The 72,089-nt window shown below is 35.6% G+C and overlaps 1 protein-coding gene and 1 non-coding gene across 2 annotated transcripts; one reads left to right on the forward strand and one right to left on the reverse strand.

Annotated features, from left to right (window-relative positions):
- Positions 1–30,439: 30,439 nt before the first annotated feature.
- LOC141690767 (uncharacterized) lies at positions 30,440–30,886 on the reverse strand. Its single transcript, XM_074495538.1, has one exon. The coding sequence runs from the start codon at positions 30,884–30,886 to the stop codon at positions 30,440–30,442; it is 447 nt and encodes a 148-aa protein (XP_074351639.1).
- A 4,427-nt stretch (positions 30,887–35,313) lies between these two features.
- Positions 35,314–35,420, forward strand: LOC141694351 (small nucleolar RNA R71). The gene has a single exon (XR_012563665.1). It is a non-coding gene; the product is annotated as a small nucleolar RNA R71 (small nucleolar RNA).
- The last annotated feature ends 36,669 nt before the right edge of the window (positions 35,421–72,089 follow it).

Consider the following 72,089-nt stretch of genomic DNA (forward strand, 5'->3'; position numbering starts at 1 on the left):
AATACAGTGATGATGGTTAAAGCTATGCAGGTTGTATTATGGTTTGGAAGATTGACATTCCTTCTGATGACTGTGCAATACCCAACCGTAATAGTAGTTGGTAAAGGTTTAATTCGTGTAATCGCCATGAGCGGGCTATCTATCTCAGAAGGTACTATCTTGAAAATAATCCAGGACCATATTTCAAAAAGGACTAAACGAACCTTGAGTTAAGTCTTCTATTTAAGGCATATGATTAAGAATGGTATTCACCTGCTATCGTTGCTTTGACTGAAACTCTTCTGCAATTTTATCTACTTCATGTCATGAAGTATGTCAGAGTTTGGATTGTTCTTCATGAATTATGATTGGTGATTATGTTAACTCCTTAGAAGTATTCTATACGACACGTATGGACTCCGTATGGTTAGATATTTAGATTTCATGGAAAATGAATGACGACAGTAAGTCAGTGGTGGACCATAGTAATGCAGCAATGATTCTGCGAGTAATGAGTCGATTACAACCATGAGAGTTGTATTGAAATGAATGTTGAGATTGAGTACCACTAATCGGGTCGTGGTGGTGTATAAGTTATCATTGATAGACTAATTAAGTAGATTATCTACCTATTGAATACTTATTCCTTCTTATCAATAGAGAGTCGTATTACTATACGAGGAAGGTTGCGATGCTAGCATAGAATTCTAGTAACGATGATGTATAAAATGAGATTCCAGATTCGATTTTCGATGTCGAGGGAGTTTCGAAGGTGATTGTGTATAAGCTCGAGCAAGAGCATGGGTCCATAGAATGATGGATGGAATAGTAAATATTTAAGCATGCAAATGCGATGCGATAATACTTGATGTTGATATATATATATACATATGTTTTTTTCTCCTATGACAAACCTCTATAGTTCAGAGGTAGGTTCCAAGCCAGATATTTTGTGGCAGTATATTTTTTTTTCATATATACAATTCTCTTCAATTCATTCTTTTCTCTTCTTTTTATTTCATATAAGCTGAGAAGAACAACCCTTCCAGAAGGGGAGGTATTGTCGAAGGACTATCTATCTGTGTGATAGAAGCCTAGTAGGATACCATCTATTGTTTAATTGTTTGTCAAGTACTAAAGGCTGGCCACCTTCTATACTAACTATGCAATGTAACAAGTGTTCATGATCATAGTGATCTCTCAACAAATTCCTTTACTTCTATATGATTGATCAAACTTTGGAAAATAGAATCAGCTGAAAAAGAAGTAGTATCAGTACGGTGGTATTCCGATTATAACGCGTTTGTGATACTAAGGTTGAAGTGGTTATTAAAAGGTTATAGAACGCTAACGAGCAAAAGTATAACCAGTATAATATTAGGAACAGAAGGTAGTAGTGATTACGAACTGGAAAAGAATGGGTATTGAGAAGTAAAAGCTCTAATGCTAAAAGCTATAATGAGAGTCTGTGCAATAGACTTGAAAGAAATTGGAATGATCACTTAACACGGATTGAGTTTTCTTACGACAATAGATCATATGTCAGTATTGAGGTATCGCCTTATGAGATCCTTGAGGGAAGACAATGTCGATCTCCCTTATGTTAGGATGAAGTTGTAGAGCGCAAGAAGCTCGGACCCGTAGTAGTCCAAAGGACCAGGGATATAATAGATCTAATCAGAGGACGGCTGGTAGTAACCCAAGATGGACATAAGAGGTATGCTGATTTGACTCAAAAGGACAAAGAGTATGAAATAGGGGACCTAGTAATGTTATAGGTATCCCTCGGAAAGGATTGATGAGGTTCGGAAAGAAAGGAAAGCTAAGTCTACAATTTGTTGGATCCTTGGATATATTAAGACATTTTGGGAAGTTAGCATATGAGCTAGCCCTACCCCCGAACATGTAGCAAGTCATAATGTGTTCCGCGTATCAATGTTAAGGAAGTATAATTCAGATGCCAGATAAATAGGGGCATATGAGCGCATAGGCATGCAACCAGACATAACCTATAGGGAGCAACCAGAAAGGGTTATAGATCGAAAAGGAACAAGTGCTTAGGAGAAGGGTTATCAAACTAGGCAGAGTGTGGTGGTAGGACCACAATGTGGGAAAATTTACTCGAGAGTTAGAAAGTGCAATGCTAAGAGAGTATCCCTATTCATTTTCTATCTGATTCCGGGACGGAATCCTTTTAAGGAGGGGAGACTATAATAACCCCAATTTTTGAAAATTTTTGAAACCCTTATGAATAGTGATTTTGCTGATTATGCTGAATGAGAAAAATTTTCATGCCACACTATGTAGGGGTTCTGTTATTGATCTTCTGGGATATTATTAGTACTCTATGTGGTATATAAGTGTATGTAAAGATCATCAGAATCCAATTCCGAACACTTTGATTTTTCCCGGAAATCCACTAGATACGGAAAGAATTGAGTATAAGGTAACAGGATAAAAAAGATTTAAATTAAAGGATTATAAGAGAGGATCATAAAAGGAATATAATGTATTGAGAAAGGTTAAGGAAACCCAAGTAAAAAGATCCCGGGTATGATCCCTCAAACGATAAACGAAAGCGAAAGTTAAGCGAACCGTATAACAGATCAGCGGTCATTAGGCAAATAATTAGAAGCTAATCAAAGGGATTAGTGGGGATGATGTCATCAAACCAATAGGAAGAGGACAAAGGAGGGAGGGTGACATCACTTGATTATGTAAGCATGACATAAGGGGAAAGAGATGTGGTTGATTTAAAACCACACAAAGTCAAGGTTAGAAAAGTAATTACCCAAAAACAAATCAAAAGCAACCAAGGCAAGCAAAACAAATCACAAACACACCAAGCAAGCAAAAAATTCATTTCCTTTCTTTTTCTTCTTGAAGCTCTCGGCCCTTTTCTTAAAAAATGAAGATCCAAGCTCCACCACTTACTATTTGGCAAGGTATTTATCTAAGCTTCCCCATGGATAGTTACATACTTCCTATAAGTTTAAGCTTCTAATTCCAAGCCAATATTTTTTTTATAAATCAAGGAAGAAGATGGTGAATAGTACTTCTTGATATTAATTTTTGTGTTCTTGACTTCTTTGAAAGATCAAGCTTGTAGGTGGTTAGATTAAGGCTTCCATGGGCATTCCAAGGATCTTTCATGGATTAAAAGCTTCAAGGAAGGTATAACTCTTCATGATCTTAGTCTTAAGCTTTGTTGTTTAGATTTCCTAAGGTTTAGATGATGGGTTAGTGTAATGGGTGTGTAATCATGTTTAAAGCTTGTTATGAGTAGTTTAGTTGATGAGAAGCATGATTATTGTATGTTTAGAGATTGGTTGGTTTTGTGATATTTTTGAAGTTGGAAGTCTTGGTTATTAGTAATGAACTTAAGTAAACTCTTAGTTCATAATTGAGAAATAAGTATGAATTGGTAATATTAAGTTGTTGGGACTGTTGTAGTATGGTATGGATGGAGTTTTGATTGTGGATTGATTGTGGGTTGAATTGGAATGGTATAAAATTTGGGAAATCGCGTAAACATAGCCGTCGTAATGCCCGATTTGCTCTAGACTGTTTTTGTTCTTAACATAAGAACCCTTGAACTCACTGTTAGATTTTTACCATTGCCATGTTTAGATAGTTCATGTTACGAGCTTCGTTTTGATATGTGGTTCGTTTGATTCCGATGTACGGTTTAAGAGAAACGGCCGTTTTAAGTAACGACGTTTCGCGAACGAATCATTACCCCTCGCCTTACTTTGAAACATAGGTTAAAGACCTTAAAGGACTAATTGAAGTATGAAACATTTATGTAAGGTGTAATAGGCAGTTGGTAAGACACTTGCGAAAGAATCGCCTTAAAACTCGTAATGGTTAATTTATTAAAAATGGTGGAGCCGAGGGTACTCGAGCGACTTAAGTAAGTCGTTAAGTGCGAAAGCGAACGTTAGGACTCTAAATGGTTAAAGTCTAGTTTCTTAAGTGGCCGGGGTTTAATTCCGACTTATGTTGTTGTTCATAGGTTATCAGACCCACTCTAAGCTTAAGTCTATCTGGGAGCACTCAGGCAAGTTTTCTATCCGTTATACTGTTGTTGTGATGTATACACTTGTATATGCATTATCTTGTGATAGATGCATGATGGTTAAATTAGCAAATTCTTGCGATATATTATAGCATGTGATATGGTACGTATGCATGCCTGTTTCGTATTCTTGCCATATATCTCTTGGTTCAGTTGATAATACCTATGCTAGAGAATAGCGGTAATTTGCATATACCCTTAGTATAGGGACCCAAAGGTGAAAACATTTTCTAAAACAGGGAGTCGAGAATCCTGAGTAGATTTTATATATATATATATATATTTATATATATATGGTTATAGTTTTCAAAACTATTAATCGAATAAGGTTTATTCGATAACTTTATTTTATTTATTGAATATTATTTCGAATATTCATTCGAGGGCTTATGACTCAGCTAATTTATTTATTGAATATTATTTCGAATATTCATTCGAGGGCTTATGACTCAGCTTATTTATTTATTGAATATTATTTCGAATATTCATTCGAGAGCTTATGACTCAGCTTATTTATTTATTGAATATTATTTCGAATATTCATTTGAGGGCTTATGACTCAGCTTATTATTTATTGAATATTATTTCGAATATTCATTCGAGGGCTTATGACTCAGCTTATTTATTTATTGAATATTATTTCGAATATTCATTTGAGGATGTATGACTCCTTTATTTATTTAATGAATATTATTTATAATATTCATTCGAGGTATTATGACTCCGTGTATTATTTAATATTCTTTATTTTATTAAAGAATAATGTTCGATAATCAAACTTACTTTTGATTATTCAAATAAAGATATTACTTTCGTATAAGTATATCTTTGATTATTTACTATTCATTTCAATTATAAGTTTTCCAACTTCTACCTCAATTATTCTTTATGGGAATATTATTTAAATAATAATATTCAGATATTTTCTAAATACATTGGGACTGATTTACTTCATTAAATCAGCATTACTCCAAACACTCTTTAAAGTGTTTTCGAGTCTTCAAAATGATTTTTAAAAGTTAGAGCGGATCCCAAAACTCCTTTTTATATTTAAGGTCTTCCTTTTAAAGGGGATTTAAATACTCGCTCAAAACCTGAGGGATCTGGCTCTGTAGTGTATTTTATATTCGCAACGAGGTTGCTGTTTTGGTAAATGAATTGATTACTTACCCAACGTTCGGGAAGTAAGTCCATCTATCGAGTCGGCATAGGCAACATGGGCTCAGTGGGCGTCCATGATAGTGTAAGTGGCTCAGTGGGAGTCCATCAAATGCGTAAGTGGCTGAGTGGCAGTCCAGCATAAGGTCCTATTGCGACCAGGGTGATGACCAGTGGGGAATTCGTCCATCTACTAGTAGAAAAGGTTACTTATTGGTATCTTTGCCTGATCAGCAAGATATCAGGTTTATGCCAAAATTCCTTCCTTTCCAAATTTATTGGATATTGCAATTCTGTTCATACTTTACATGACAGAGGTTTTCAGGAAATGTATGTATATATATAGGTGTATATATATATCGGGACTTAATGAAGTATCTCGTAACTTCATTATTTATAGTGATATTCAAAGATTTAATCTATTCAAATCTTGTCTTGTAGTCTCATCTATGTGATGAACTGTTGAAAGCTCATTATAACTTGAACGGTGGTAGTTCAAGTAGTATTTGGAAAAGATATAAGTATATTGGAGTATCTTGTAACTTCATCTTTTAAACTTATATCTAGTAAATGATTATCTTATGCATAACAAAGATTTTCAGAAAAACGTTGAGACAAGGTTAGATATATGAGATCACCTTGCAACGATATTTTTATACAGTTATAAACTGGGACTCTGTGTATATTATACATGTTAGAGGATTTCAAAGATTGTGAAAAGTATATATATATATATATATATATGTATGTATATATATATATACTGAATATTTTACGACTTGGTCACGTTAAGATATCAGCTTGCTTCATTTCTTTTGACCAAGACTTTCATGAGTACTATGAGTATGCTCATATATTGTTAATCAGTATACATATTATTTTGGTGGGCTTGTTGCTCACCCTTGCTTTCTTCTTTCATCACACAACATCAGATAGACAAGATGAACAAGACCACGCTCCTAATTCGCGAGCGGATAGGAAATGTTCCGCAGTTTTCTATAGGTGTTGATGTCGCTGTAGCTGAGGTAGGAGCTACCAATAGTCTAGGCTTTCAACTTTTGATGTACCAGATTTATGTATATTTATGAATTTTAATAATGGCAAAGAAATGTAATTTATTCAGAAACCCTTTTAATGTGTATTGACAGATAATTGTGGAATAAAATGACTTGTGATTATTTTTGGATATTCATCTCTGAGACTATAACTTGTGGTGTGTGTGTTTATTGTGGGGTCACAGTACAGAGTAGTTGATTATTTATTAAGATTGGGTGTTATTAAGGGAAATGGAACTCGTGACAACCTGGATCCCCGACCCCGGATTTGGGGGTGTTACATGGCTGGCCCTTTGGTGACCTTTGGAGACAACAGCAAATGATTCACAATGGTATATGTCAAGATTGTTTCTAAAAATGTTATCATTGAAGATGTAGCACTAGTTGCTGGATTAGAAGTAAATCTCCTAAGTGTTAGTCAATTTGCAGACAGAGGTTTTCAATTTATTTTCAACAAAGAAGATTGTGCTTTTATTAGCAAAAAGACTGGTGAAATTGCTCTTAAAGGAGTAAGAAAGGGAAGCTTGTTTGTTGCAGACTTAGACTCAATAAATAAGGATGGAGTGTGTTGCTTCTACACCAAGGGATCAGAAGAGCAAAGCAAATTATGGCATAAGAAGCTATCTCACTTGAATTTCAAAGCAATCAACACCTTATCAAGAAGGAGCTTGTGAGAGACATGCCCAGTCTGGAATTTGCTCAACTGGAAGTTTGTGAAGCTTGTCAGAAAGGAAAGATGAAAAAATCGAGTCACAAGTCAAAAACTGTGAATTCCATAAGTGCACCTCTGCAACTTATTGACATGGACTTGTTTGGGCCAGTAAATGTCTTGTCCATTTCAAGGAACAAATATGCCCTTGTCATGGTTGATGATTTTTCAAGATACACTTGGGTTGAGTTCTTGTACTCTAAAGATGAAACTCCAAACATTATAATTGAGCACATCAAGAAAATTGAGAAGCAAGCTGAAGGAAAAGTTAGTGTGAAAAGATTGAGAAGTGATAATGGAACAGAATTCAGAAACTCAACATTAAGTGAATTCTGCAAAAGCAAAGACATTGTTCAAGAATTTTCAGCAGCTAGAACACCTCAACAAAATGGAGTAGTTGAGAGAAAAAATAGAACATTGGTTGAAGCTGCTAGAACTTTGCTACAAGATGCTCAATTGCCAACTAGTTTTTGGGAAGAGACTGTTAATACTGCATGCTACACTCAAAACAGATATCTCATCAACAAAGCTCATGGAAAATCACCCTACTCAATGTCTAACAGGAAGCCTACAGTGAAGCATCTACATGTGTTTAGAAGCAAGTGTTATATTCTAAAAGACAACTCTAAATATGTAGGAAAATTTGACTCTAAAGTTTTTGAAGCAATTTTTCTGGGATATTCATTGGAAAGAACAGCCTACAAAGTTTATGTGATTAATCAAAAGAAAATTATGGAAAGCACAAATGTGACTTTTGATGATGACAAGTGTCCAGGCTTGAAATGCCTTGATGTAAATGATGTTGAAACTCTTGCATTTGAAAATCTAACCATTGATAGTGATTCTGATGAGGAAGATGAAGTTGTGGCACAACAAGTGACAAATGAAGAGACCTCTGAACAAAATCATGGGAATGAAAGCTCTCTTCAGACACCTGAATTTGATGGCACAAACTCAGGGGGAGAAGAAGAGAATGGAAATGACAGTCATGGTAATACTGAAAAAAATGATGAAGGCACTAGTCAACATACACACATTAGAAAGTGGGATAGGAATCATACAGTAGAGGCTATTATTGGTGATGCTTCAGCTAGTGTGAGAACTAGGAGTGCAACTGCTAATGAATGCCTACATGCATGTTTTCTATCTCAAGTAGAGCCCAAGAAAACTGAAGAAGCCTATTGGATCCTGATTGGATATGTGCTATGCAGGAGGAGCTGAATCAGTTTAAGAGAAACAAAGTTTGGAAATTAGTTCCTGCACCAAAGAATAGAAGCATAATTGGAACTAACTGGGTGTACAAGAACAAAATGGATGAAAATGGAATTGTTACTAGAAACAAAGCAAGCCTAGTTGCTAAAGGCTACTCACAAGAAGAGGGAATTGACTATGATGAAACTTTTGCTCCTGTTACAAGATTAGAAGCAATAAGAATTTTTCTGGCATTTGCTGCACACTCAAATTTCAAGGTGTACCAAATGGATGTCAAGAGTGTTTTTCTTAATGGTGAACTAGAAGAAGAAGTTTATGTGCAACAGCCACCTGGTTATGAAGATCCAGAATTCCCTAACTTTGTTTACAAATTACTCAAGGCTCTATATGGATTGAAACAGGCACCTAGATCCTGGTATGACACACTGTCAGAATTTTTACTCAAATATGGTTTTTATCAGAGGTACTATTGATAAGACTCTCTTCTACAAGAAGCATGGTGAAGATATGATCCTAGTTCAAATCTATGTGGATGATATCATCTTTGGATCTACAAATGAAAAGCTGTGTTAAAGATTCTCTAGGCTAATGCAGAGTGAGTATGAAATGAGCATGATGGGAAAATTAAGTTACTTCCTTGACCTTCAAGTTAGTCAAAGAATTGATGGTATTTTCATCAGCCAAACCAAATATGTGAATGACTTATTAAAAAAAATTGGTATGGTGGATAGCTCACCTGCATCTACACCTATGTCTACTGCAACCAAGTTGGATGAAGACAAGAAAGGCAAGAGTGTGGATATTTTAAGCTACAGAGGGATGATTGGATCATTGCTTTATTTGACTGCTAGTAGACCAGACATCATGTTTGCTACTTGTCTATGTGCCAGATTTCAAGCCAATCCAAAGGAATAACATTTGATGGCTGTAAAAAGGATTTTCAGATACTTAAAAGGAACTCCAAACTTGGGATTATGGTATTCTAAGGGAACTGGTTTTGAAGTTGTTGGATACACATATGCAGATTTTGCTAGATGCAGGGTTGATAGGAAAAGTACTAGTGGAAGCTGTCAATTTCTTGGTCAAAGACTTGTATCCTGGTATAGTAAGAAACAACAATCTGTGTCAACTTCCACAGCTGAAGCTGAATATATAGCTGCTGGAAGTTGTTGTGCTCGGGTGCTTTGGATTAGAAATCAGCTAATGGATTATGGTCTAGTGTTACACAAAATTCCCATTATGTGTGACAATACTAGTGCCATATCTATAGTAGCTAATCCAGTTAATCATTCTAGAACAAAGCACATTGATGTTAGGTACCATTTTATCAGGGAACATGCTACAAATGGTACCATTAAGCTCATTTTTGTTCCAACAGAAAAACAATTAGCTGACATTTTTACTAAACCTTTGGATGAAGCAACCTTCACTAGACTTGTGAGTGAAATTGGAATGCTCATTTCTTCATCCTAAGGCAAAGAACTCAGCTAATGTGTTGCAGCAAATTAATTTTTAATAAATCAACCTAGTTTGATTTAATTGGAAATTAACTGAAATATGAATTATAAATATTTCAGAATCTTTGTATATTTATTTTTCTTAAAAAAAATTCAAAAATTAACTTAGAATATTTCAAAATTCTAAGTAAACTGCTCAGTTGTTAATTTACATCTTAAATGTGTAAAATTAACATAAGGCAGAATTACAGTACTCAAAGGTATAGAGAACTGAGTTCTCGATAAGTCAAAATGACTTATCGACAAGTCATTTTAGAGTTCTCGAGTGAGTCCTCGACAAGTCTATTTACAGACTTCTCGAATGACTTCTCGATAAGTTCTATTATGAATTATCGATAAGACCATGTAGAGTTCTCTAATAGTGTTAATTCACATAGTTCTCGACAAGGATATTTTGAGACTTATCAATAACTCAGAACTAAAATAATTTAATTCAATAAATTATTTTAGACAAATACTTTTGGAAAATTTATTCTGATTTTAATTTGATTCAATTCAAATAAATTAGAATTATTTCAGTCCTTTTTGGACAAACTGGGCATTTATCAGAGTTATCGATAAGTCATTTGACTTCTCGAATGTAATTTTTTTTATATATATTCAAAATTACTAAGTATTTTACTCTTTCTATAAATACCCAGACTTCTCCATTAATCTTAACTTGGAATTTCTCAAAATTCTAAGTAAGCTGAATATTTATTATATCATATCTTCAATATGTGAACTTAATAAATAACAGATCAAAAGAAGCAAAAAGTATGAAAAACTGAACAAATTTAATTCATAAATTTTGTTCATAAAAATACTTTTGACATACTTTGTCTCTAAATTTCTCTGACTTATTGACACATTTACAAGCTTATATGATTTCTTGCTTACGTGGAAATATGTTAGTCCAATGTTAGTAGACTAGTACATTATTTGTGTTGTTTTGAGTATGCTGATAGTGATAAATTTATCTGGTTGCTTGCTGATAGGGAGAGTTACTTTTTGTGTAGGGAGTTCGTGCTTATTTGCATGGGGAATAGTTACTCTTTAAAATAAACTAATATTCTTGAGTACTTGCATGGGGAATAGTCACTAGTCATTTCTAGCTATCTAGTAGGCTTATGTGATTATTACTCCTATTATCCGGGCAACTCAAGAGTCTCTTGGTTTTTATCTTTACTCCCTCTATAAATTTAAACGCTTCACCCTTTATCACTTCATCACTCTCCTACTCTCAACAAACATCAAATTTCAAACTCACCTCCTGTTCATCTTTCTTTCTCTCATTCAAATGGATGCCCCAGTCTTCTACAGACTTGTTAATGGAGCTTATCAACCGGTCCATCATTTGGATGATGATCTGGTGTATTTTGATCCTTTCGGACTTCGTGTCCGTCTCAAGGGGGTTATTTACAGCCCCTTTGATATTCCACTTGAGGTCTTTTACGAACTCTTGTGGGATGATCAAATCGACATTCTTTTCTTTTAGATGGAAGCCTCTTTCGAGCAGGAGAGACGAGCCAGGGTGGCTGAGCAGCAACGCCTTGCTGCTTTAGAGTTGCAGGAGAGGATCATCTCTCTTGTACACTCCATGTCCAGAGCTTATCAACGCAGGGCAAGGAGGTTGGAGGCCGAGAAGAAGGAGTCTGAATTAGAGTAGTTAGGATTAGGATTTACTTGTTAAATCTATGTCTTAATGTACTATGTTTTTTTAATGAAAGTTCTGATTCTTGTCTTGAAATCTTTTGTTTGTGTAATAATTACTATGTGCTTATATCTGTATTAAATTTTGTCTAGTCTGCAATAATGCTTGTAACTGAAATATCTTACAATATGTTTGTCTAGTGAAACTCCAAAGAGATACAGTTGTTCAATGCATTTCAGGTCTAATACAAGACATCAACAGGGAATTCAAATAATCAATTCACAGGTATTAGTGCTAAAACTGCAGCTAAAACACCTCAAAACCAAACTGTGGTTTACCTAAGCACAGCAACACAAACACAAATTCAAACACAATCCCACTCAGGTGACTCTCAAAAGCCACCTGTTTTATAAAAGGACAGCAATTTCTTGATGACCTTCAGGTTGATTCAGTTGTTTGAGAAAAGAATCCACCAAACATGAAAGTTTATCAGTTTTGTAATAACCCCAATTTTTTTTGGAAATTTTTGAAACCCTTATGAATAGTGTTTTGCTGAATGAGAAAACTTTTCATGCCACACTATGTAGGGGTTCTGTTATTGGTCTTTTGGGATATTATTGGTACTCTATGTGGTATATAAGTGTATGTAAAGATCGTCAGAATCCAATTCCGAACACTTTGATTTTTCCCGGAAATCCACTAGATACGGAAAGAATTGAGTATAAGGTAACATGATAAAAAGGATTTAAATTAAAGGATTATAAGAGAGGATCATAAAAGGAATACAATATATTGAGAAAGGTTAAGGGAACCTAAGAATAAGATCCCGGGTATGATCCCACAAACGATAAACGAAAACGAAAGTTAAGCGAACCGTATAACAGATCAGCTGTCATTAGGCAAACAATTAGAAGCTAATCAAAGAGATTAGAAGGGATGATGACATAGCAATGTGACATAAGCATGACATAAGGGGAAGGAGATGTGGTTGATTTAAAACCACACAAAGTCAAGGCTAGAAAGGTAATTAACCAAAAAACAAAACAAAAAGCAACCAACCAAGCCAAAACATTTCATTTTCATCAAAAAACACAAAACCCCCATTTTCTTCATGAAGCTCTCGACCCCTTTTCTTAAAAAATGAAGATCCAAGCTCCACCACTTACTATTTAGCAAGGTAATTATCTAAGCTTCCCCATGGATAGTTACATACTTCCTATAAGTTTAAGCTTCTAATTCCAAGCCAATCTTTTTCTATAAATCATGGAAGAAGATGGTGAATAGTACTTTCTTGAAATTAATTTTTGTGTTCTTGATTTCTTTGAAAGAACAAGCTTGTAGGAGGTTAGATTAAGGCTTCCATGGGCATTTCAAGGATCTTTCATGGATTAAAAGCTCCAAGGAAGATATAAACTCCAAACCCTAGCTTTGGTTTTGAGTAATTAGGAATGAATATGATTGATATAGTATATGTGAAGCATGAGGCTTGTTTGTTTAAAGTTTGGTTGAGTTTGTAGAGATTAGTTGGTTTTGTGGTGTTTTTGGAGTTGTAAATCTTGTTAATTAGTTAATGAACTTAAGTATAGCTTTTAGTTCATGTTTGAGGGTAGTATAAAGTTGATAATATTGAGTTGTTGGGGCTGTTGGAGTGTGTTTTGATGGATGTTGGTTGTATGATTGATTTGGGGTTGATTGGTGGTTGTTTTGGAATGGTTTAAATTTGGGAAATCGCGTAAACATAGCCGCCATAATGCCCGATTTACCGTAGACTGTTTTTGTTCTTAACATCAGAACCCTTGAACTCATTGCTAGGTTTTGACCATTGCCATGTTTAGATAGTTCATGTTACGAGCTTCGTTTTGATATGTGGTTCGTTTGATTCCGATGAACGGTTTAGGAGAAACGGCCGTTTTAAGTAACGACGTTTCGCGAACGAACCCTTACCCCTCGCCTTACTTTGAAGCATAGGTTAAAGACCTTAAATGACTAATTGAAGTATGAAACATTTATGTAAGGTGTAATAGGCAGTTGGTAAGACACTTGCCAAAGAATCGCCTTAAAATTCGTAATGGTTAATTTATTAAAAATAGTGGAGCCGAGGGTACTCGAGTGACTTAAGAGAATCAGTACGCGCAAAGCGAGCGTTAGAGTCTAAGTTGGTTAATGTATAGATTTACAAGTGACTTTGGTTTAATTCCAACTTACTTGTTGTTTATAGGTTACCAGACTCGTCCCGAGCCATTCGTAACCCCCAGTCGCTCAGGCAAGTTTTCTATCCGTTATACTGTTGTTGTGATGTATACACTTGTATATGCATTATCTTGTAATAGATGCATGACGGTTATATTAGCAAATTCTTGCGATATATTGTAGCATGTGATATGGTACATATGCATGCCTGTTTCCTATTCTTGCTATATATATCTGTTGGTTCAGTTGATAATACCTATGCTAGAGAATAGCGGTAAATTGCATATACCCTTAGTATAGGGACCCAAAGGTGAAAACATTTTCTAAAACCGGGAGTCGAGGATCCCGAGTAGATTTTATATATATATATATATATATATTTATATATATATATATGGTTATAGTTTTCAAAACTATTAATCGAATAAGGTTTATTCGATAACTTTATTTTATTATTGAATATTATTTCGAATATTCATCCGAGCACTTATGACTCCTTTATTTTATTATTGAATATTATTTCGAATATTCATTCGAGGGCTTATGACTCAGCTTAATTTATTTATTGAATATTATTTGAATATTCATTTGAGAATCTATGACTCCGATTATTTGCTGAGATATATTCTTTATTTTATTAAAGAATAATGTTTCGATAATCAAACTTATTTTCGATTATTCAAATAAAGATAGTACTTTTGTATAAGTATATCTTTGATTATTTAATTTTCATTCAAGTAAGAGTTGTAAAACTTCTACTTCAATTATTTTTATAAAGATTATTCTTTATGGAAATATTATTTAAATAATAATATTCAGATATTTTCTAATATATCGGGACTGATTTATTTTAATAAATCAGCAGTACTCCAAACATTCTTAAAAATGTTTTCGAGTCTTCAAAATGATTTTTAAAGTTAGAGTGGACCCCAAAACTCATTTTTTTTATATTTAAGATCTTCCTTTAAAAAGGGGATTTAAATACTCGCTCAAAACCTGTGGGGATCCAGCTCTGTGGTGCATTTTACATTCGCAACGTGGTTGCTGTTTTGAGAAAACAAATGAATTGATTACTTACCCAACGTTCGGGAAGTAAGCCCATCTAATTGAGTCGGCATAAGCGACAGGCCGGGGTACGGTCTATCAAAGTGTAAGTGGCTGGGTGGCAGTCCATCAACACGTAAGAGGCCGGGTGGCGGTCCAGCACAAGGTCCTTATGTGGCCAGGGTGATGATCGGTGGGGGATTCATCCATCTACTAGTAGAAAAGGTTACTTATTGGTATCTTTGCCTGATCAGCAAGATATCAGGTTTATGCCAAAATTTCTTTTCTTTCCAAATTCATTGGATATTGCAACTCTGTTCATACTTTACATGACAGAGGTTTTCAGGAAATGTATGAGAGATATATATAGGTGTATATATATATCGGGACTTAATGAAGTATCTCGTAACTTCATTTCATTCAATAATATTTCAAAGATTGAATCTATTCAAGTATTATCTTGTAGTCTCATCTATGTGATGAACTTTTTAACTAATTATAACTTGAACGGTGGTAGTTCAAGTAGTATTTGGAAAAGATATAAGTATATTGGAGTATCTTGTAACTTCATCTTTTAAACTTATATCTAGTAAATGATTATCTTATGCATGACAAAGATTTTCAGAAAAATGTTGAGACAAGGTTAGATATATGAGATCACCTTGCAACGGTATTTTTATACAGTTATACACTGGAACTCTGTGTGTATTATGCATGGAAGAGGACTTCCAATATTTTGAAAAGTATATATATATATATATACTAAATATTTTGCGACTTCATCGCATTAAGATATCAACTTGGTTCATTTCTTCTTAACCAAGACTTTCTTGAGTACTATGAGAATGTTCATATATTGTAAGTTATTATAAATATTATTTTGGTGGGCTTGCTGCTCACCCTTGCTTTCTTCTTTCATCACACAACATCAGATAGGCAAGATGAACAGGACCAAGCTCCCAATTCGCGAGCGGATAGGAAACGTTCCGCAGTTTCCTATAGGCGTTGATGTCGCTGTAGCTGAGGTAGGAACTACCAATAGGCTAGGCTTCAACTTTTGATGTATCAGATTATGTATATTTATGAATTGTAATAATGGCAAAGAAAATGTAAATTTATTCAGAAAACCTTTTAAGGTGTATTGGCAGATAATTGTGGAATAAAATGAATTGTGATTATTTTTGGATGTTCATCTCTGAGACTATAACGTGTGGTGTGTGTGTTTATTGTGGGGTCACAGTACAGAGTAGTTGATTAATTATTAAGATTGGGTGTTATTAAGGGAAATGGAACTCGTGACAACCCAGATCCCCGACCCCGGATTTGGGGGTGTTACAAGTTTACTGAATATTTCATGAATGTTTCTCCTGCACCTTCATGTGCACAAACAGTCTTCACAGACTGAAAGGTTTGAGGGTAGTACTCCTGAGGGGGAGCTATCTAAATCCTCTCCAATTCAATTGGAGGTTCCTCAAAAAGGAACAACTCCCCTCATAACTCTAGCAGAAGCTGTCTTAGCAGCCAAAGCTAGAAGAGCAATTGCCTATGACAATGTCATAAGAAGGGAAATCTTATCACATTTATGTGACAGTGCTCTGCAAGGTGAACAAAGGTTTGAGGCTGGTGTACATGACAGTAACCCAGTCAAATCCTCTCCAATTCCAATGGAGGTTTCCACTACAAGTGGAGGACAACACACTGTCACAGCCACAGAGCAATCTGTGAGTCAAACTGTGACCCCAGTCATAGATGTTAATGCACTCATTTTTCTGGTGAAATGAGTATGATTAGCCCTATATGGTCTTCCTCTAATCATATGATCACAGATTACCTCTTCCCAGCCACCTCTTATTTCTGTAGGTCAAACAACATTTGAGCCTTTCATGTGAGGATAAAAGAAAAGACTGAGTGAAAAACACAGAATAAGAGAGGCAGGATCCTTCCTGGCAAAAGGAGAGATAGATGAATGTATGGATTTAGTAATCCTGGTGAGGGAACTCTGACTCTCAAAAGTCATGAAACTAGTGCAGTGAGATTTTTTGAGACTACTTATTCAAAAGAACAGAGAGCTTAGGAATTTTATCACTAACAGACTTTTTCTGCAGATCTAAGCTCCCAATTCGCGAGCGGATAGGAAACGTTCTGCAGTTTCCTATAGGCGTTGATGTCGCTGTAGCTGAGGTAGAAACTACCAATAGGCTAGGATTTCAACTTTTGATGTATCAGATTATGTATATTTATGAATTGTAATAATGGTAAAGAAAATGTAAATTTATTCAGAAAACCTTTTAAGGTGTATTGGCAGATAATTGTGGAATAAAATGACTTGTGATTATTTTTGGATGTTCATCTCTGAGACTATAACGTGTGGTGTGTGTGTTTATTGTGGGGTCACAGTACAGAGTAGTTGATTAATTATTAAGATTGGGTGTTATTAAGGGAAATGGAACTCGTGACAACCCGGATCCCCGACCCCGGATTTGGGGGTATTACAGAAGTGGTATCAGAGCTAAGCGTTATAAACCTCAGAGATGATGCGACGTAAAGATAATAAGTTCACTAAGATAATAAGAACTCTTGCCAAGTTCATAGTCGGGCTACCTAACGTAGTACTGACAGTTAAAACCCTTATGGGAACCCTTATAAATATCGTGATAGAAGCGTAGTTCGTTATCGTATATGGTAGCGGGACTCCGAACCCTGAGGTTGAGGAGCAACAACGCGATGATGTTTTATTAATTATTGGAGATCAGATTGTGGACCCGATAGAGCATCCTAACGCAGGACCGGATGATGTTCATATTGAGGATGTAGCGGTTGAGGATGTTATCCTATAAGGGATTGTGGCTGAGGAGGATTCCGTGGAAGATCCTAACAAGAATGAATAAAGGACCACTGAGGAATTGATGACCATGGTTAGGGCGACTACCAGAGGTAGGATTGGCCGGTCACTACCGGAGGTTCGTTCAAGTTTGTAAAGATAGTAGCCCCTTTGACGCGGCTTACTCGTAAGACTAAGAAGTTTAAATGGACAGAGAAATACGGGAAAAGATTTTAACAACTAAAGCAAAGGTTGGTGGCGGCCCCTATGTTGGCGTTGCCGGATGGAAAAGAAGATTTTGTGATTTGTAGTGACGTTTCGCATAAGGAATTAGGGTGCTTCTTATACAACACAGCAAGATAATCGCGTCCGTGTCAAGACAATTAAGGGAATATAAAATTCGATATCCCCGCCCATGAGCTTAGGCTCGTGGCAATAGTTTTACCCTAAAGATTGGAGGCACTACTTGTATGGAGAGAAGTGCGGGATTTACACAAACCATAGGAGCTCTAGTACATTTTCACGTAGAAAGAGCTCAACATACGCCAGAGGAGGCGGTTAGAGCTAATCAAGAATTATGATTGGGAGATTCTTTATCATTCGGGGAAAGCCAATATGGTGGCTGATGCCCTTAGTAAAAAGGAGAGACTCAAGATGATAATGTCTTTGAGAGAGTTTATAAGAGGTTTTGAGAAAATGGAAATAGAAGTGAAGGTAACCGGAGCCGGTACCGAAAAGCTATTTGAGATCGCTATGCGGTCTGAATTATTGGAAAATTTATTATTGTGCCAAGAAAAAGTGATGAATGAAGGCAGAGAGCCAACAATTAGATAAAAGATTAATACCGAGAAAGATGATAAGGGAATAATGAGGTATTCCTACAGGATTTGGGTTCCAAATGTTCAAGAGCTTAAAGATGAGATCCTAGATGAAAGCTAGTTTGAGGAATAAGATTCAGAGCAAAACCTGAACGTGATAGTCAGGGAGGTCGCCATCAAGATAGAATGAACCCATAACATAATGAAGTGGAAAATGAGGATTTAAAATGTATAAAATAACCCCAAGTATGGGAGAAGGATGAAACATTTCATATTAAGGAAACATAAAGTCGAGTAAGGAAAGGAGACCCGAGACGGTACTCCTATACGGAAATTTATGGACCTGTCTAGACAGAATTTAGACTATTATCCCCAACCACCACCCTGAGGAAACAATGCGGTGAGAAATTCTTTCAGGACCTTTAAGTCGCTAAGCTCTCCGAGTTCTAAGGAACCAGCTGACCCAGTCGAGGCAAGAGCCCGGCTAAAGGAAATATAGGAATCATTTGAGATTCTAAATGATTGACGAATCACAAAAAAGTGTTTTTGTCACTTACCCTCCTAAGAGAGAGACCACCCGCTGGTGAAAGGCCAAGGAAGGCACGGAGCAAGAGATTATAATAAACTGATTTAAGTTCAGTCAATTGTTTTCAGGAAAGTACTTCCCAAGGTTATGGAGATAGTGTAAAAGCTTTAGAGCCAGAACAAAGGCAGACGAGTATGATGAATTGTGAATCTAAGTTGTAAAAGTTGTCAAGATTCGTTCTAAGGGCACGAATCCAGAATGACGGGATGTTTGAAATCAATGTTTATGTTGTGTTGGTTCATGAAATAATGATAAGAGAAAGGAAAATAAAAAGAAACTGAAGTGGAAAGGAATATAAAGGCAATAGAGTTTGAGGTATGATAAGGGAGTTAGGCATGAGGAAACCCTAAAGACTCGTAGCAATAGAAATAGAAAAGTATGTATTCTTCAAGATGAGGGTGATTCACCATGAGTTAAAGTTAATGATTGAAGGAATAAGAGATACATATATTTTATCTCCTGTAAGTTGGGAGGATTCGAGGAAACCTTGAAATAGTTCGAAGGATAAATAATGAGACGCAGATAGACTGAGGAGACAAGAAAGTAAGAAATTAGGAAAAATTGGATGAAGGAAGTGACCTTCAAGAATGTGAAGTGTAAGACCAGGGGCATGATACCCAGAAAGGGAGACGCCAGGTATGAAAGATATCCCAACATTGAGATGACTGTTGAGATAAACAACAAAAGTAAATAAGGATTTATTAAGAAGAAGTTCACGTTGAACACGACCAATATCTTCCAGAACATCCATGTGATCATTACCAAATCAGGAAAGAAAAGCGGATAACCGTTGTTATCTTTTGGAGGCCATATTGATTGACCTCATTTTGAATACAGATGTTATTGTGAAATTAGGCATATACTATCGAAGTGGAAATGATTGAATAAGACACCCTTATCAAGAATATATGACTTGATTTATCCATGGAAGGATGCATGTACCTTTTTAAAGGTGGAATTAAGGATAGAACATCGGTAACTTAAAATGAATCTTAGGGGAATGCATAAAGGTTGGCATTTCACCCTTAATAGGGATAGTATGAGTTTTGACAGTATGAATTGGAAAGGATTAAGGGAATACAGGAGGAACGATTCAGGGATAACCTTAGAGGTTTTACAAGGAGAAAAGTAATAATCAAAGTTCTCAAGAATAGACATGTTGATAAAGGAAATATGACGTAATTTATAATGATGCCAAGTGGGGCACGTGTTAAACCACGAGAAAGTATGGATCGAACCAGTAATGGTCGAAATTGTTCAGGGCAATTAGGACTTAAGATAAAAGATGTTAAGTATGATTGAGAGTCAGTCGTGACAGTGATTAACCTCTAAAGATTGAGGCAATAACTTATGGAAAAATGGTGATTTTTTTTTATTTACTCATCAGATATTAAAGAAAAGCATTTTCACATAAGCAGTGATTGAAATGAGGTAGAAAATTTATTTGGAGGTGGTTAAAATGACATTGAATGTAAGGAAATTTTACTATCAGGAAAGGCCAAAGAGGTGGCCGACACTTTAAGTGTAAGAGGACAATTACAGGCGCTCGTGCCATAGGAATACAGTGATAATGGTTGAAGCCGTAAAGGTTGTATTATGGTTGGAAAGATTGACATTCCTTCTGATGACTTTGCAATACCCAACCGTAATAATAGTTTGGTAAAGGTTTAATTCGTGTAATCGCCATGAGCGGGCTATCTATCTCAGAAGATACTATCTTGAGATAAGCCAGGACCATATTTCCAAAAAGGACTAGATGAACCTTTGAGTTAAGTCTTCTATTTAAGGCATACGATTAAGAATGGTATTCACCTGCTATCGTTGCTTTGACTGAAACTCTTCTGTAATTTTATCTGCTTCATGTCATGTATGTATGTCAGGATCAGGAGTGTTCTTCATGAATCATGAATGGTGATTATGTTACCTCCTTAGAAGAATTTTATATGACATATATGGACTCCGTACGGTTAGATATTAAGATTTCATGGAAAGTGAATGACGACAGTAGGTCAGTGCTGGACCATAGTAATGCAGCAATGATTCTGCGAGTAATGAGCTGATTACAACCGTGAGAGTTGATTTGGAATAAATATTGAGATTGAGTACCACTAATCGGGTCGTGGTAATGTATAAGTTATCATTGATAGACTAATTAAGTAGAGTATCTACCTATTGAATATTTATTCCCTCTTATGTGAAGAGAGTCGTATTACTATATGAGGAAGGTTGCGGTGCAAGCATAGAATTCTAGTAACGATGATGTCTAGAATGAGATCCCAGATTCGATTTTCGATATCGAGGGAGTTTCAAAGGTGATTGTGTATAAGCTCGAGGAAGAGCAAGGGTCCATAGAATGATGGACGGAATAGCAAAAATATTTAGGCACGTGAAATGCGATGCTATAATACTTGATGTTGATATAAATACATATATGTTTTGTTCTTCTATGACAAACCTCTATAGTTCAGAGGTAGGTTCCAAGCCAGATATTTTGTGGCAGTATATTTTTTTTTCATATATACAATTCTCTTCAATTCGTTCTTTTCTCTTCTTTTCATTTTGTATAAGCTGAGAAGAACAACCCTTCCAGAAGGGGAGGTATTGCCGAATGACTATCTATCTGTGTGATAGAAGCCTAGTAGGATACTAGCTATTGTTTAATTGCTTGTCAAGTACTAAAGGCTGGCCACCTTCTGTACTAACTATGCGATATAACAAGTGTTCATGATTATAGTGATCTCTCAATAAATTCTTTTACTTCTATATGAAGGATTAAGCTTTCGAACATAGAAGCAGCTGAAAAAGGAGTAGTAAAGTTGTGGTGGTATTCGGAATGGAAACACATTCGTGATACTAAGGTTGACGAGGTTATTAAAAGGTTATAGAACGCTAGCGAGCAAAAGTATAACCAATATAATATTAGGAACGGAAGGTAGTAGCGATTACGAACTGGAAAAGAATGGGTATTGAGAAGCAAAAGCTCTAATGCTAAAAGCTATAATGAGAGTCTGTGCAATAGACTTGAAAGAAATTGGAATGATCACTTAACGCGGATTGAGTTATCTTACGACAATAGATCGCATGTCAGGTATCGAGATGTCGTCTTATGAGATTTTTGAGGGAAGACAATGTCGATCCCCCTTATGTTAGGATGAAGTTGTAGAGCGCAAGATACTCGGACCCGCAGTAGTCCAAAGGACCATGGATATATTAGATATAATCAGAGGACGGCTGGTAGTAACCCAAGATGGACATAAGAGGTATGCTGATTTGACTCAAAAGGACAAAGAGTATGAAATAGGGGACCTAGTGTTGTTATAGGTATTCCCTTGGAAAGGATTGATGAGGTTTGGAAAGAAAGGAAAGTAAGTCCACGAATTATTGGACCCTTGGATATACTAAAACATATTGGGAAGTTAGCATACGAGCTAGCCCTACCCCCGAACCTGTAGCAAGTCATAACGTGTTCCACGTATCAATGTTAAGGAACTATAATTCGGATGCCAGACAAATAGGGGCATATGAGCACATAGACACGCAACCCGACGTAACCTATATGGAGCAACCAGGAAGGGTTAGAGAGTGAAAAGGAACAAGTGCTTAGGAGAAGGGTTATTAAACTAGGCAGAGTTGGTGGTAGGACCACAATGTGGGAAAATTTACTCGAGAGTTAGAAAGTGCAATGCTAAGAGAGTATCCCTTTTCATTTTCTATCTAATTCCGGGACGGAATCCTTTTAAGGAGGGGAGACTGTAATAACCCCAATTTTTTTTGGAAATTTTTGAAACCCTTATGAATAGTGTTTTGCTGAATGAGAAAACTTTTAATGCCACACTATGTAGGGGTTCTGTTATTGGTCTTTTGGGATATTATTGGTACTCTATGTGGTATATAAGTGTATGTAAAGATCGTCAGAATCCAATTCCGAACACTTTGATTTTTCCCGGAAATCCACTAGATACGGAAAGAATTGAGTATAAGGTAACATGATAAAAATGATTTAAATTAAAGGATTATAAGAGAGGATCATAAAAGGAATACAATATATTGAGAAAGGTTAAGGGAACCTAAGTAATAAGATCCCGGGTATGATCCCTCAAACGATAAACGAAAACGAAAGTTAAGCGAACCGTATAACAAATCAGCGGTCATTAGGCAAACAATTAGAAGCTAATCAAAGAGATTAGAAGGGATGATGACATAGCAATGTGACATAAGCATGACATAAGGGGAAGGAGATGTGGTTGATTTAAAACCACACAAAGTCAAGGCTAGAAAGGTAATTAACCAAAAAACAAAACAAAAAGCAACCAACCAAGCCAAAACATTTCATTTTCATCAAAAAACACAAAACCCCCATTTTCTTCATGAAGCTCTCGACCCCTTTTCTTAAAAAATGAAGATCCAAGCTCCACCACTTACTATTTAGCAAGGTAATTATCTAAGCTTCCCCATGGATAGTTACATACTTCCTATAAGTTTAAGCTTCTAATTCCAAGCCAATCTTTTTCTATAAATCATGGAAGAAGATGGTGAATAGTACTTTCTTGAAATTAATTTTTGTGTTCTTGATTTCTTTGAAAGAACAAGCTTGTAGGAGGTTAGATTAAGGCTTCCATGGGCATTTCAAGGATCTTTCATGGATTAAAAGCTCCAAGGAAGATATAAACTCCAAACCCTAGCTTTGGTTTTGAGTAATTAGGAATGAATATGATTGATATAGTATATGTGAAGCATGAGGCTTGTTTGTTTAAAGTTTGGTTGAGTTTGTAGAGATTAGTTGGTTTTGTGGTGTTTTTGGAGTTGTAAATCTTGTTAATTAGTTAATGAACTTAAGTATAGCTTTTAGTTCATGTTTGAGGGTAGTATAAAGTTGATAATATTGAGTTGTTGGGGCTGTTGGAGTGTGTTTTGATGGATGTTGGTTGTATGATTGATTTGGGATTGATTGGTGGTTGTTTTGGAATGGTTTAAATTTGGGAAATCGCGTAAACATAGCCGCCATAATGCCCGATTTACCGTAGACTGTTTTTGTTCTTAACATCAGAACCCTTGAACTCACTGCTAGGTTTTGACCATTGCCATGTTTAGATAGTTCATGTTACGAGCTTCGTTTTGATATGTGGTTCGTTTGATTCCGATGAACGGTTTAGGAGAAACGGCCGTTTTAAGTAACGACGTTTCGCGAACGAACCCTTACCCCTCGCCTTACTTTGAAACATAGGTTAAAGACCTTAAAGGACTAATTGAAGTATGAAACATTTATGTAAGGTGTAATAGGCAGTTGGTAAGACACTTGCGAAAGAATCGCCTTAAAACTCGTAATGGTTAATTTATTAAAAATAGTGGAACCGAGGGTACTCGAGTGACTTAAGAGAATCAGTACGCGCAAAGCGAGCGTTAGAGTCTAAGTTGGTTAATGTATAGATTTACAAGTGACTTTGGTTTAATTCCAACTTACTTGTTGTTTATAGGTTACCAGACTCGTCCCGAGCCATTCGTAACCCCCAGTCGCTCAGGCAAGTTTTCTATCCGTTATACTGTTGTTGTGATGTATACACTTGTATATGCATTATCTTGTAATAGATGCATGACGGTTATATTAGCAAATTCTTGCGATATATTGTAGCATGTGATATGGTACATATGCATGCCTGTTTCGTATTCTTGCTATATATATCTGTTGGTTCAGTTGATAATACCTATGCTAGAGAATAGCGGTAAATTGCATATACCCTTAGTATAGGGACCCAAAGGTGAAAACATTTTCTAAAACCGGGAGTCGAGGATCCCGAGTAGATTTTATATATATATATTTATATATATATATATATATATGGTTATAGTTTTCAAAACTATTAATCGAATAAAGTTTATTCGATAACTTTATTTTATTATTGAATATTATTTCGAATATTCATCCGAGGACTTATAACTCCTTTATTTTCTTATTGAATATTATTTCGAATATTCATTCGAGGTCTTATGACTCAGCTTAATTTATTTATTGAATATTATTTGAATATTAATTTGAGGATCTATGACTCCGATTATTTGCTGAGATATATTCTTTATTTTATTAAAGAATAATGTTTCGATAATCAAACTTATTTTCGATTATTCAAATAAAGATAGTACTTTTGTATAAGTATATCTTTGATTATTTAATTTTCATTCAAGTAAGAGTTGTAAAATTTCTACTTCAATTATTTTTATAAAGATTATTCTTTATGGAAATATTATTTAAATAATAATATTCAGATATTTTCTAATATATCGGGACTGATTTATTTTAATAAATCAGCAGTACTCCAAACATTCTTAAAAATGTTTTCGAGTCTTCAAAATGATTTTTAAAGTTAGAGTGGACCCCAAAACTCATTTTTTTTATATTTAAGATCTTCCTTTAAAAAGGGGATTTAAATACTCGCTCAAAACCTGGGGGATCCAGCTATGTGGTGCATTTTACATTCGCAACGTGGTTGCTGTTTTGAGAAAACAAATGAATTGATTACTTATCCAACGTTCGGGAAGTAATCCCATCTAATTGAGTCGGCATAAGCGACAGGCCGGGGTACGGTCTATCAAAGTGTAAGTGGTTGGGTGGCAGTCCATCAACGCGTAAGAGGCCGGGTGGCGGTCCAGCACAAGGTCCTTATGTGGCCAGGGTGATGACCGGTGGGGGATTCATCCATCTACTAGTAGAAAATGTTACTTATTGGTATCTTTGCCTGATCAGCAAGATATCAGGTTTATGCCAAAATTTCTTTTCTTTCCAAATTCATTGGATATTGCAACTCTGTTCATACTTTACATGACAAAGGTTTTCAGGAAATGTATGAGATATATATATAGGTGTATATATATATCGGGACTTAATGAAGTATCTCGTAACTTCATTTCATTCAATAATATTTCAAAGATTGAATCTATTCAAGTATTATCTTGTAGTCTCATCTATGTGATGAACTTTTGAACTAATTATAACTTGAACGGTGGTAGTTCAAGTAGTATTTGGAAAAGATATAAGTATATTGGAGTATCTTGTAACTTCATCTTTTAAACTTATATCTAGTAAATGATTATCTTATGCATGGCAAAGATTTTCAGAAAAATGTTGAGACAAGGTTAGATATATGAGATCACCTTGCAACGGTATTTTTATACAGTTATACACTGGAACTCTGTGTGTATTATGCATGGAAGAGGACTTCCAATATTTTGAAAAGTATATATATATATACTGAATATTTTGCGACTTCATTGCATTAAGATATCAACTTGGTTCATTTCTTCTTAACCAAGACTTTCTTGAGTACTATGAGAATGTTCATATATTGTAAGTTATTATAAATATTATTTTGGTGGGCTTGCTGCTCACCCTTGCTTTCTTCTTTCATCACACAATATCAGATAGGCAAGATGAACAGGACCAAGCTCCCAATTCGCGAGCGGATAGGAAACGTTCCGCAGTTTCCTATAGGCGTTGATGTCACTGTAGCTGAGGTAGGAACTACCAATAGGCTAGGCTTTCAACTTTTGATGTATCAGATTATGTATATTTATGAATTGTAATAATGGCAAAGAAAATGTAAATTTATTCAGAAAACCTTTTAAGGTGTATTGGCAGATAATTGTGGAATAAAATGACTTGTGATTATTTTTGGATGTTCATCTCTGAGACTATAACGTGTGGTGTGTGTGTTTATTGTGGGGTCACAGTACAGAGTAGTTGATTAATTATTAAGATTGGGTGTTATTAAGGGAAATGGAACTCGTGACAACCCGGATCCCCGACCCCGGATTTGGGGGTGTTACAAGTTTACTGAATATTTCATGAATGTTTCTCCTGCACCTTCATGTGCACAAACAGTCTTCACAGACTGAAAGGTTTGAGGGTAGTACTCCTGAGGGGGAGCTATCTAAATCCTCTCCAATTCAATTGGAGGTTCCTCAAAAAGGAACAACTCCCCTCATAACTCTAGCAGAAGCTGTCTTAGCAGCCAAAGCTAGAAGAGCAATTGCCTATGACAATGTCATAAGAAGAGAAATCTTATCACATTTATGTGACAGTGCTCTGCAAGGTGAACAAAGGTTTGAGGCTGGTGTACATGACAGTAACCCAGTCAAATCCTCTCCAATTCCAATGGAGGTTTCCACTACAAGTGGAGGACAACACACTGTCATAACCACAGAGCAATCTGTGAGTCAAACTGTGACCCCAGTCATAGATGTTAATGCACTCATTTTTCTGGTGAAATGAGTATGATTAGCCCTATATGGTCTTCCTCTAATCATATGATCACAGATTACCTCTTCTCAGCCACCTCTTATTTCTGTAGGTCAAACAACATTTGAGCCTTTCATGTGAGGATAAAAGAAAAGACTGAGTGAAAAACACAGAATAAGAGAGGCAGGATCCTTCCTGGCAAAAGAAGAGATAGATGAATGTATGGATTTAGTAATCCTGGTGAGGGAACTCTGACTCTCAAAAGTCATGAGACTAGTGCAGTGAGATTTTCTGAGACTACTTATTCAAAAGAACAGAGAGCTTAGGACTTTTATCACTAACAGACTTTTTCTGCAGATCTAAGTGCAACTTCTATTTTTTTTAAAACACTTATCACCATGAATCTCAATGAAGCTTGAACCTGCAGACAGTGCTCCAAATGGACAATGACAACAGCTTGAACAATGTGCATTTAGCTGGATCTTTCTTCCTGGAGATAATGTCAAAAAGGGGGAGAATATATCTAAATGCCAAAACAGCTAATGGATGTTGAATAAATCTAAATGCAACTCAACAAAAGAAGACCTGATGGGAAGATTGATTTTGGTTTTTGCATTTGGATAAAGTTTTGATATCATCAATTAGAACTTGTGCATAATTTCATAATGAACAAGTTGGGGTTGATTGTAATATATAATAGATGATGTCAAAGATTACTGGAGCTAATAATATCATCAACATCTATGATCTGAGTATATCACATCTATGATCTGAGTATATCAGAAGATCAAAGTTGGCTCCTTGTCAAGATACAGGATAGGGATGTTAGATAGTTATCTTAAGCCAGATTTGCTGAAACTAATAGAGGTTCTAACTGACACCCCCATCCTAGAAGAATTAGAAATACTTGTGCAGATTAAGAACATATTTGAGAAAGAATCAAAAAGCTCAGTCCTTACTTAATCATTGTAAGCTGTCAAATGTTCAATGCACAAGTGTTGTATCAACTTTTGTATCATTTTATTTTCATTCTCTAACTTGGGGTTAGTCTTGTTAACAGGCATGAATTTGTGATAAGCAATCTTCTCACAAATTGGGGGAGATTGTTGTGCAAGACATGTCTGTATCATAACAAGACTAAGTCATACTAACAACCCTAAGATTAGTTGTATTGTAAGCTTAATCTGTAATTCATACTTGTAACACTTAATGTCTGTAAAATGTAAATGGAGCAGACTGGAGTATTTTTCTCTAAACAGTGTCAAGCCTAAGAATTCTATCTGGAAGAAGATCAAGAAGATCATGCCTCAGAAGAATTATGAAGAAGCTTAGAGTTGAATAAATCTGTTTGGTGTAAAACATTCTAAGTCAAGATCTCTACAAGTCACGGAATTAGTGTTATAGAGAAGTCATTCGAGAACTCAGAAAGACCTATCGAGAACTCAAGAATTGTCTATCGAGAACTCAGGAAATGCTATTGGAGATATCGATAAGTCAGATACCCATTCGAGAACTCAGAGATATCGACAAGTGCACATTCATTAGAGAACTCTGAGTTATCGATAAGCCAAAGTCCATTAGAGAATTCTGAGTTATCGATAAACCAAAATTCACTAGAGAACTCAGAGTTGTCGATAAGTCAAGTCAACAATGAAGTTTCAGAGATATCGACAAGCCAACATGCCTATCAAGATGTCGAGTTCTCTACAGCTTAATTGGAGATCTCGAAGTGAAGAAATTTCTCTAAGTACGGAATTGCAGAACAGTTCAATATCCAAGGTTGCAAATCAACAAACAATTCACATAGCTGGATTGACAAGTCTACAAAAAGCAGCTTGAGAGATGTGCAAGATCAATGGCAAAGATTAACTGACAGAGGAGATTAAAGTAATCACGGGATGCTAAAGATATGCTAAGCCAGAAATGGAAGATTTGCTTTTCTATAAATAGAAATGACAAGTGACAGTTTAGAAAAGCTAATAGCATGTTTATTATCCACTTTGTAAACCAAAAGTTAACTGAGTTATAAAGTTAACACTGGTCCTCTAGTTAAGTAGAACAATCTAGATAGAAAATTGTGTGTTCTCTCTCAAGAAAGAAGCTAAGTTCTAAAACAAGAACTTAGAGATTTTTGTAGCAAAATACTGCTTGATTTTTAATATAAAATTAAGTGAGTTTTGAAGATCTTTGTGTTACACATTTGCACAGTTATTTATGTTTAACATCTACTCTACTAAATCATTGTTAACAACTAACTGCTAAAGCCAAAGTTGATCAAAATCAAACATCAAAGCCAAAACACATTCACCCCCCCCCCTCTGTGTTGTATTCATACCTAACATCTTTGAGACAATTTAACAAGCATCTACTTCAATTTTACTCTAATGTTCATTGGAGTCAACAAAAAGATTTTATAAGGAAATACGTGCCTTAAAGAGTATTCTAATAATTTCCAAGATGTAGGTGACTCAAATCTGCTTATGTCGACTTAGAATTTTTACAAAAGATCCCAAGGTGTGTAGTGAATTTAAGGCCTTTGATGGATTTAACTGTCTAAGAACATTTTCTCTTTTTCAACTAATATTGAACTGACCCATTCTTTATCAAAACAAGTATCTAGCCAAACTTTACAAAATTATTCTTTTCTTCTTTTTTTTTTCTTTTTTTTTTCAATTGACTTTATAATGTCTATTTTCTTAGGCTTTCTATGTTACCCATGTAGCGAGCTTTAGGTCAGTGACTCCCAAACCAGATGGTTTTAGGGCACTAGGTTTTGAAATCCCCCGACAAACTTAATAACTCAAGTAACAAAGGCCACAAAAAAAGACTAGAAATTCTACTTGTGCCCATTATCTAAAGATTTTTTTGTTTATAGAACAGTGGGTATTGAAGTAGTTTATTCATCAATTTTTTTTTCTTTTTGCATTTTTCTATAGTTTTTTTCTTTTAGCAAAAATTTGATTCGACATTGTTTCAACATGTGGGTTCTGTCTGAAGTACCGAATAACATTCCTAGACAATCTCTTCAACAAAGGTCTTGTGCAAAAAGTGTCATCCTGGAATCTAGAGTAAAAACCGTTCAATCACAAGTTTCAAAAAGACACCTTACTTAACTACGTTTAAATAATCTAAAAGGCACTATATATATAAGTTTTTGAAAAACATGTTAACACCAATTACTATTAAAGTTCAAGAGAGAGTAAAACAAATTAGCTAAAAATGTCTCTATTTTTTTATTTTTTCAATTTTTTTTGTTTTTTTAAGAATTACACTAAAACCCTCCCCCATACCTAATCATGCATTGTCCTCAATGTATGCAAAAGAGAGAAATAATCAAGGAGAATGATGAGAATATACCTGATAAGGGATGAAGAGAGTTAAAACTACCTACTGAAAGAGACTTACTTGATCATGGGTCCTCGGAATCGACTGGCAACTCTAAAAATGGTTTGAGACGTTTTCCATTAACTTTAAATATTTCACGATTTTTAAGATTTTCAATTTCAATAGCACCATGAGGAAAAACTACTTTAACAATGTAAGGTCCCTCCCATCTAGGTCTCAATTTTCCGAGAAATAAATGAAGCCTAAAATTGTACAAAAGAACCTTTTGACCGGGTGAAAAGGATTTTCTCAAAATTGATTTATCATGAAAAACTTTGGTTCTTTCTTTATAGATTTTAGCATTTTCATTAGCATCATTTCTCATTTCCTCTATCTCAGACAATTGCAACTTCCTATGACTACCGGCAGTGGGTAAATCAAAATTCAACTCCCTAATGGCCCACAAGTCTCGATGTTCAAGGTCAACCGGCAAATAACAAGCTTTACCAAACACAAGCCGATAAGGAGACATACACAAGATAGTCTTGAACGCGGTCCCATAGGCCCATAAAGTATCTATCAACTAAGTTGACCAATCCTTCCTATTGGAGTTGACAGTCTTTTCTAAAATCTGTTTGATTTGCCTATTTGAGACTTCAACTCGACCACTAGTTTGAGGATGATAAGGGGTGGCCAATTTATGAGTGATCGAATACTTTTTTTAAGAGAGACTCAAAATGATGGTTCTTGAAATGTTTGCCTTGATCACTAATGATAGCTCTAGGTGTACCGAATCGAGAAAAGATATTCTCTTTTAAGAATTTAAGAACGACCTTGTTATCATTAGACTTAGTTGGAATGGCCTCGACCCACTTAGACACATAATCGATCGCTAAGAGAATATAGAGGTTGCCAAATGAGCAAGGAAATGGACCCATAAAATCTATCCCCCAAATATCAAAAATTTCGATAATTAGGATCGGATTCATTGGCATCCTATTACGTCTTCTGATCTTTCCTAAGTGTTGACACCTACTACAAGCGGCACAAAATTCCGCAGAATCCTTAAACAAACTAGGCCAATAGAAACCTCTTTGGATTATCTTGGCAGCCGTCTTTTTGCACTAAAATGACTTCCACAAGCTTCATCATGACAGAAGGAAAGGACACTTCTAAACTCGTGATTTGGGACAAACCTTCTAATGATTTGGTCCAGGCAATACTTGAAGAAATAAGGGTCATCCCAAAAGAAGTATTTGACTTGTGAAAAGAATTTGGATTTATCTTGCTTGGACCAATGACTCGGAATGTTGCCAGTGACAAGGTAATTAACAATGTCGGCAAACCAAGGGAGGGTAGAGATAGAAAGAAGGTGCTCATCCGGAAAAGATTCATTCAAAGGCAAGTCAACGGTTGACTCTACTACCAATCGAGAAAGATGATCGGCAACGACATTTTCAGACCTCTTCTTATCCCTAATTTCTAGGTCAAATTCTTAGAGCAACAAGATCCACCTAATCAAACGAGCTTTTGAGTCCTTTTTTGAGAAAAGATATCGAAGGGCGGCATGATCGGTGTAAACAATGATTTTTGAACCAATAAGATAAGACCTAAACTTCTCGAGGGAAAATACTACGGCTAGAATCTCTTTTTCGGTGGTTGAGTAATTAAGTTGGGAATCATTTAAGGTCTTGCTAGCGTAGTATATGACATGAGGTATCTTATTGATTCGTTACCCTAAAACTGCCCCGACTGCATAGTCGGAGGCATCACATATCAACTCAAAAGGCTCATTCCAATCGGGAGATTTAATTATCGGGGATGAAGTCAATTCTTTCTTAAGGTGTTCAAGAGATTGTAAACAATCAATATTGAACTCGAATTTGACATCTTTGGAAAGAAGATTGGTCAAGGGTATTGCCTTTTTACTAAAATCCTTAATAAAATGCCTATAAAAACCCGCATGTCCTAAAAATGAGCGAATTGCTTTGACCGGTTTTGGTGGAGGGAGACTAGCAATGAGATCAATTTTAGCTTTATCAACTTCAATTCCCTTTTCTGAGATTTTATGACTAAGGACGATTCCTTCTTTAGCCATGAAATGACATTTTTCCCAATTAAGAACGAGGTTCATTTTTTTAGACCTTTTCAAAACTAGGTCAAGATGGTTTAGGCACTGATGAAAAGAAGAACCAAAGATGGAAAAGTCATCTATGAAAATTTCTAGGAATTCACCTACCATATCGGAAAAAATGCTCATCATGCATCGTTGAAATATAGCAGGGGCCGTGGTCAAACCAAAAGCTAGACGATGATAAGCGAACGTTCCGAAAGGACATGTGAACGTGGTCTTTTCTTGATCTTCAGGACCAATGGGGATTTGAAAATATCCGGAAAAACCATCTAGGAAATAATAATAGGAATGACCCGCTAACCTTTCTAACATTTGATCGATGAATGGTAAAGGAAAGTGATCTTTTCTAGTGTCAGAATTGAGTTTCCTATAATCTATATACACTCTCCAACCAGATTGAACGCGAGTGGGAACTTGCTCGTCATTCTCGTTGGTCACTACAGTAATACCCGATTTCTTAGGTACTACTTGAATCGCACTTACCCACGAGCTATTGGATATAGGAAAGATGATCCCATTATCTAGGCACTTAAGAATTTCCTTCTTATAAACTTCCATCAAAGTTGGGTTCAACCTCCTTTATGGCTCCCTAACTGGTTTAGCATCATCAACCAAGTGAATCCTATGTTGGACAATTGCCTGACTAATTCCTTTAATATCAGAAATACTCCAACATATGGCTTCATTATTCTCTTTAAGCATACTTAAAAGTTCCCCTTCTTGAGATGAGGTCAAATTAGAAGCAATTATGATGGGAAAAGATTTATTAGGACCAAGAAACTTGTACTGAAGAGTGTTAGGAAGAGGTTTGAGTTCTAATTCTGGTGGACTTGGCTCAACTGGTTCACTAGCTTGATAAAGGGACCAAGGGAGTGATTCAAGCTCTTGGTTAGTTGTAGGATTGGTGGACTCTAACATCTTATTGACCTCATTAGTGTAAACGGAATCAACCCAATTTTCACCAAAATGATTTAAGCAAAAGTCAAGAGCATCATCGACACTCATGGTTTCATGATCAAGCATTTTATCAATTAAATTAATTTTCATGTGTTGGTCAAAATAGTCATTGGGTTGGTTCCCGACATGAAAAATATTGAGATCAATGGTCATATTTCCAAATGTTAGTTTCATTAAACCGTTCCTATAATTAATCAAGGCATTGGATGTGGCTAGAAAAGGTCTTCCTAGAACGATTGGAATTTTATTTTTAGGATTTTTGACTGGTTCAGTTTCTAGGACCACAAATTTAATGGGAAAAACAAAATCACCAACCTTAATCAACACGTCTTCAATTATTCCCTTAGGAATTTCGATAGAATGGTCAGCTAATTGAAGTGTGACATTGGTCTTTTGAAGTTCACCTAGACCGAGTTCTTGGTACACAGAATATGGAAGAAGATTCACAATAGCACCTAAGTCAAGTAAAGCTTTGTCAACAAAAGTGTTGCCTATGACATAAGAAATAGTAGGACAACCGGGGTCCTTATATTTCACGGGAATTTCATTCGAAAGAATTGAACTAACTTGAGATGTCAAAAAGGCTTTCTTAGGAATATGAGTGATTCGTTTATGAGTACATAACTCTTTTAGAAACTTAGCATAAGAAGGAATTTGTTGAATGGCATCTAAAAGAGGAATGTTAACCTTAACTTGCTTGAAAACTTCTAAGATCTTGCCTATTTGAGCCGATTGTTTGTTCGAAATAAGTCATTGAGGATACGGAGCTTTCGGCGTAAAGACTCTTTCGTTAGACAAATCAGGGCTAGGTTTCGAAGGTGGTGCAATCGAATGAGGTGTTTCGCTAGACTCGAAATTCTCGGGTTGCTTCGAGTGATCTAGACTCGAACTCAAAGGTGAAGGATTAGGTTCTGAACTCGAATTCTATTCTTCGTTAGCATCAACACCAACTCGATTTCTCACTTGATTTCCCGAGCGTAGAGAGATGGTGGCGTTCACATCATGAGGTCTTTGATTAAGCGGAAATTTATGATTCACCTCGGATTGACTTGGAAACTTATTCTTCTCACGCTCACAAATCGTGTTAGCTAATTGACTCATTTGAACCTCTAACTTAGATATGGCTTGGGAATTGGAATTCAATAATTACCTATCTTGGGTCATGGTTTGCATGAAGGCTTGTTGAGATTGAGTCAAATTAGTTTGAGATTTTAGCAAAGCCTCTATACTTTTTTCTAATGAATTAAGTTTCTTATCCGAATCATTAAACTCGGGAGGATTCAAGGGTGCTTGAATTGGGTTTGGATAAGGATTTTGACTTGAAGTGGGATAGGAGTTTGGATTAGGCTTTTGAAAAGTGGGTTGAGGAGATTGGTAGTTTTGGCCTTGGGTCCATGAAAAATCGGGTGGTTCTTCCACCCGCGATTGTATGTGGGTGCAAATGGGTCATTACTAGGTCTAGGTTGAAACATAGCATTCACTTTCTCAAACTCTTGAAATTTTTGAGGTCCATGACTATGAGAGTTATAGTTCGCACACATAGACGCTTGGGAAGGGGCATTAGTGGTTTCTAAAGCTTCTAATCTTCTAGTAAGAGTAGCTAACTTCTCTTCAGTTGCTATAGAATTACCCACTAAATGCAAGCCCTTGTTAGCAAATGAACCGAGTGTTTCATTGTGCTTACTAGGCTCCCTATTTGGCACCCTAGTAGACTCCCACAATATGGTCTTTTCCGCTAGTTCCTCAAAAAATTCCAACCCTGATCCTCGTCATTTTCCATGAATTTGCCTTGACACATAGACTCTAACAACGCGGTTGTAGAACTATCTAAGGCCTCGTAAACAATCTTACAAAGTCTCCACTTTTTTATTCTGTGGTGGGGACATTGGGACAAAAATTTTTTAAATCTATCAAAATATTTTCAAAAAGACTCGTTTTCCTTTTGATGAAATTGATTAATCTCATTTGTAAGTCTCGTAGTCTTATGGTTTGGAATTTTTTTTTTTAAAAAATGACTACGAATCCCTCCCAAGTTAAAATAGAATTAACCGGTAGGATATATAACCATTTTTTAGCATTTTCTTTAAGAGCGAAATTGATGAGTCTAAGCCTAATGGAATCCTCGATCAATTGCTGGAGTTTTTGTAAGGCACAAACCTCCTCGAATTCATAAATAAAAAGATACGGATCCTCACCTTCACTCCCGGTAAATTTAGGTAACATGCTAATATGATGAAATTTAATTTCAAAATTATTACCATTAACCGGCGGAAGAGTAATACAAGAAGGTTGGGCCGAATGGGCGGGGTAACAACGATCCTTAAGAGAAACTGCCATGTTTACTACAGGTTCAAGAATTTCTACGGGTTCGGATTCCGATGAGGAATTACGCTCAATTGGTCTCACTAACCTAGAGGAATTATCTCTAATCCACGTAGTACGCATAAACAGGATATGCATCAAGTAGCAAATAAGTGCAAGAATTTAAAACACGCAAAAGAAAGGGTGAAAAAAATCGAAAGAAAAATTCTAAATCTATGGTTCCCTAAAAGACTCTAAGACTTACTCCTAACAAAAAGATATTACTAAAATTCACAAAACTAAAAGTATTATTTCTGAATGTCCAGGTAGGTGCAAGCATTGCCAAGAGGCTAAACACCAGCCTAGTCACCAATTTAAATGGCCAGGTAAGCTTTCGCTAGCCTAGACACCAAAGAATGAATACTTAGAGATTTGATCGTTTCGGGTTTTCTTCCTAGTTGAGCGTGAAGTCCTAGGGGCTAATGTCTACTTAATTTTATTAAAAAGGCTATGGTATGCAAAATGATGGATTTGATGGTTGTGGGCCAAGAAAAGAGTGATGAAATCCCTCCCCTTATCTTGTGATGAGATTTTGCCCTTAAAATTTATTTAAATGATGCAACACACAACGAGATATAAAAGCGATAAACAATTATGGATGCTCTAAACTACGTGTCCTAACTAAAGAAAAGAAGAAATTTATAGTACCTTGGGTCCTCCAGCAATCACCACAATTTATAAGGTACGAAAAATTAAAAATAAGAAAATAATATCTAAGATGATGTGCTCCTAAGTGAACAAATGCATGATGCAACAATTATGTATTTAACTAACTAATTTTTTTAAAAAAAGTTTTGAATTTTGAATTTTTTGTTTTTTGTTTTCTTATAACTAATGAAAAATACGAAAAGAGAGAGATACGGTTTACCCAAGCAACCTTCCAAAAATTCCTTCGAGCTTTGGCAATTTTCGGAGTTCCAACGAGCTTTCCAAATCTTCAATTTTCTAAAAAAAAATTAAACAAAGAGAGAAAGTACAATAAATTCGAAAATTTAAAAAATAAAGGCGCTAAAAATAATTATAGTCCCCGTCAGCGGTGCCAAAAACTTGATGTGCCAAAAATAAACATTTTAATTGCAAGCGCATAATTTTTGTTTTAATAATTTGAGATTCGTTCCACAAGACTAAATATTTTTCACAACCTTAAATTTTAATTTAGGCGAACTAGAACGAGAGTTTTAAAAGAGATTGATTAATCTAGCTAACTAAAACCAAATTTTAAACTAAATATAATTATTTAAATTAACTAAAATTATTTTTTTTAACTAATTAATATAACTAAATGTATTACCACTAGCGAGTTGCAAAAAAAAGAGAAATAAAAATTTAAAGGAAAATCTACTAAAACTAAACGGAATTAATTTATTTACAAAAATAGTTCTTTTTTAGAAAAAATCGAAATGTCTTGTTTGTAAATTAAGCTAACCAGAAATCAACACAAGCACCCTAATTCAAGTTAACCCGTTGCTTGTTGAACTACTTAATTAACACACAAAAAAAAAAGATTCAACACATACAACAACCTCAAGCTATGATCTGCAGAATTCAACCATAAATTAAACCCGATAATAAAAAAAACTCGGCTAACAAACTAGTCTAACCTAGCAAATCAAAAGAAAAAAGAAAAGAAACAACTCGGATGAAACAGCAAAACACTCGGAAATAAAACGAATCGCGGCTATGACAAAACAAAACAAAACTAGCGAAACAACTTGGAGCCGTGATAACTCGGCAATGTACGAAAACGGAACTCAGCAAAACCGCACAGGACTCGGTACAGGACTCAAAGAAACCGGAACGATTTAGTTAACTCAGTGCATAACTCGGACAACAAACTCGACGAACTCAGTGGATTGAGGCGAACTCGCCGCCGAGACTCAGCAACAGAACTCAGTAAAGCAAATCGTGGTAATCTAAACTCGAAAACAGGAGGTCTCGAACTCGGACTAGACTTTTGCGAGTAAAAAAACGGAGAAAAAGATGAAACTCAGGAAACAAAATAGGGGAACTCCAACTCGGACAACTCAGTCCCGACTCGGTGCATCGATTTAGACTCGGCAAGAACTCTCAGGCTCAACTCAGAGAAATATGGAACAAAAGGAAAACAGGTTCAACTCGCCGCGACTCGGGCAACTCGGTGCACGACTCGGCTGTTGTGAGTTAAGAAGAAGGAAAGAGAAACGAGGGGGTTTGTAGATTTGTGAAAAGGGAGAAGGAGGAGCTGCGGGTTTGTAAAAGGGGGAGGTGAAGGAGATATAAGGGGTCGCTGTTTGACTTAATAGGAGAGATGGGGTTGGTTTGCAGGTGAATAAAGAAGAAGAAGGCAGAAAGCATGAAGGGGGTAGGGATTTAGGTTGAGAAAAGAAATCGAACCTGGTAATGATTTGTAAAAAAAATGAGATTAAGTTAAACACAAATTTACTATTACAAATATTTTTCTAAAACAAGAAAAATGCAGGGACAAATTATGTAAAATTAGGCTAAAATAAATTTATTTAATCAATCAAAGCCCCAACATAAATTTATTTTATATGGAGATTTAGCCGAAAATTAAACACAATAACTACTAAAATCAAATCTAGTTTATCACTAGTCTAAAATTATTCTACTAAAATTAAAGGAGATCTAAACACAAGAATATAAACTAGCTCCTTTCACATCCCAAGCTTATTACTTGTTGGATTTAGAAAGATATCATAGCTCAATAAACTATAAAGGCAACCATAATAAAAATACTTGCATTAATATATAAAAAAACAGTGTTTACAAAGATGAAGAATGATTGCAACTTGGAAAGTAGATCTACAACATTTAAGGAAATGAGGCTACTACTAAAAATGGAAAACACTAGGTTAGCTATGTGCTACTTGGTGTGGTTTACAAGACAAGGGGTGGGTATTTATAGGATAAGAATTAGGGTTTTAGGAGTGTTGGCTAAATCCAAGCCATACATTTGTCATGTGTGTTGGTAGAATCTTGACCCTTGAATGTAGCCAACTCCCATTTTCTTTTCCTTTCATTTATTTTCTTTTCTTCTTTTTGCTTCCACTTTTTCCCTTCTTGCATTTTTCTTTTCTTTTTCTCCTTTTTTGCTTTTTTTGTACAAAATACCTATAAAAACAAATTATTAAATTATTAAATTCGGGATTAAGCAATAAATAGGTATTAATTAATGCAAAATTATGAGATTATCACCTCCTCCATGTCACACTGAATTCCTTTGACAGCCATGCATCCATATTTCCATCCTGCTCAGCTTCATTTGAAATTTTGGCTTGCTAGTCTTCTACATCTTCCTTATAGGATATCATGATTGCCTGATAGTCTTGGTTAGACATATCAGTTGTGAGAAGTTGTTGGGTGATGTTGGCTTGGCCTGCAAGTTACTAGTAAATCATTATTTGTTAAAGGTTAGGCTTGAGTATCTTGCGGCCATCGTGAGATGAGGTGTGAAGGTTGTGTGGAAGTTTGGTTAATGGATGTTGAAATTGATGATTAGTATTTGAGGTGGATGGAAGAGTTGGTGAGACTGTTCCTGTGACAGGTGTCACAGTTTGACTCACAGTATGAACTGTGATTGTGATAGTGTGTTGTTCACTAGTAGAGTGAACCTCCATTGGAATTGGAGGAGTTTTGACCAGGTTATTATAATGTACCATGGTCTCAAACCCTTGTCCCTCTTGTAGGGGACTTTCACTTGAAGGTGCTTGAATATATGCCTCCCCAATAACTGAATCATTGGTAATTGTACTCTTAGCTTCAATTGACAAAGCAATGTCAGATAGGGTTGTGAGGGGAGTTGTTCCTTCTTGAGAAACCTCCAATTGAATTGGAGAAGATTTAAGTAGATCTCCTTCAAGAGTACTACCCTCAAACCTTGCAGTCTGTGAAGACTGTTGTGCATATGAAGGTGAAACTAGAACCTGCACAAAGTCTTCAATAAAAACTGATAAAACCCTTTTATTTTTATGATGTCATCAAGGTCTACCTCAGCATGTAGCGTCTCACCATCTAAAGATTGTATCTAAGTGGTGACCACAGTTTCTTGAACTGTGTCACTTGATGTTGGCAAGGCTTGAGAAGAAGATTCAAGCCTTTCATTGTAAGATGAATAAATTTGAGAAATGAGATTAGTGAGTTCAAGAATGATTTTTGGGAACTCCCCCTGAATGGATGATGGAGTTTCAAGTGATGTGCTCTCACTCTGTGTGCCAACCAAATGACTTTTTTCACCCTCTTGAGAGTGCTCAAGAGGGGGTGCAGACTCTTGACAATATGCATTGGGGAGAATGCTTATTTCAATAGTGACACCTTGTTGAGAAGGTGCCACTAGAGTCTGTTGTTGCCCATCTGTTACAACTGTATCTTTTTGAGAATATGCAAAGGTGGCCATTTGAGTGGTCAACTCAACCTTCCTTTGCTTCTTTGGCTTTCTGATGAAGGGTGATTAAGTATGCATTTGGTCCTCACCACTCTCAGTACCATAGGTGTTTGCTTTCTCTTCCTTTTACTAACTCCATCCTTTTGAGTGGATGAAGTAGTTGGCTTTTTAGCATCTAATTGTTGTGAAAGAAGGGTCTCAGTTGTGAAAGGCCAATGTGTGCTATCCTGTTTGTGTACTTCTACATGTGCAGGGGCCATAGCTGTGCTAGATATTGCACTGGATCTTATATCAGGCATAGGGTAAGGGTAAGTTATAAATCTCTCCAACATGAAATTAGTGACATTTAGAACTACCTTTACCTGATTCTTTGTAGTTAATGAACCAAATAGAACTTTAGACACATGTTTAAAAATGCCCATTTGATTTCTGTCTTTCCCATCAAGTATATGGATGTCAGTTACTTTATTGTTTGAAGTGGACATTATAAATATAGGGAAGAAACTTTCTTTACCTCTACTTACCAAAGGCATTGTTATCCTTGTGCTCACTTCTGCCATGATCAAGCTTCCAATATTGAGCTGTCTGTTGTAAGCCATGGAGTACACCAACTTCTGCACTATACTAGAGATGTTGTCATAACCAGTCTTTCTGCATGTGAATGCTCTTATGATAGAGTCAAACACAAAATACCATTCTCTCATTAGGTTCTTCTTGTTCAGCCTGGCCATGTCAATCTTCTCACTCTAGTTGATGAAGGCCATAAACTCAGCCAATTCATGTGTTGTTGGAACCTCCACAATATTGTCTGTAGGAATACTCAAAGCTTTGTTAACATCATTAGCATTGAATTCCACAGCTACACCCTAGATTGTGCAGTTCACCACCAAAGATACAGCTTGATTTTCATGGACAATGGTGTTGATAACCGCATAGTTCTAGGATTCGTTTAACACGTCCAGGTAAAGCACAGGGTTAGCAGTCAAGGCCCCTGCGAGATAGTAATCAGCAATGAACCTCACAAAACACTTGAAGTTGTTAGGGGCTGGGTTTGCATCAACAAATGCCATGTAGTTGGTTTCCTCTTTTGGGATAAAAGCTATAATGTTGTAGGCAGCCATTGAAAGAGTTTGAGTTGGAATGGGTAATTGTTTAGAGAGAGAAAGATCTTGAAACAAGTGAGAGCGGTGAAAATTTTCATAAATTAGGTCAATTGAGATCTCGAAAGTGTAAAGAGGGGTTATGTCGAGATGTTTGGGTATTTATAGGCTAGAGAAGTGACTTGTCGAGAAGTAAGGAATAAACGGTTGATATTTGCTTATCAAGAAGTCACGTGAATTAGAAAACTCATGTCAAGATGTCAATGTCAAGATGTCAATATCCCGATTCTTATCGAAAACTAGATAGTGATTTATCGAGATGTGGAAAAAATACCCAGTTTGTCCTAATTAGACTGAATTATTCCAATTTATATTGAATAAATCAACATAGAATTCGAATGGATTTTTATATCAAAAGTATTTTACTGAAATAATTTATTGAATTAAATAATTTTCAGTTCTGAGTTATTGATAAATCTAAAAATTGTACTTGTAGTGAACTCTATATAAATATGTATATTGAGATCTTTATAATGCTTTTCGAGAAGTCATATAATGACTTATCGAGATGTCCATCGAGAAGTCATAAAAGACACTTATCGAGAACTCCATCGAGAAGTCACAAAATGACTTATCGACAAGTTATTTAGACTTACCGAGAACTCAGTTCTCTACATACACTTGATTTTAACTAATATATGTCTTATATTAATTTTACATATTAAAAATGATTTTAACTAATATCTGTCTTATATTAATTTTACATATTAAAAATGTGAAGTAATAATTAGACATTTTTTCTTAGAATTAGAAAAATTCCAAGTTAAATTTGAATTTTAAAAATTAAATATGCAGAGAATCCTGAAATATTTATAAACCATATTCCAGTTAATTTCCAATTAAATCAAATTAATTATGATTTATCATGAATTAATCTGCTGCAACACATTAGCTGAGTTCTTTCCTTTAGGATGAAGAATTTCATATACAAGTCTAGTAAAAGTTGTTTCATCTAAAGGTTTAGTGAAAATATCAGCTAATTATTTTTCAGTTGGAACAAAAATTAGCTAAATAGTGTCATTTGCATCACTAATAAAATGGTACATTACATCAATGTGCTTAGTTCTAGAATGATTAACTGGATTAGAAACAATAGATATGGCACTAATATTGTCACACATGATTGGAATCTTATGTAACACTAGGCCATAGTCCTTTAATTGATTTCTAATCCCAAGCACTTGAGCAAAATAACTTCCAGCAGCTATGGATTCAGCCTCATTTGTGAAAGTTCACACAGATTGTTGTTTCTTACTATACCAAGATACAAGTCTTTGACCTAGGAATTGACAACTTCCATTTGTACTCTTTCTGTCTATCCTGCATCCAGCAAAATCTGCATCTGTGTATGCAACAACTTCCAAACCAGTTCCTTTAGGATACCATAATCCCAATTTTGTTGTTCCCTTCAAATATCTGAAAATCCTCTTGACATCCATCAAATGTGATTCTTTAGAATTTGCTTAAAATCTAGCACACATACATGTTGCAAACATGATGTCTGGTCTACAAGCAGTTAAGTACAGCAAAGATCCAATCATTCCTCTATAACCTGAAATGTCTACACTTTTTCCTTTCTTATCTCCATCCAACTTAGTAGCTGTAGATATAGGTGTTGATGCAGGTGAGCAGTCAACCATTTCAAATTTCTTCAACAGATCTTTGACATACTTGGTTTGACTAATGAAGATTCCATCACTTCTTTGGCTAACTTGAAGCCAAGGAAGTAGCTTAGTTCTATCATCATGTTTATCTCATATTCACTCTCCATGTGTCTTGAGAATCTTTGGCATAGCTTTTCATTTGTAGAACCAAAAATAATATCATTCACATAGATTTGAACTAGGAAAATGTCATCACCATGTTGCTTGTAGAATAGAGACTTATCAATTGTCCCTCTAGTAAATCCATGTTTGAGTAGAAATTTAGACAGTGTATCATACCATGCTCTAGGTGCTTGTTTCAATCCATAAAGAGCCTTTAACAATTTATAAACAATGTCTGGAAATTCTGGATCTTCAAAGTCAGGTGGCTATTGCACATAGACTTCTTCTTCCAATTCACCATTAAGGAATGCACTTTTCATATCCATTTGATACACCTTGAAATTTGAGTGTGCAGCAAATGCAAGAAAAATTCTTATTGCTTCAAGTCTTGCAATTGGAGAAAAAGTTTCATCATAGAATTTTTTCTTCTTGAGAGTAGCCTTTGGCAACCAGTCTTGCTTTGTTCCTTGTCACGATTCCATTTTCATCCATTTTGGTCCTATACACCCATTTTGCTCCAATGATACTCCTGTTCTTTGGTGGAAAAACCAATTCCCAAACTTTATTTCTTTCAAATTGATTTAGCTCTTCTTGCATAGCAGTTATCCAATCAGGATCAGGTAGAGCTTTCTCAGTTTTCTTAAGCTCAATTCAAGAAAGAAAGCATGCATGCAAGCATTCATTTGTAGTGGCACTCCTAGTCCACAATCCAACATTTGGATCATCAATTATTGCATCTCTTGTGTGACTTCTATCCCATTTTTGGGTGTGATATTATTGACTAGAATTGTCTGCATTTTTTTCATTATTGGCATGACTTGCAGAATTGTAATTTCTTTCTCCCCCTGATTTTGTGCCATCAAATTCAGTCATATTTCTACTTTGAGATGAATTCTCATCTTCACAATTCTCCGATTCATTGGATTCTTCATCCATCCTGCTTTTTATGTTGATCTCACCTTCATCTTTAAAATCATTGTCAATGTTTAGATTTTCAAATTTTAGGGCTTCATCTTCATTATCAAGGCATTCCAAGCCTGGACACTTGTCATCATCAAAGGTCACATCCGTGCTCTAACACATAAACTCTGTAGGCAGTTCTTTCCAATGAATATCCCAGAAAAATAGCTTCAAATACTTTAGAGTCAAATTTTCCAACATGTTCAGAGTTGTCTTTGAGCACAAAGCATTTGCTTCCAAACATTTGCAGATGTTTTACATTAGGCTTTCTTTTTTACAAAATTGAGTAGGGTGACTTTCCAAGGTTTTTGTTAATTAGATATCTGTTTTGAGTATAGCATGCAGTGTTGACAACTTCTTCCCAAAATCTTATTGGCATCTTGCAGCATTGTTCTTGCAGTTTCAACTAGAGGTCTATTTTTTCTTTCAACCACACCATTTTGCTGAGGTGTTCTTACAACTGAGAACTTTTGAACAATCCCGTTGTCTTTACAGGATTCACTTAAAGTTGTATTCCTAAATTCTGTGCCATTATCACTTCTCAATCTTTTGACATAATTATGATACTCAGCCTGCTTCTTAACTTTCTTTATGTGTTCAATGATGATGTGTGGAGTTTCATCATTTGAATGCATAAATTCCACCCAAGTATATCTTGAGTAGTCATCCACCATCACCAATGCATATTTCTTTCTGAATATAGATAAGACATTAACTGGTCCGAACAGGTCCATGTGAATAAGCTGCAATGGAGCACTTATTGAGTTTACAGTCTTACTCTTGTGACTGGACCTCTTCATTATACTTTTCTGACAAGCCTCACAAACTTCATCTTGAGCAAATTCCAGAGTTGGCATGTCTCTCACTAATTTCTTTTTCACCAAGGTGTTAATTGCTTTGTAATTCAGGTGAGAGAGTTTCGTGTGCTAAAGTTTGCTTTGCTCAATGGATGACTTGGTGTAGAAGTAGCACATTCCATCCTTGTTTACTGAATTTAAATCTGCAAAAAATAGGCTACCTTTCATTGCCCTTTTCAGAGTAAATTCACCAGTTTTCTTGCTAGTGCTTGAACAATCTTCTTTGTCAAATATTACTCTAAACCTTTTGTTTGTCAACTGGATGACACTGAGAAGATTCACTTCAATACCAGAAACTAGTACTACATCATCAATGACAACATTATCAGAAATCAACTTGCCATATCCCATTGTGAATCCTTTGTTGTTGTCTCTAAAAGTCACCAGTTCGTCAGTCATCTCCTCAAATTGTGATAGCAGGGCTCTAGCACCTGTCATATGCCTGGAACATCCACTGTCAATGATCCATATGACTTTATTCTTTTTTCCATACACACAATGAGGATTAAGTGTGTTTAGCTACCCAAGCAGTGTTGGGTACTTACTTCTTTTTCATAGAAGTTGCAGAAGTAGAATTTGAACATTTAAAAAGAACAACATTCATAGGTTGATTAGCATTATCCTATTTAATCTCAGATCCAAGATTGACTTCTTTAAGATCTTTTCTCAACTTATGACAGCTTGTCATAACCTTGATATTGCAAGGAATGCAATCAAACTTATCACCGAAGGAATAGGGATCTCCAGCCAGTGTCTCATTGTACTTGCATGCTCCAAATTTTGGTTCACTAATAGCCTTTTTACAAAGGTGAGTTAGGTGATTTGTTGAGCCACATTTTTTACATTGCTTCCTTGGAGCAACTACAACATAGGCATAATTGTTGCTCTTGTTTACACCTATTTTTCCATTTATGTCCATTCTCTTTTTTCCAGTGTTTTCAATTTTGATCTCCTTTGTTGGTGTCTTTACAGTTTATCTTACTACAGTCTTCTTTTCACATTTGGTGATAGGAGTGGCACTGTATTTTTTTCTCTTTGTCTTCATCTGCAATTTCTTGCTTGATGACCAACTTCCCTTCACTGAAATTTACTTCACAAGCTTTGAACAAAGGTGCATTTACATTCTTCAGCATCCAGAAACATCATGGTTCACAATGTCTTTTTCTTTGTCAGCTTCAACTTTTTTATGAGAATTCAAGGCCTCATAGTCCAAACCACTAGCAATGTTAGCACATGGTTTATTTTTCTCATAATTCTAACCAACCAACTAAGATGAATTCTTGAATTATTTGAGCTTGAAATCATTTTTCTCAATTCTTTCTCTCAACACTGCCTCTACTTCTCCAACACACTTAAGCTTGTTCTTGAGGTACTCATTTTCTTATTTGATTGTTTCAAGAGTAACAAGCTGTAGTTCTAGCTCCAGTTTCTCAATCTCAAGCTTCTCATTAATTTTTAATAGCCTACTAACTTCCTCGTAGATTTCATCATGCTTGTGTGGATATGAAACATCTTTACACTCATTTTCTCAACAGTTGCTTTATATTGAGTGGCATTTAATTCAATTGTAGTTAGGATAGGTACCTTCGATTTGGATGCAGATGATTCTCCTTTTTCTAGATCCATGAGAGCATAATTTCTATATTCTTCACAGTCATCCTCATCATCTGTATCATCCCAATTTTTGCCCTTTGCAATATAAGCATTTCCCTATTGCTTTCTCAAGAGTGCTTCATACTTTGCTTCTAGTTCTATATAAGCTTTATCTTCTTTCACTTTCTTTGGATATCTACACTCAGCGACAAAGTGACCTAGTTCATAACAGTTATAGCACCTTATCTTTGATTTGTCAACTTACTTGTAACCACTTTTTCTAGCTGAATTAAACTAAGTTTTTCCTTTCTAATTGTTATTGTTGGATGTCTGACCCTTGTTCTTGAAGTATTTTGGCTTCTTAACCCTGATGTTAGAGAATTTCCTTGAAATATAAGCCATTGACCGGTCCATCTCATCCAGTTCATCAAGGGTGTAGAATTCATCCTCTTCCTTCTCTAAAATGACTTGCTTTTGTGGCTCCTTATTTTTCTTCTCAATAGCTTGAATAACTAGAGTCTGAGATTCTAGTTCATATTCAGATGTTTTGTTGTCATTGGCTACCAAGGCATTTGATCCATCAATAACATACCCTTGACTGGATTTTAATGACTTCCTCTATAACATCTCTAGCTCATAGGTCTTTAAAATACCATACAAGACTTCCAAAGTCATTCTGTTTAAATCTATTCCTTCTCTAATAACAGATATCTTTTGTTCCAGGTGATCAGGAAGGGTGGGAAAGAATTTAAATTTGACCTCTTCTGCTTCATAGTACTTTTCATGAAGCTGTGAATCATTTATCAACTTATTGAATCTTTCAAAAACTTCAGTTATTCCTTTATTTGGTTTAGCCATAAAACCCCCACACTTTGAAACCAAGATTGTTCTTTGATTAGATCTAACCTCTATGTTCCCTCACCCAGTATTTTTATTTTCTTCCAGATCTATTTAGCTGACTCACAATTAATAATATTATTGTACATTACATTATAAAGGGACTCAATCAAAATTAGTTGTAAGCTGCTATCCAGTAAAACCTTTTGCTTTTCAGGCAATGTGTTGGTTGAGGGATCTTTAGGTGCAAACTGTGTAGGTATGACCATTTCTCCATCTGTAGATTCAGGAACCCTTTCTATAGGAATGAAGGGTCCTTTTTTGAGAATTTTAATGTACATAGGGTTGGCCATCCTTATTAACAACATCATTTTCTTTTTCCATAATGTGTATTGGATTTTGTCAAAGACATGTATCTTGATACTGCTTATTTTCTGAGCACTCATTCTTCCAAGATCTTTATATTTACTTTCGGACTTAGCTTTGATACCACTTGTTAGATATTGAGTGCAATGAAATATAACACAGAGGGGGGAATGTGTTTCTTTGAATTTAATTTCTCTTTTGAAAGTATTCGGCTTAAATTGAATAAAGCATATATGAACTTGTGAAGATAAATTATTTGAAAGTAAACACAAAAAATAAGATATCAAAAACTCACTTGATTGAATTAATCAGAATTGTTTTTCTACAAATCTGTGTTCTTCAAAATAAAAACTCAACTATAAATATTGAGAGAGGATACAAGATTTTTCAAGATCTGTTTCTGTTACTCCTAAACTAAGACACGTGCATGCTTTATATGTAGCGCCCTCCAAACTCGGGTCAGAAGTTTGGGGTCCACAACACATACATAATATATAACCCTGTATAAGAAGTAATATTTGCAATGACCCTGCTTTACATAACCACGGATCGCAACAGGTTAAAGTATGAAAACAAGCCACGACCTTAAATTTTATTACAACGTACCAAATCCCCATTAATTTAACTTACAACTGATAAAGAAATTATTCTTACAATCTTGCTAACTCAATTACCATAAAAAGTTCCTGCTAGCTCGATCCAACTCAATCTGGTATCCTAGCTCGTACACTGAACTGGGAAATCTCGCTATCAACCATATCCTTCTTAACTGTAGAATACATAAAAAGGTTTGCAAGAGTGAGCTAACTAGCTCAGCAAGTTGCAATAACAATAACTGAGGTTAAACAATGATCAAACGAGATAATTCAGAGGAATCAAGTTTCTTGTCAAACAATCATTAGAATTGGATATTCATTTTAAAATTTTAAAACCAAGATTAGGCTGCTGATCAGTCACGCACTAACCCCGAAAAAGGCACACGGCTCTACTCTATAAAATGGATCCAAGGCACACATTGGCCTAATTCGACCACGAATCTGGTCTGACCACGAATCTGGTCCACATAAATAAAATTATCCAATTCTAAAGCAGTTCAATATGATAAACAATATAACTCAATAAAACAAGATCATAATCAACAGTAATAAAGCATTTGCATAAGAGCATGGTGCAATTCATAGGTACCACGAGGGTATATCAAAGTATGTACAGGAAATGGCCTCCAGCCTGTAAGAGAATCAGGTAGTAGATGAACAATGATTTTTCAAGGTTTAGTTCTTTGATATTACAAATAATGGTTGGGGTATAAAAGTTTCTGTATGTTCAAACAATTATGTTCCAGTGTTTGGTGGTTATATATTTGGAGAGTAGTATCATATTTGTGTGGTCTAGTATCTGGAAATCAACAAGGGATGGTTTACAAAGAATAAGGCTTACGGCTCAAGATCTGTTATCCGGGTTCCAGGCTGTATGATTCGAAGTACTCACAATACAAAACAGAACTATTTTGAATACTTAACAATATGTCACTAGAGAATTTAGAATTATTTACACTATATCACGAGAAAGGTTTAGGAGTACTTGCCTTGCAGAGCTTTACAATTATTATTAACTGACCTCGAACCGACTCGAATGCTCAGTCTTTAATGTCTATCCACTAGATCACCCTGGATTCGACCTCAACACTTAAGTTCTTGATTGGAACCTTACTGAGCTTATCGACTGACCACCAAACTATCTTTCGTCCAATGCCAATTCTCGGGCCATCCGACTAGAACCTACAGAGTCGAAATACCCTAATTTAGACTTTTGATTATGCTTGACATATCCTCGTTAACAATCTACTCGTGCGTTAACAAAACCCGACTCATAACACATACATTATTGTAATACAGGCATCAGTTAGGGTTCACGTTCTCAAAAATCGATTCGGTGTTCATTTTCAGAAAATACGTATACTCGTCATTGTATGAAATGAGGGTCATTGGTTTTGGCAAAACATTTCACCACAGCATACGATCAGATTTCGAATAAAACATATGTTCATATATTTATATATATTCGCTCGACGTCCCGATAATTATTGGATACGCTCCCGTATTTCCGTAGTTCGATTTTCCAGAAATTGGACAGCGTTTCCTTTGCTTATCGGACTACCCGTCGAAACAATTCGACGTCACAATCAACAAGCAACTCAACAATTAATCCAACAATCACAAATCCCAATCACCGGTGTTATTCAATTATTACTATTATTCGCATTTCCAATTCGGACCTTAACAATTATATCTGACTATTTACACTTCGAAAATAATGGTACGAATCAAATGTTAAATATTGTTTTATAATTATAGGACTCAAAATTAATTCATCACAGTCCACCGTCGGCTCGCCGAGGTTCATCGCCGAACGCGATAAAATTCGCGGGTACCCGATTAATTCGGGTTTCCGACACGAACTCCACCGATTAACTTTTATAATTCCTGCACGAGATTTATTTTTATTTCACGAGAAGCACTCAACAAATTTTCCTGCAGAAAAGAATCAAATAATTAAACAAACAGAAGAAACTCAACACAGGCGTGTTCAATCACGCGCACAGCATCACAACACTGCCAGAAAAGCATAGAAACTGCCGGCAATAATCGGAAAATAAACGAACACGGCACACACACACTTTACATATGGACTGGCACACACTTAAGCACATATACACACTCAGGTATATAGATACACGCACATATACATGCCGGAAAAATAAGAACATGGCAGCAATTACCACTGGAAAAACAGAACCGCGTACAAAGAGAGAAAGGGGCGGCGGGCAGGAAGGAGAAATAAGGGGAAATAAGAAACAGAGGAAGAAAACGAGGAAGAATAGAGAGATTAGAGAGATAAAAGTGATAGAGATATGGCAGCCAAGAGAGATGAACAGGGGTGGGGTTTTTTTTGGTTATATATTTTTTTTCTAATTCTTTCTACTACTGCCACATATCACTCCAAGAAACTGAATGCACACACGTGTCCCGAATTCATTTTTAAAGAATTTTCCTGGTTCGTTTTTAAATAAAGTAACGAACCAGCTACGCGTCACAATGCATCGAAAAATTACAATTTTGTACCAAAATTTCCGAAATATTCCATAATTAATAAAATAAAAGTTTCAAAATTTTGAAATCATTTTTGAAACGCAACTTATACCAGCATTTAACGATTTAACGAACAAATGTGCGGGTTAATAAATGCCGAAAATTTTCCGAAATAATTTTAAAATTCTTGAAATACTCCAAACTTAGATAAATATGAGTTTCATAATTTTTAAAGAATTCTGGAATTAAGTACGGATTTTACAAATAAATGCAATTATAAAATCATATAGGGCTAAATAATTGATGAAATATTGATTTCTAAATTTTATAAAATCCCACAAATAATTATTGTAATTATAAAACCAAGAAAACAATTTTAGAGACGATCCAAATATTTATGCAATTAAAATTTGCATCAAATCCACTTTTAAGAGTTAAAACAATTCAGTACACTCAATAATTAATTACACAAACAACCTGATACACCATAAATCACACACAAATTACAATAAAACATCACATAGCGGTCAAAACCAATACACATATTTTATTTAATTAATTATTTAATAATTACACTTTTAAATAATATAAAAGTATACGAGTCGTTACATCCTTCCCCCCTTAAAAAGATTTTGTCCTCGGAATCTGACTTAACTAAGTAAGTGAGGATATTTGTCAAGCAGTTCTGACACTTTCCAGGTAGACTCTTTGACTCAAGGATTTATTCAAAGCATACTTATTAGGGATATAAACTCATTGCTAAGGACTCGTTCTTAATGATCTAGGATTTGGATCGGTCATTCCACGCAGAATAAATTTGGATGAGAGCCCATTGGCTCCTAATCAACGACTTGGTTCAAATCAGATACATATCGCCTTAACATTAACACGCGGAACACATATGTTGGTCTAGCAGAAACAATTAGAGGGTTTCGGTTGATCCTTATGATCCTTCAAAAAAAAATCATTCTCTTCATAAAAATTTACTTTCTAAATCCTAAGTTGACTTTTCAACCCTTGGATTTCTCTACAATATTCTTACTAACTTTATAACTTTCTTTCTTAACACTTTTTTTCTCTTTTCTATGATCCTTATTGGATTCTCAACATAAGACAACTTTGCCTGAAGTTCTATCGGCTCATATTTTATCGCATGTCTAAAATTCTAGATTATACTTTTCTAACACTGCCACATGAAAAACATTATGAATACTCTACATATAAGGGGTTAATGCTAACTCATATGCTATCTTACCGACGTGTTTTAAAATTTCCAAAGGTCCAACGTATTTAAGACTCAGTTTTTCTTTCTTTCCGATTGCGGATGATCTTTTTTTTTCACAAGGACACTTGCAACACTATTAAAACTCCGTCTTCAAACTCTGTATTATTTTTAACTTGATCTATATATTTCCTTTGACGATCCTATTTCGCAATTAACCTTTTCTGAATAACTTCTTTTGTCTGTAGCACCACTTCGGGTCCAAGTATCTTACATTTTTCGACTTCATCCCAATGTACTGGTTATTTACGTCCATAAAGAGCTTCGTAGGGAGGCACTCTGATACTGGTGTGATAATAGTTATTATAAGAAAATTTCCAGTAAGGTAGATGTTCATCTCAATTTCTTTTGAAGTTAATGGCACAAATACATAACTTATCTTCAATTATTTGAATCACTTTTTCGCTTCGGCCGTTAGTTGGTGGATAATAAGCTGTACTTATATTTAATTTAGATTCTTACACCTTTTCGAAAACTTTTCTAGAACTTTGAATTAAATCTCGAATCTTGATCGAATATCATAGATACAAGAACTCCATGATGAATTACTATCTCCTTCCATTACATGTGAACTAACTTGTTTAAATAAAAATCTTCCATTAATAGGTAGAAAATGAGCTGACTTAGCCAACTTGTTCACCATAATCCAATTAACATCGTGGTTTGCTTTCATTCTGGGTAATCTGACTATAAAATCCAGAGTAATATGCTCCTATTTTCATTCTGCCTCTCTAATGGTTGCAATAATCTATTAGACCTTTGACACTTTACCTTACTTCTTTGATATGCTTAACACCTCCTAATCCATTTTGAAATTTCCTTTTCATATCTGGCTATCAATATTCTTCTTTAAATTTTTGTATGTCTTGGCATTTCTTGTATAGATAAAATACTTAATATTGTGAGTTTCCTTTAGGATTTCACTCCCTAATTCTATCACTTGTAGCATCCAAGTGCTGGAAGAAAACCTGAGACTACCGTGATCGTTCTTCTGAGTGCATAAATTTCCTCTTACTAACTGGTAACATCGTAATCCATTATCTTCTCTTGACATTTCTTTATTTTTTCTTAACAACTCTGACTGAAAGGTCATACTACTCATCCTTGTTTCCTTTGGATTATATATCTGACTTCCAACTCCAACTTCTGAAATTCCATAGGTAATTCTTTCGGTGCAGTCTCTATGTTTATTTTCTCCTTTTTTTGCTTATCGCTTGCCACTATATTTGTTTTTCCTTGTGAATACATACTTCAAACTCTTATGGTCCGTATAGACCTTACACATTTCTCCATACATGTAATGTTTCCCAATCTTTCAAAGCGAGTATTATTACTGCTAGTTCCAATTTATGAGTAGGATACTTCTGCTCATAAGGTTTCGGTTGTCTATATGCATATACAATAACTTTATTGTGCTGCATCAACACACATCCTATTCCCTTAACAGAAGTATCACTATGGACTACAAAATCTCCTTGATCCTCTCAAAGTGATAAAACAGGTATTGTGACCATTCTTCACACTTTCCCATTTCATATAAACTCCACAAAACATTCTTCACACTTTCCCATTTCATATAAACTTCCCGCTATTCCTAGTAAGCTTTATCAAAGGTGTTGCAATCTTCAAGAATTCTTGAACAAATTTCCGATAATAATAGGTCAAAAATAAAACTTCTTACTTTTGTTGGTGCTTTTGGGTCTTTCTTTATTCATAGTAACTTTAATCTCTACTGGATCCTCTTTGGTCTCCTCCTCACTGACTATTTATGCTAAGAATTATACTTCCCACCATCAAAGCTTTCACCTTGTAAATTTTACATACAATTTCTTTCTTCTTCGACTTCCCAGCTATCATTAAATACTTTGCATGGTCCTTCTTTAAGTAACATAATTACAACTTATCTAGATCTTCCTTCAAGATTATATCCATCAAGTTTAAATATTACTGGTATATCGGTTACTCCAAATGACAATACTAGAATTTCATAACAACAGTACTTAGTTCTAAAAATTATCTTTAATATGTCCACAGGTTTAATCTTTAAATGGGTAAAATACCAAGTCTTAAATCAATCTTATAAAAATACTTTACTTCTTTCATTTGATCAAACAAATCATTGGTTTAAGGTAACAGATACTTGCTCTTGATAGTAAACTTGTTGAGCTTCCGCTAGTCGACACATAATTTCATACTTCCATCTTTCTTATTAACAAATAATTCTGGTGCACCTTATGGGGTACATTAGGTCCAATTGCTTCCTCTTCTAGTTATCTCCTGCATTTGCTTTGCTAACTCCTTTATTTTATCTAGCGTCATTCTGTGCGGGGCTTTGGACACTGGCTTCATTTCAGGTGCTAAGTCAATCATGAACTTACTTTCTTTATCTGGAGGAAAGTTTGGTAATTCTTCTAGAAACATATCTTAAAACTCATTGATTACTATAAAATCTTTGTTAGGTCACACACACACTGTAGAGGGGGTGAATACAGTGTATAGTACAATCAAATCGAACTTCAATAACTCAAGTAACAGAAAACAAACTTTATTGAAACAATAAACTCTGTTACAGTATGAAACTGTTACCTCTCAGTGATGAACAAATATCACGAGAGCTGCTAGGGTTACAATGAATAATCTTCTCGAATATGATAACACTTATAGTGTAAACCCTATGTCTGTGTTTATATACTACACAGTTACAAGATAATCGCTAATTGATATGGAATATAATTCTGCTTCCTAAAATATATCAATCAGATATCTTTTCTTCCAAGTATTCTATTCTTCATAGAATTCTTTCTTCATGCATATCTCTTCTTATGTTTGTCTCGATCTTCGTTCCTTTAATCAGCTATTATCCTTATCTGAACGTCCTTCAGTACTTAAGTTCTGATATTCATCTTCTGATAATTATCTCCTGATAATATAAGTACTGATATCCTTAAGTCCTGACTTCCAGTAAGTACTGATTTATCATGTTTAAGTAAGATCTGAAAACTAAATATAAATCACATTAGCCATGACATTATCAAATGTATCTAACAATCTCCCCCAACTTATAAATTAGCATAATATACAAGTTTAACAGATATTTGATGATGTCAAAAACATTAAGTACAAATGCATGAGAATTAGACTAGATAACTACAACTTACAGTCCTTAAAGCTTTACTAGTCTTTAACTTCTAATAACAACTTCAGTCTGTATTCATATCAGAATTTAAGCAGTTGTAGATCTTGACTTGGCTTCATCTTCTGATCTCTCTGATGTCAGGAGTTATTCTGACATAGTTCTTCAACAAACATCTCTCAGCATATCTGAGTTCATCAATCATCCTCCTTTTAGCATCTTTAAGTTCTGCAGTATCTTCACCAATTTGAAAGATTGCAGCCCTGAGATCATTAATTCTAGCTTTTCTTATATCCTGATCCAGTCTGATCAAATATGCCTTGTCAGACTCAAGATTGAATTCCACATCTCTGTAACCCAGAAAGGTAGTTATAATCTTAGCAGTGTTGGGCTTCATTTCAACTATATCACCCTTGTGATCTCTGTACTTTGGAAGATATGTGTTGTCAGACTTAATAGAATAAAGCCTTTTCTGTATCTGAATCTGATTCTTCAAATAGTTTGCAGCACTTTCTGTTATTTTGTCATTCACTTGAAGTAAGAATAATACATGCTCCAGTTCTTCAAAATACATCAACGGAATAGCATTTTCCCTTATATGATAAACCCTACCATCTGTCATGAAGTACAACAAGATGTGTTCTTTCAAGTAGGTATGGTAAACCATTTGTACAGATTCCAGTTGATTCAATCTCTCAGGAGTTGCTCCAATACCTGGTTCACTTAAGGAAGTTGGATCATTGGTAGTGTTCTGTATTCTTCTTTCATCAGCACTTCCCAATCCAGTTTTATCTCTTGCTTCCTTTCCAGTACCCACTCTTGCTTCAAAACCACTTGCAATAGTTTTCAAAGGTTGAGTCTGTTTTACTTTAGTGAATCCTGGTAGGAGTGTCTTTGATTTATCTTCTGATATCAAGTTAACTTGAGCTATGTCAGAGGTTACTTGCTTCTTTGAAATATCAGAACTTACTATCTCTTGACTCTGAACAACTTGAGCCATGTCACAGATTCTCTTAAAAACTTTTCTTGAAGTCAGAGCAAGATCAGCATCTTCATCAGTAATTTCTTCATTCACAGGAGGCACATAAACCTTGATAGGTTCACCAACTTTCTCTTTGCCCTTGGACCTTGGATCTATCTGCAGTTGTGATTTAGCCATGGTTGCTTCAGGATTTATCCTTTCTTTTATCACAATGCCTTTGAGTTTTGGAAGTGACTTTTTACCAGAAGCTTCAGATTTAGATTTGACTTTTCCTGATTTAAGTCTGGTTTCTTCTTCCATTAGACTCTCCAAGTCCATTCCTGGATTTTCCTGAAGAAATAACTGTCTTGACATTTCTTCATCAAGATCTAAAAGTTCATCAGAACTTATCCTTTTACCAGTAGCAGAAGTAATTCTTTTTCCAGCATCAGAACTTGTCCTGTGATTTGTGATTTCAGCTTTTCTTGATGAGAAACCTCTACCTTGATGATGACCTCTACCCATTCCAGAGTTTCCATGGTCATCTTTTTCATCATCTTTTCCCTTCAGTGTCTTATCAGTTTTGCATTTGGACTTAATTACTTTCTCCCCCTTTTTGGCATCAGCAGGTAAGAGAAGAGAGACAAGCAATTCCACTGAGGCTTGGATTTCATTAAGTTGAGATTGTTGAGAAGCTTGATTTTTCAAAATATCATCAATCTGAGATTGTTGTTTCTCTTGAGTCTTCTCAATATAAGCAACTTTGTCAAAGGTAGGTTGGAAGAATTTTTTCTTATCAATCTTCTGAACTTGTTCTTGCTTGATTAATTCTTCCTGAATTTTATGTATCTCTGCATGAGTAGTTGAATGGAGACCTTGTAAATGTTTAGTACTCAATGCAGTGACTCGAAGCTGTGTTTTGAAATCATCAGTAATTAACATCTCATCAGCTTTTGTTAAGTGCTCAGCAAGATTCTTTGCAGATGGAACACATGTAACTGAGTTTCATTCCTTAGTCCACTCCTGTCCTGCAGGAGTTTCACTCCAAGGCACTGGTGCTTCTCTTATAACAAACTTCTCAACTAGTTCAGATTTAAGAATAGTTTGTTGAGGTGCATGTCCTGAAGGACCTGCTTCATTAGCATCTGCATTTGGAGCAGCATCACCAGTATCTCCAGCATTTGCAGCATCAGAACTTACGGAATCAGTATCTTCTGATAAAACAACAGTATGAGAAGCAATTGAGGCTTCAGCATCATCCTCTAATTGCTGATCTGGTTCCAAGTTCTGATCAACAGCCATATCCTGATGCTCACCTATATTCTGATCATCATCATCTAGATGCAGAGAAGGTGTAGTAGATAATTCTGGAGTTTGAGCAGCATCAGTAACAGGTATTGTTGATGGATTAGTTACTGGTGGAGCTTCTAAGTAAAGCACTTCAGGCACAACCAAGTTCTGGATATCAATTTCAGCACATGTGCCTGGATCAATAGGAGATAAAATCTTAGGAGACACGGATGGTGTGTTAGCCATTTCAGTAGCTGCTTCATTAGTTGGAGTCAATAGAGAAGCAGGAGCTTGATCAGATTCCTTTTCTTGTGAGATCAGAGATTCCTGATCTCCTTCCTTAGCTGCTGCTTCCTCATCATCTGAAACTGGCCTTTTAGCTCTCTATTTCTTGTATCTCTTTGAAGATGGGGATTCCTTGGGAGGTTCAGCAGAAGTCATTCTTCTAAGCCTTTTGAGAAGCTTAGATCGCCCAATTCCAGAATCCTTCTGAAAGAAACTTTCTCAGCTTCTTTGACAGCAGGTTCTGTTGTAGAAACCTGTTCCTCACTATCAGACTCGTCTCTCAAAACAATCCTCCTTCTCTTCTGAGGTGTTTGAGGAACAGTCTTTGTCCTCTTAGGCTTGGAAGATGAAGGCTTCACAGTAGGTGCTGAGGATGAGGGTTGAGCTATCTGTGAAGTGGAGAGATATGATTTGATATATGTTCTGAGGGATGGTTGAGGTATAGATGGATGAGTGGTATGTTCTGATGGTTTTTGTGGTGTTTGGGATGTGGTGGTAGGTTGGACATCAGAATAAAAGATCTATAGGTTTCAGGATCAGCATTTACCAAGATCTGTTTTACAGACTGAGGAATCTGTAAAGGTCTAACCACCTTTTTCTTAATGTCAGCATTTACCAAGTCATTAAAGGCTCATTTTGCAATTTTGAAAGGTGGAGTTAAGGTACTGGAAGGTTAGGGTTCATCAGCACAACATAAACTATATATAAGCTGACAGAATCTAGCAAAGTAGACAACATTCCTATCCTCTATCATCCTATCCCCAATAAAACCTATCACAGCACTTGCAAAATCAAAATGAGTTTGGTTAATGATAGCATACCCGATGTGCTGACTCGTTATAGGAATGGCATCAAAGTTGGAACACTTATTCCCAAAAGCTTTAGTGATGCAGTCGAAGAAGAAGCTCCATTCTTTTCTGATATGAGCTCGTTTCAACTGCCCAAGCTTAGCCAAACTCTGCTCATACCCCAAACTGGCCATTAACTCTTGAAGAGCTGATTCCTCCGGGGTTGAAAAAATACATCCTTCTGGTAAATGTAGGGCCTTGCGAATTGTACCAGGAGTTATCATATGTGTAGAATCATCCAATTCAAAAATAATACTGGGAGTACCATTTGTACCACCATTATCAAAGTGCCCAGTCCGCCAAAACGTCAGAACTTGTTGGCTCGAAAAGACTGAAGGCTGGGTCAATGCATACCTAATTTCACTGTGTGCAAGAAGATCTTGCACAAAATGCAACTCAGATGGAGCTTCAGCATGATCAAGAATTGCAGCATAGTTATTTGGAACGAACTTAGCTCCATCAATAATCAAATCCTTAGGTGCCATGAGAAAAATCGAAAATTAAGATTTGCATGTTAGGTGTTTGAGAAAATGTCTGTATGAAAAACCAACGCCAGGAGACGAGAGAGAGTAAAAGCAAAGAAAGAGAGATAAAGTGTAAAAGTAAATAAAAGATTCTATAATCTTCTCTCTCTCTTACTTATACTTGGTAAAAAAAAATAATCGTCGGACACCTGTCAGACATGCAGCAATAATGAATAGTTAATGGGCACGGGAAAACAGTAATCATTTCTTACCCACTTGCAGTTTTTCAAGGAAAAACCGTTCCACTTACCCAGTAATTCCATTAATCGAGGTAAATCAGTTTTAATTCAAAATTTAAACTGTTCCCACTCATTCAATTATTTTTCACTGCAACACCAATATTCTGAAAAAATTCGAGTGAGAATGACCAAAATAAATCAAGTAAACAAGTACTGATATTGTAAGATCAGAACTTAATTTAAATTAAAATTGAAATGGTCATCAGAATATGGATATATCAAGATTTATCAGTGCATTTAAATTACAAACATCTCAGAGACAAAAACTTGCAAAAAGTAGAAATTCCATTAATATATTAAGAGAATACATTCATGAAATTTAAATTACATCAGAAGTTTACAAGATTGCCCTAAGCTTCTAAACCTAACATCAACAGCCTTTGTCCTAGCTCAAGAAGCAGGGCAAGGCTGACGATGACGAAAAACAGGAAGAAGAAAATAAGTTATTTCTTCTTCCTACTCTCTACAAACAGAATAGCGAGTCTGATGATTCGCTCTTGCTGGTGGAGAGCTTCCAGCCTTTCCTCCTCCAATCGCTCCAGATGGCGATGGTAGTCCATGTAGAAGAACAGGAGGTGCGTGAGTACCTCCTGGGGAACTGAGTCCCATATCTCATCAGGAATGGCAGTGACATGCCATTCCTGCTGCCATGCTGCACAACTTAACTCCATGTTGAAGGTCTCATAGTTTAAAAACATATTGTAGTTAACCATGATGTTGTGTATATGAGGGAAAAGAGAGTAAGTGTTTGAGGAAAGAATTGATGTATAGGCTGATATGAAGTGTTCGTTTATATAGGCAAGAGAATGCCAGGAAACTCCAGGAAATTTAATGGTGACAGGTAGAATTAATTCTACCTCGTCTCGCTAGACTGGGAAGACGAAAAACAGTCATTGGAAGTGTAAGTCAGGATTTAATGCGCACAAGTAACAAGTAAAAAATTACTGTGCATGTACATGTTTTACTAACCCTAATTAGATTGACTGTTAATATTCTACCCAAACATATTCTGATTTAAAATGAGACTGTTTTTAGATTTTATCCACAAATAAGTCAAGTAAAGGATCAGAGTTTAATATCAGAACATAGACTTATATCAGAACTTAACAGTTATCAGAACATGATTTCTTAACTCGAAAAATGAATGCCTATCTTTGTAATTCTTCACACAAATTCTGATGTAGATTCTTCAGAACTTAGTCATCAGAACATTCAACAGAACTTGTCCCCAAAATTTGTGCAATGTGACACAGAAACTGTTCATCTAAAATAACATAGATCACCACAGTAATTTTCATCATTTATATGGAGTGTTTAGTGTGTGCATTAAGCTAAATATCAGACAAAGAGTAAAGTCTGATTCACTTCAGTACATCTTAGAAATAAGGCATAACTAAAACTTTACTAAAAACCTGTCATTATTCTGAAGCCTACTATTGAATGAGTTCATACTCGAGTCCACCTCAACTGTTTTTTGCTAATTTTGTGCATCTTTTTAAATTCCATTGTACAGTGGCTTCTCAGTGTAAGTGAGTCACGACTGCTTATCAGAATTTATGCTATTATCAGAGTATTTCTCCAATAATCATAGAGTGTGAAAAGTCACCAAGAAAATATTTTACTTTTCTGATGCATATTTACTTAATACCAGCAATGCACTTGGGTCGTCCCTTCCACATTTTTACTCTAGATCTCAAAGGAGTACCTGATTTTAATCCTTGATTTTTTTTCTTTTTCTTTTGATAAGTGAGGTTTATCAGCACTTAGTTCATTCAACAGATTTACTAGCATCAGAACTTAACAGATGAGAAGCATTATTCTAGTTTGTGACTTAGTAATAAGATAGACAAAGTAAACTTAACTAAGCTCAATATCAGAATTTGCTTGTGTCAAAGGATTTCCACATGAATATTTACTTCTAACATGGGATTTCTAGTGTATTGAAGACTACTAGGTCAGCATCTAGCACAGATATCTTCATAGGATAGAATAGTTACACAAACAGACATATCACTGTCAGAGTTTAGAAGGTCACATCAGACAACATTCAGTACTTAAGCAATTTTCAATTAAGCACGGAATACACAAAGAGAGTAATTTCTATAAATACTGATCATAAAGTCTGATGCATCAGAACAAAACTAAGCAGATTTAGAAAAAGAACCTGAAACCATTCCAAGTTCATTTACCAATCTTGTAAAAGTAGCTTCACACAGTGGTTTTGTGAAGATATCTGCTAGTTGTTGATCTGTTGGAACAAAGTGCAATTCCACTGTACCTTCATCCACATGTTCCCTTATGAAGTGGTACCTAATGCTGATGTGCTTTGTCATTGAGTGTTGAACTGGATTACCTGTCATAGCAATAGCACTTTGATTATCACAGTAAATAGGGATTTTGAAATATGTCAACCCATAATCCAGTAACTGATTCTTCAACCAAAGAATCTGTGCACAACAGCTTCCTACAGCAATGTACTCTGCTTCTGCAGTTGATGTGGAAATTGACTTTTGTTTCTTGCTAAACCAAGAAACCAATCTGCCTCCAAGAAATTGGCAGCTTCCACTTGTGCTTTTCCTGTCAATTTTGCAACCTGCAAAATCTGCATCTGAGTAACCTATTAGTTTAAAATCTAATTCTCTGGAATACCACAATCCCAGATCAGCTGTTCCCTTAAGATATTTGAAAATTTCTTTCACAGCTGTTAAGTGAGGTTCTCTTGGATCCGCTTGAAATCTTGCACAAAGACAGGTAGCATACATGATATCAGGTCTACTAGCAGTTAGATAGAGTAGTGAGCCAATCATACCTCTGTAATCAGTAATATTTACTGATTTACCAGTATCCTTATCCAGTTTTGTTGCAGTGGCCATGGGAGTGGATGCACTTGAACAATCTTGCATTCCAAATTTCTTCAGCAAGTTTCCGGTGTACTTAGTTTGACAAATAAAAGTGCCTTCCTCATTCTACTTGACTTGAAGGCCCAGAAAATAGCTAAGTCCCCCCATCATACTCATCTGATACCTTGACTGCATCAGTTTGGCAAACTTCTTGCAAAGTCTGTCATTTGTAGAACCAAAAATGATATCATCAACATATATCTGGACCAGAAGTAAGTCCTTTCCATGGTTGAGGTAGAATAGTGTTTTGTTTATAGTTCCTCTGTTAAATCCACTTTCCAGAAAAAACTGAGCTAAAGTCTCATACCATGCCCTTGGAGCTTGCTTAAGTCCATAAAGTGCTTTATCAAGCCTGTAGACATAATCTGGATATTTGGAATCTACAAAGCCTGGAGGTTGTTCAATATATACTTCTTCCTCCAATTCTCCATTGAGAAAAGCACTTTTTACATCCATTTGAAAGACAGTAAACTTTTTGTGAGCAGCATAAGCCAAAAATATCCTTATGGCTTCCAATCTAGCAACTTGTGCAAATGTTTTATCATAATCAATTCCCTCATGTTGAGAATATCCGTTTGCAACCAGCCTTGCCTTATTCCTTATAATTATGCCATCACTATCAGTTTTGTTTCTGAATACCCATTTTGTACCAACAACAGATCTGTTCTTTGGTCTTGGTACTAGGGTCCAGACTTTATTTCTTTCAAATTCATTTAACTCTTCCTGCATTGCTTGCACCCAATCAGCATCTTGAAGAGCTTCTTCCACTTTCTTTGGCTCGGTCTGAGAAAGAAAAGAATTGTAAAGACATTCATTTGAAGTACCTGTTCTAGTTCTGACACCTGCATCAGGATTTCCAATTATCAAATCAGGTGTATGTGATTTAGTCTACTTCCTTGCAGATGGAAGGTTTTCTCTAGAACTTGATGCTCCCCCATGATCCATGTTGTCTTCATTTTCATTTTCTGATGCTCCCCCTGAAACTATGCTCTCTGAGTTGGATTCTTCAGAATTTAGATTTTCAGAACTATCAGAACTTGGCTTATCAGAACTTGACGAATCAGAACTTGACGAATCAGAACTTGAAGAGCCCGATATATGTTCTGATGCTTCTTGAGATGTGGTAAGATCTTGAGTATGCTCCCCATGCATAGGTGGATCTTCCTTTGGCGTAGTCACCATAGTTTCAAAAACATTAGAGTTTAATCCATCAGAGTTTGCAGTATCAAGACTTAGATTGTCAGGATTATCAGTATCAGAATTTGAGTCTTCATTTTCAAATCTCAGCTGATCATGATCAATAAAATCTTCAAGTCCAGTAATCTTCTTGTCATCAAAAGAGACATTGATAGATTCCATGACCACTCTTGTTCTCAAGTTATAGACTCTGAAGGCTTTTGTGGAAAGTGGATATCCAACAAAAATTCCTTCATCAGCTTTTAAATCAAATTTAGATAGCTATTCAGAATGAGTCTTAAGAATAAAACACTTGCATCCAAATACATGAAAATACTTTAGATTTGGCTTCTTTTTCTTCACCATCTCATATGGTGTCTTTCCTTGCTTGTTGATGAGTGTTGCATTCTGAGTAAAACAAGCAGTCTGCACAGCTTCAGCCCAGAAATAGGTTGGAAGCTTTGCTTCATCAAGCATTGTACGTGCAGCTTCAATGAGAGTTCTATTCTTTCTTTCAACAACTCCATTTTGCTATGGATTTCCAGGAGCAGAAAATTCCTGCTTGATTCCATGGTTTTTGCAGAACTCTTCCATTATCAAATTCTTGAACTCAGTACCATTATCACTCCTTATTATCTTTACTGAGTCTTTGACCAATTTATCCAGTTGCCTGACATGATCAATCAAGATAGATGCAGTTTCACTTTTTGTGTGCAAGAAATACACCCATGTGTATCTGGTGAACTCATCCACTATGACCAACGCATATTTCTTCTTTACAATAGACATGACATTTACTGGACCAAATAGATCAACATGTAGTAGGTGATAAGGCTCAAGAATTGATGATTCAGTCTTGCTCTTGAATGAGGATTTTTTTTATTTAGCCTTCTGACAAGAATCACAAAGGCCATCAGGAGCAAATACTGACTTTGGCAGTCCTCTCACAAGATCTTTCTTGACTAGTTCATTTATATTGTTGAAATTTAAATGAGAGAGTTTCTTGTGCCAATTCCAGCTTTCTTCAATTGATGCTCTACTCATCAGACAGATTGCAGAACCATCAGTACTTGTTGAAAGCTTAGCTTCATAAATGTTACCACGTCTGTATCCTTTCAGAACAACTTTGCCCTTAGATTTACTTACAACTTCACAGTGTTCTTCAAAGAAATCAACATGATAACCCCTGTCACAGATTTGACTTATAATCAGCAGATTGTGTTTAAGTCCTGAGACCAGAGCTACTTCTTTAATGATGACATTCCCAAGATTGATATTTCCATATCCCAATGTTTTTTCAATGTTGCCATCTCCATAAGAAACACTTGGGCCAGCTTTCTCCACAAAGTCTGATAGCAGGACTTTATTTCCAGTCATATGTCCTGAACATCCACTGTCCAGAACTAGGATGTTTTTCCTGTTGCCCTGCAATCACAAAGACCACTAATGATTAGTTTTAAGGACCCAGACTTGCTTGGATCCTTTGGCCTTATTAAGTTTGTTAACATTTGCAGCGGATTTAGCATCAGAGTTTATGTTAACATTTTTCTTATCAGAATTTACACTATCAGACTTTGAATCAGAACTTACACTAGAAGGAACAATGGAGGCTTTCTTTAAAGAAGGTTTTATTTGATAATAATCATAGTACAAACTATGATATTCCTTACAAGTATAAATGGAATGCCATAAACTACCACAATGAAAACAAGGATTTTGTGGCTTATATCTAACAGACTGACTCTTAACTCCTGACTTTGAAGGTAAGGAGTTTATGTTCTTATTCTTCCTGTAAAAAGAAGCCAGATGGTTAGAACTTCCACAGTTATGACACGTTTTCCTAGGAGCTTCAGGAACAGGCTTATAATCATTGCTTTTATTCACACCTTCCTTTCCATTCCTATTTTCCTAGGTGATTTTACCTTGTTTGCATTCTTAACATCTTTCAGCTTATGCTTAAGCTGCTTCTTAGTCATTAAGCCTATGTTTACTTCAGCTGTCTTTTCATGTTTTAGTTTGTCAGAAGTTAATTCCTTTTTAACTTCTGATTTCTCATTATCAGACTTTACAGCTACAAACTTGACAGGTTTTAACTTTGGCTTTTGTTTAACAACTACAGGCTTAATACCTTCAGTTCCTTTATCATTCTTATCCTCTCCATAACCTAAGCCCTCTTTCCAGTTTTCACTACTTAACAAATTCTGAGTTGTTCTGCCAGAGTTAGTCCAAGTCCTCCTAACCTCTCTTTCCTTTTCTAACTCAGTTTTTAGAGATTCATTCATTTTTAGCACTTCATCCCTAACATAAAAAGCATCATCTCTATCTTTCTGAGTTTGATGGAACATAACTAACTCCTTTTCTAAGAAATTATTTCTTTTCTTAAAAGTAAGATTTTCAGAAGTTAATCTTTCACATGTTAAAGTTTGGTCTCTATAACTAACAAACATGGTTTTAAGTTATCTTCTCAACTCATTTATATCATCAGTATGAAAGGCATAAGTAGTTTGAGGTACCTTTGATTCAGCAGCTTCAGAACTGCTTTCAGTACTTGCCTTATCAGCATTTGCCATCAAGGCATAATTCTCCTCACTTTCAGAATCTGAGGTGTCTGTCCAGCTTTTCTTCTTTGTGACAAGAGCCTTGCCTTTGTCACTCTTCACTTTCTTGTAATCAGGAGATATGTGGCCTTTCTCACCACAGTTGTAGCATTTGACATTTGTATAATCTCCTCTGTCAGACTTTCCTCCTCTGCTCTCAGATTTTCTGAAATTCTTCTTATCAGAACTTGTGCCTTTCCTGAAAAACTTCTTTCCCTTCCTGAACTTCCTGTATGCAATCTTTGTGATCCCTTTCACCATAAGAGCACACAGCTTCATCATCTCTTCATCAGCATCCGTCTCAGGCAGGCTTTCAGATTCTGAGTCATCATCACTTTTAGAACTTGATGACTCAGTATCAGACTTTGTGAAGAGAGCTTTACCCTTGTCTTTCCTTGAGGTAGTTGCCTTGGGGGATTCTTCTTCAGCCTTAAGAGCAACTGTCCTTGACTTTCCACCTTTCCTCTTGCTTCTTTGTTCCATCTCAAGTTCATGAGTCTTGAGCATTCCATAAATTTCATCAAGAGTTGTTTCATCAAGATTGTAGTTGTCTCTTATTATTGTTGCCTTCAAATCCCAGCATTCAGGAAGAGCTAACAGGAATTTAAGGTTTGAATCTTCAAGATCATACTCCTTATCAACCAGTGACAGATCATTCAAGAGTTTGACAAATCTATCATATAAATCAGTCAATGACTCATTAGCCTTTGATTTAAAGTGTTCATACTCTTGAGTGAGTATTGTCTTCCTGTTCTTCTTAATCATATCCCCTGACACCTTGTTTCCAGGGCATCCCATATCTCCTTTGCAGTCTTGTAGTTTATTACCCTGTTTGACATTACATTATCAATGGGCACTATGCAGTAAGTGTCGTACCTTAGCATCCTTAGCAATTGATGCGATATCTTCAGCGGTGTAATCACTCTTCTCCTTTGGAACAGTCTTTGCTGCTTCACCTGCAACTGCAACCGCGAGCTTGGTTGGTTTGTGAGGCCCTTCCTTGATTCTATCAAGATATTCTGGATCTGTTGCTTCCAGAAACATGGTCATCCTCACCTTCCATATGGGATATTCAGATGGTCTCAATATGGGAACTCTGATGGTTTCATATCGGCTTTGAATTTGTGTCTTAGGAGGTTCTTCAGTTTTGGTGGGCTTAGTTGGAGTTTCTGTTTCAGACATGATTGTGTTTGGATCTTAAATTGTTTGTGCGTTAACAGATAGGCTCTAATACCACTTGTTAGGTCACACACACACTGTAGAGGGGGTGAATACAGTGTATAGTACAATCAAATCGAACTTCAATAACTCAAGTAACAAAAAACAAACTTTATTGAAACAATAAACTCTGTTACAGTATGGAACTGTTACCTCTCAGTGATGAACAAATATCACGAGAGCTGCTAGGGTTACAATGAATAATCTTCTCGAATATGATAACACTTATAGTATAAACCCTATGTATGTGTTTATATACTACACAGTTACAAGATAATCGCTAATTGATATGGAATATAATTCTGCTTCCTAAAATATATCAATCAGATATCTTTTCTTCCAAGTATTCTATTCTTCATAGAATTCCTTCTTCATACATATCTCTTCTTATGTTTGTCTCGATCTTCTTTCCTTTAATCAGCTGTTGTCCTTATCTGAACGTCCTTCAGTACTTAAGTTCTGATATTCATCTTCTGATAATTATCTCCTGATAATATAAGTACTGATATCCTTAAGTCCTGACTTCCAATTAGTACTGATTTATCTTGTTTAAGTAAGATCTGAAAACTAAACATAAATCACATTAGCCATGACATTATCAAATATATCTAACAATCTTCAAATTCTTTTTGCTCTTGATTTCTATTTATAATCACCATAGTGTTTACATCTTGATCACCGTAACCTTTTAGCTTAAATCATCATTAACAAATTCTTTACCTTCTTTGTCCTCTAAACCTCATCGTATTCTCATTTGGCGTCTTCAGAACTATCTTTTCATCACGACGGTCTATCTGGGCATCACGCTTAAATAATTAGTCCATTTCTTAGAATAATGTCAAATTCTCCTATCTTAAATGATATCAAATCTTCACAAACTTATTTCCAGAAATCTCAATTCCACCATTGGTACTCACTTATTTAACAATTACACGTTCTTGATCTGCTAGTCCTTTAGTCATAATCTTATTAATTCAACAGGGTAATTCATCTTATCAACAAAACCTTGAGAGATAATCAATCAGGTTGCTACGACATCTTTCAATACTTCAATGCATAAGGTATTCACAATAATCATTCACGTCATCACATCTTTATTCTGAATAACATATTTCACAGACAAATCGTAAACTCTCGTTCTTGGAGACGTATTCCTTATTGAAGTTCTTGACTCTTAGTGCATCCCTGACTAGGGCTAGTGATTTGCAATCCTCGCCATATGCCCTTGTTTTCTTTCCATGCGTGAGAGGTAGACGGAACTTTGCCCGCTTGGTTCATAATACGTTGATTTTTGTTTGAAAAACTTTTACAAAGAACGATAGTACAAAGAAACAACTAGAAGGATTCATAATTTTAATAAACTTAGAGTTGAAAAGAAAGAAGAAGTAATGATTTGAATATGAATGAGACAACCACATTGGTACTTAAGATGGCCAGTCTTTCGTACCATATGGTATACAGCATATGATTAGGTGGCGTCCCACCCGACTCTTCGTCATTCCGACAAAGCGTCTCACCATAACACTGTTTGTCCCAATCAGAAAGCAAAACTTGAGGGAACAATTAAATTTGAAAGGAATGCAACATCCTCCTTTTTCTTATCACCGTAAGAATTTATTAATGAAAGAAGTTCATACATATTCAGGAATCAAAAGAATATATGCAGTAGTATTGGAGAAAAGAATGATACTATTGGTCGCCATCCATATTTCACTTATATTCATCTTTTGAGCTTGTTTGATCGTATCCCATTTGTGTTATATAACAACTTCAGAAAGTATGCTAAAATGCCTTCGCAAATTAAGCATTATGGTAGATTCTTACTTGTTAAGTATTGCGTCTTTAACATCACACCTACACGTATAATACTTTAGCAACTCGATCATAGTGGCGTTCTTACCAGATAACCTCGAGTTTCCTCTTTTTAATTTAGAATAACCACTAATCATTCAACATATCTATTCTTTTGTTAATAATGTTCTTCTTTTAGAAAAGTTTGGAAATTTGTTCATCCTTCTTCGATCATGCTCAGGCTTCTTTTAAATCAATGAATTCTTTAAACTTTAATGATCTTTGCAACTGGATGAATAGCTTCTCAGTACTCTGGTTTTGTTGTTAATCTCATCAAACAAGATTCACATTCTTCTGTTAGGATTAATCAAAACTTCTTCATAATAACAGGTCCACTTTGCCCTCGGAATCAACCGTACTACTTTCTGGAACACATACTTTTTAAGTAATCTGGTCTTATAACAAACAAGAAACTCAAGTAGTAACTTAACAACCAATTTTTAAAACTTATTCTATTCAAAAAAAAACTTTTAGAGATTTATAAGGGAAAATCTTTTTCGAAAACTTGTTTAAAAATTTTAAAAATCATACATCTGGTCGTCATTACTATATGAGTTGGTTGTTGTCCTCCTTACCCATAACAAAGTACCAATTTAAGGAAACAATCACATAAGGGTCCATTCACTTCAATTTATCTTCTCTCCTTTATTGGGTCCATTTATCTTTCTTAATCAATGAATACTCCAGTTGTCGTTGCGCGTTATCTTATTTATAGCTTCATATCAAAGCTTCCCTGCTAGTAATACTCCCGTCATCATCTTTGCAGTCGTTAAGTAGAACAGTCTATCTAATAGTCAACAAATCGGCTGATGTCACATCACATTGTTACTATAAATATCACGTTCATAACGCCTTCATCTAATACAAAGAAAACTCCAGATCTATATTCCTTTCTAACTCTTTCAAAACTCATCTAGTCCATCCCACAAACTAATGATGGGTGGCCTATTCACTAGTAGCTCCATTTAACTTGGTAGCAGCTATCCTCCGGATCACATGAATCTTCTTTCTAAACACCTTCTCACCTTTATTAATATCTCATGTACTCACCATTTACTGCAACTCTCGAATCCATCCTTGTAGATACTGTTATTCCATAAGATATGTTTTAAACTAAGGGTATAGAACAGGGTGTAGGGTAAACTGAAAAGATACACTCACAGCTTAATGTCCAGTAAAACAAGAATAAACAGATGGAGGTTCTTAAATAGGTAGTCTTATATCAAAAGGTGGTAAATAGAGTAGAATAGCTTGAAGGGGTGCAGCTGTTATAACAGGAGGTAACACAGTCAATACTGGTGGGGGAACAATGTGCGAGTCAAATCTGAGTAAAGATGACGGTCCTCGAACAAAAGGCTCCGAATGATCAGATGATACCGGGAAAATAGGATCTGTCATTGCTATTATTTGGAAATCACATTGCAGGATAAGAATCTCGAATCGCAACAAGAATCGTACCGAAAGCCTACCATATAGTCGCACTTAATCTCACGACGTCCTATCTTTCTATTTCATATTCCTAATCCTAACCCTTTATCCAATCCTGACAATCTAGGCTTGTTTCAGTGACTTATAACATGTAGCTCTGTAATAAACCTGTGGCGCCCTCCAAACCCGGGTCAAAAGTTTGGGGTCCACAACACATACACAATATATAACCCTGTATAAGAAGTAATATTTGCAATGACCCTGCTTTACATAACCACGGATCGCAACAGGTTAAAGTATGAAAATAAGTCACAACCTTAAATTTTATTACAACGTACCAAATCCCCACTAATTTAACTTACAACTGATAAAGAAATTATTCTTACAATCTTGCTAACTCAATTACCATAAAAAGCTCCTGCTAGCTCGATCCAACTCAATCTGGTATCCTAGCTCGTACACTCAACTGGGAAACCTCGCTATTAACCATATCCTTCTTAACTGTAGAATACATAAAAAAAGGTTTGCAAGAGTGAGCTAACTAGCTCAGCAAGTCGCAATAACAATAACTGACGTTAAACAATGATCAAACGAGATAATTCAGAGGAATCAAGTTTCTTGTCAAACAATGATTAGAATTGGATATTCATTTTAAATTTTAAAACCAAGGTTAGGCTGCTGATCAGTCACGCACTAACCCCGAGCAAGGCACACGACTCTACTCTATAAAATGGATCCAAGGCACACACTGGCCTAATTCGACCATGAATCTGGTCTGACCACGAATCTGGTCCACATAAATAAAACTATCAAATTCTAAAGCAGTTCAATATGATAAAAAATATAACTCAATAAAACAAGATCATAATCAACAGTAATAAAACATTTGCATAAGAGCATGGTACAATTCATAGGTACCACGAGGGTATATCAAAGTATGTATAGGAAATGGCCTCCAGCCTGTAAGAAAATCAGGTAGTAGATGAACAATGATTTTTCAAGGTTTAGTTCTTTGATGTTACAAAGAATGGTTGGGGTATAAAAGTTTTTGTATGTTCAAACAATTCTGTTCCAGTGTTTGGTATTTGGTGGTTATATATTTGGAGAGTAGTATCATATTTGTGTGGTCTAGTATCTGGAAATCAACAAGGGATGGTTTACAAAGAATAAGGCTTACGGCTCAAGATCTGTGATCCGGGTTCCAGGATATATGATTCGAAGTACTCACAATATAAAATAGAACTATTTTGAATACTTAACAATATGTCACGAGAGAATTTAGAATTATTTGCACTATATCACGAGAAAGGTTTAGGAGTACTTGCCTTGTAGAGCTTTACAATTATTATTAATTGACCTCGAACTGACTCGAATGCTCAGTCTTTAATGTCTATCCACTAGATCACCCTGGATTCGACCTCAACACTTAAGTCCTTCGATTGGAAACTTACTGAGCTTATCGACTGACCACCAAACTATCTTTCGTCCAATGCCAATTCTCGGGCCTTCCAACTAGAACCTACAGAGTCGAAATACCCTAAT

The sequence above is a fragment of the Apium graveolens genome, chromosome 10 (assembly GCF_009905375.1).
Source record: "Apium graveolens cultivar Ventura chromosome 10, ASM990537v1, whole genome shotgun sequence".
NCBI lineage: Eukaryota > Viridiplantae > Streptophyta > Magnoliopsida > Apiales > Apiaceae > Apium > Apium graveolens.

What these genes read in the sequence shown, in the direction of transcription:
- LOC141690767 (XM_074495538.1), bottom strand. Translation starts at nt 30,886, where the DNA reads ATGTCTCCTTATCGGCTTGTGTTTGGTAAAGCTTGTTATTTGCCGGTT.